At 35.3% G+C, this 72,089-nt stretch overlaps 2 protein-coding genes, 1 long non-coding RNA gene and 2 pseudogenes across 5 annotated transcripts; 3 read left to right on the top strand and 2 right to left on the bottom strand.

Moving 5' to 3' along the window:
- Window positions 1-23,179: 23,179 nt before the first annotated feature.
- Window positions 23,180-45,073, top strand: LOC144545566 (uncharacterized). The gene is made up of 4 exons (XM_078294136.1): window positions 23,180-23,899; window positions 26,467-26,664; window positions 32,522-32,581; window positions 44,943-45,073. Exons 1-3 carry the CDS (start codon window positions 23,197-23,199, stop codon window positions 32,563-32,565), a joined length of 945 nt encoding a protein of 314 aa, XP_078150262.1. The 5' UTR covers window positions 23,180-23,196; the 3' UTR covers window positions 32,566-32,581; window positions 44,943-45,073.
- Window positions 34,759-50,198, top strand: LOC144545564 (uncharacterized; annotated as a pseudogene). Its single transcript, XR_013508549.1, has 7 exons — window positions 34,759-35,469; window positions 42,162-42,231; window positions 42,778-42,986; window positions 43,272-43,460; window positions 43,740-44,102; window positions 49,658-49,729; window positions 49,775-50,198. The product of XR_013508549.1 is annotated as an uncharacterized LOC144545564 (transcript).
- Window positions 41,497-42,149, top strand: LOC144545446 (uncharacterized). Its single transcript, XM_078294025.1, has 2 exons — window positions 41,497-42,007; window positions 42,102-42,149. The coding sequence occupies exons 1-2, from the start codon at window positions 41,621-41,623 to the stop codon at window positions 42,147-42,149; spliced, it is 435 nt and encodes a 144-aa protein (XP_078150151.1). The 5' UTR covers window positions 41,497-41,620.
- Window positions 49,305-50,928, bottom strand: LOC144545567 (uncharacterized). The gene is made up of 2 exons (XR_013508551.1): window positions 50,621-50,928; window positions 49,305-50,557 (listed from the first exon to the last, which is right to left on the bottom strand). It is a non-coding gene; the product is annotated as an uncharacterized LOC144545567 (long non-coding RNA).
- Window positions 50,929-51,090: 162 nt separating this feature from the next.
- Window positions 51,091-52,692, bottom strand: LOC144545565 (UDP-glucuronate 4-epimerase 1 pseudogene; annotated as a pseudogene). The gene has a single exon (XR_013508550.1). The product of XR_013508550.1 is annotated as a UDP-glucuronate 4-epimerase 1 pseudogene (transcript).
- Window positions 52,693-72,089: the final 19,397 nt, after the last annotated feature.

The raw sequence follows: 72,089 nt of genomic DNA, 5'->3' as shown, positions 1-72,089 counted from the left end.
ATAACATGCAACAATCGGCAATTTTCTACTTTTTCCAACTTGTCTTCGCCATGACTACTGGTGTTCTCTCTGCTTTTGGCATTTCATCAGCCATGCATACGTATCAGACGACCCGTCACATGCCTTTACTTTTTTTCTATGTTGTCTCGCTCGCACAAGCAATGATGCTACTTGCTCGCTGTTATTTACTGAGAGGTTAAGCGAGTGACATGGACCAGTAGGCATGATTATAGTGGGACGCCATACCATATAGAAAATCAGAAAAAAAAAAAAAAAAAAAAAAAGTGGGACGCCATACGGTATGGGCGTCCACTATAGTATTTTTTTTTTTTTAGATTTATGGTTTAAATTTATGTGATGTTGTGTTTTGTTATATTATATTATGTGATGTTTATGTATTTCATAGATTATTTATGCTATGCTAAGGTTATGTGCTTTGAACTTCTTATTATATTTGTATGCAATACAAATATTACGCCTGCAACTAATTAAGATCACTTGTTATGTGATGGTATTTTTTATATGATGTTATATTATGTCAAAATAAAACTGTTATATATATGATATGTATTATTTTCTCAATGTATATGTAATTTTTTTTTTTTGAAATTTCAACTTTGTTTAAATTTTCATCACAAGCTGCAAAAATACACTAATGTGAATAATTTATGTACGTTGAATTTTCAACTTATTGATTCATATATAAACAAAATCGAAATGTGATAATTTTTTACGTGCATGTAGTGAAAATAATATAGACCACATTCAATAATTTTATTTTGACATATAAATTTGAATTTTTTATTATTAAAACTATAAAATGTAGAAATATATATAATAGAGGCACAAAAAGAAATGAAAGCATTTAAATTCTTTTAGATCAAAATTATTATGTCAGGCATCTAAGCTCTTGTAAGCTCATAACACAAGCACTTTGTAAGTAGAGAAAAAACAACAAACACAGCTAAAAGTTCACTGATTATAATTATGTGTCTCACTATAATATTTGTTTCCAAAATATGTATTTATTTCTGCCCTTTCCTAGAAAACAATTTATTTTTTTAATATTTATTATAATTATGAAATTGTGTCTCATTCTAAAATTTAGTCCATCCGATTAATTAAAAAATCTTAATTGGATGGCATATATATGGCTTCTCTTTTTCATTTTACTTCACTATTCATGTAAGTCATATAATTAATGACGTTTACAAAAATGAGCTCATGATGTTACAGATAATTATATTTGACAACCTAATAATTAAGGAATTGTTTAACAATAATTAATAGAATTTCTACTTGACCACTGAGGCAAAGACTATCAAGTCAATGTTCATTGGGCGTACTGAATTCTACACAAGTTGTAGGTTGTTGGGGATGAAAGAGTAGAACTAGGGTGCTCATTAGCAAAACTGCAAAAGGACTGAACAGGGGGTCAATTTCACAATTTGGCAATTTTTTGTAGGCGCATCCACCCACGTGCATGCAGCGTTGGCACTTGGTAAATATATAATATCATATATATTTATCCTTCTAAACTTCAAAAATACACAAATTTATTCCTCTTAATGACTTTTCTATTAAAACTAATTTTAATTTCTCAAATACCCATTTTATCCATTATTATATATAAAATAAAAAAAATATGTAGCATGTTTTAAAAAAAATATCAGTCTTCTAATTTAATAGTTTCCGACGACAAATGGATTATCTCTCTACTTCACATTTACACAGTGACATTTAAGTATATATGTGCTCGTGTAAGTGTCAAAAATAGAGAAATGACATATTTATGGTCGAAAGTCAACCGATAGAATACGAACTGATATTTTTCTAGAAGCTAAAAAGAAATTGAACAATAAAAGATGAAACTTGAAAGAATGAAAAAAATGCTCAAACCTCAGTCGTCTGTCAATAAAATTAAGGTCCGACAAGTACCATGACATTGCTTTCATAATTCACATCCCCTAATTTACCTCAAATTTTGAATTTGAATCCGGACCATCGAAATTACTTTAACACAAATATTAATATGATTAAGTATATTTCATCTCGGACAGAATTAGCCCAAATTCTAAATGGATGGTCCCAATGCAAACTTAAAAGGGAATCTTTTGAGTTAATGAATTTTGACCATTCAATTTATTTTAGGATTCGTACAGACTAAATCTGCACTAATATTAAAGAGCCCCTGTATCATAAGTAGAGATCGAATTGACTCCGTTTAAAATCAGACGGTTGAGATTCATTAACTCAAAATATTCCTTTTTGAGTTAATGCAGAGAATACGCGTTCAGCTTTCATCCCCAACAAGTGCCAAGCATGCACGCGGATGCGCCTACAAAAAATGACCAAATTGACCACTGTTCAGTAGTGGTTTGCTAACGCGTTACCCGTGACCCGTTCCGGGTAACCCGTTAGGGGTAACGGGTAGGGCGGGTAGACGGGTAGGATGGGTACGGGTACAACCCGCAACGGGTAGACGGGTAGTTTTCCCAAAACCTCTATCCTACCCGTTTATTACCCGTACCCGTTGCGGGTTGACGGGTGCGGGCGGGTTTTTTTTTCTTTTCTGTTTTTTCTGAATTTTTATGCTTTGAGATTCGTGCCAAGTTAAAGGACATATCCCGGAGTCCGTTTACAAAATTTTCAAAATTCAACTAGTCGCTCCAAACCGTTTAACATAATGAATATATTATTATGTGATTGCAGATCAAATTTTATATTTTTTTTTCAAATTTTTTTACTATTTATTAAGTATTTAACAAAATCACTATATTCATACCATTCAATTTATATACCTATAAAATTAAAAAAAATATATATGATGCCAGGTAATTACCAATGAGCGGAGGCAATTTATACATAACACTTTTCAATTTTTACAAAACATTTTTTTTGAACGGACCATTTTACTCTTCATTTAATAACTGAAAGGACCTGTCCACCTCACCTCCCACCACTCTCATTCTCTTTTCTGCTTAAAACTGAAAAAAGAAGTTATAAAAATAAACAAAAAAACAAACGGGAGAAGAAAGGAAAAAAGTGAGAAAGAAATAGAAATAGAGATAGAGAAACCTTTTGTGCGGCCATCATGTCCATGGCGAAGAAAGCGCTTACAACGGCGCAGGATTTGAAGTTTAGCTGGGAGGAGGTAGCGAAAAAGCTATCCCTTTGGCACACCGCCACCTTCCGCCCAATCCTAACCCATGACGATCTCGAGCCAATCCTTGCCTCCGCTAGATTTTGTCCAGTCCGAAGCCTCGCCGAGCCGTCGCAATCTCCTTCAATAAAAGGAGATGGTGCTTCATCGACAGTGGTAACGTGGCGGGAGTACGAGTATTGCAACGGAAGGAGAGATTCATGAAAGGTAAAATGGAAGGTGAGATTCATGAAAGATAAAATGATCCATCTAAAAAAAGTGTTATGTAAAAATTGAAAGTGTTATGTATAAATTACCTCCCACCAATGAGTGATCACATTCATCTCATGACGTAGCATCCTCAATTTTCTGTACACACTTCCCATGTAGTTATCCATGTAACGGTAACAGAGCATAGTATTTTACAATTTCACAGGCTTGGTAAGGCACAAAAACATGAAGAACAAATGAACAATAGAGATAGAGCCAAAAGTATTATTAATATGGAGCAAAAAAAGAGTACATATATAATATCCCATTAATTATTTCACACTATTTTATTCCCAAATTCAAACATTTTTAAACTTTTTTTTTTATAAACCATAATATCGAAATAGAAACCCATGCATCGTCCATGAAAAATGATTCTTAAAATAAAGGGAGAAAAATGTATCAATAAAGCTACTAGAGTATATATCATCGCGTAATTATTCGATTAATTGAACTATTAATTATATGATCTTCCACTGAATTATTTACTGTTTCATTAGAGGTGGATTTATGTATATGTCAGGAGCACTAAGCCACCCTATAATTTTAAAATTCTTAATTATGTATATTAAAATTTAATTAAACTTTTGAGTTTTTTAAACTTTTATATAATTTAGCCCCTCTCATAAAATAACAAATGCGTGTTTGTAGTCCATTGGTTTGAATTCTAGTTAATATGTGCATTTGTTCAATTCTCACTAACCACATTTATTTTGTCTTTTTTTACATATTACATTTTATAGATTAGCCCCTCCTATTCAAGTTTTCTAGTTCCGCCCCTGTGTTTCATCGCATGTCTTTATGTCAATAAAGCTACTAGAGTATATAATTTAACATTTTACATTTGATGGAAGTAATTAAAGTTCTGAAACCCAGTTTGCATTGGAATAATACTCGCATCATATGAAGATTTCTGGTATATATTATAAGCTGAAAGATTTTAATTAATTATGTATAGAATACAAAACCATACTCAGTAATTCAGTGATCAAATGAGAAAACTAACCATTAGTATTTTGAATTAGTGTACCAAAATCTAAAGATTAACATTGTCGGTATCTCGGTTTATCAGGTTCAAAGCATCGCTGAAGATCACAAATCGGTAGCATTTCCGGCCCAACAATCCCCGTCCATTTAACCCAACAGGGCCTGAGGCCCAATGTAGAGAAAGCCTGCCGTGAAATCCAAAATTAAGGAATTTCAAACCGTTATTGCGAGACAAATGGAGAGGTCTTTGACCAAAGATCCGGATTTTCCCGCTGCGCTAGCGCCGAAATTTTTATTTGTAGCGCGCAAAAAAAAAAGAAAAAAAAAAAAAACTCTAAATTTGGGGGTTTTCTTATTTATCATAGCCGCACAGTTAATCTGCAGTTTATTTATGAAGGGTCGTAGATTGTTTTAGAGGAGTAGAACTAGGGTGCTCTTAAGCTCATCAAAGTTTTGGTGAGCTTAACTTTAAAACTCATCAAATCGATTTCAAATGACGAATCCAAACCGTTGAACCCCGGCTATCTTACGTGTGATGCATCTACATGTGAAATTTTTAAACATTCAAATTAATTTAGTATAAAGTCAAGCGGTCAAAATTAGAAGGTTAATAAATTAATTTTAGTGCATTCATTTTTTGAACGTTTTTGACAGCTTGACTTTATACTAAATTAATTCGAATGTTTAAAAATTTCACATGTAGATGCATTACACGTAAGGTAGGCGAGTTTCAACGGTTCGGATTTGTCATTTGAAATCGATTTGATGAGTTTTAGAGTTAAACTCACCAAAACTTTGGCAAGCTTAAGAGCACCCTAGTTCTACTCGTTTTGATGAACTTTAAGTCAATTTATGACCCTCCATAAATGAATTGCAGATTAGCTGTGCGGCCCGCATAAATATGAAAATCCTCAAATCTAGGGTCTTTTGTTTTTTGTTTTTAATTATGGTATTTAAAAAAGATTCGGGCGCTAACGAATGCAATAACCGGCAAAATTTTCGAGAATTTGCAATATGTATGTTTAGGTCAATGAGTTAATTTTGTTACTAGGTATACCGAACTATTAAAAATAGTACTTCGGATGAAAAAATTAATTACTTCATTTTTATTACTGTAATGTATCGCTAACTAGCTTTTGGAAGCCTTACATGCATGAGAGTCACCGATTCCTTTTTTTTTTTTTTAATAATTTTTTTTCCTATTTTTAGTACAAAACAAACATTTACTAAAAGAAATACAAGTTTTCCGATCCAATTCAACCGATTTTGACCGATTCACCTGATTCTGATTTTACGGTGAAGTGGCCGATTCCAATACCGATTCCGATTTTGCGAACTATAATAATAATAAGTTGATAACCAACAGTAGTTGCACTTCTTAGAAGAAGAATTATGACTTTGAGTTCCAGACTTCCAGTATGCATGTTTCATGGACTTCTTCGAAACTTATTAGATTTAGCAATTTTAAAGAGCCTTAATTAATAGCTTTTTAAAAACAAAATTATCGATAAATCTTAAAATTAAAAGAACTTCCTTTTAGATCAAAGTTTTTATTTTAGGCATGTAATTAAATAATTAATGCTCTTCTCAGCTCATACCACAGGCGCTTGCAATGGAAAACAACAACAAACAGAGCGAAAAATTTACTGATAACTTCAGAAGGTATGACAACAAAAATGAGCAAGAACTATTATTTAACAACACACACAAACAAACAAAATAAGGTACATAAAAAGGATTACTACACGACATATTATCCTTCAACACACAGACACACCAAAAGAACAAATTCTCAGAAACACACAAATTGCACACAACATGTATCTTGCTCATGCCTACCCTCACTGGAACCAATTTTCAAATCCTTCGCCATAACCCGACCCGATTAGGACTCACTTCCTTACCCGTGTCTCTTATCAGAACTCGATCCAGACCCAACACCAGAACTAGCAGAGGAACCAGCCGACGACCCCGCACCGGACGAACCAGAGCCAGCAGAGGAACCAGCACTAGAACTGGCAGAGGAACCCGACCCGGATCCTACTGTGATCGAACCTGAATTAGAGTTAGACCGAGAAATAGAACCAGCCGGGGTAGAAACTGAGCCGGACTCAGAACCCGAACCGGATGCAGACACAGATCCTCCACTGACACCGACCCCAACACCGAGCCCGAGCCCGAGCCCGAGACCAAGTCCTTCGTCTTTCCTCACAGGCCGGCTTTCAGTAGTGACTACAGCTAAAGTCAAAGAGAATATAAGAAGTAAAACTGAGATACTGTTACTTGCCATAGTTTCTAGACTTGTAGTAGTATAAGGGTTTCTGAGACTGTGTATTGAACTTAGTGCTGTGAGAATGTGAGATTTCTAACTAGTGGTGGGTTTTTGTAGAGGATAAGAGGAGGTTAGTTGCTAATAGTAGGTCTCCTTTGAGAATGATTAATTGTCAAACTATTGAGGAAAAGACATACTAACGGTAGGGCTCCTTTGTACATGAACTGTCAAACCAATGACCAATTGACTTGTGAAGAATATATTGGTTGGAAAAGCAATGTGGCAACTTTTCTTTTTCGGGGCAAGAATTATGGTGCAAATTAAAAGCATGATTTTTATAAACCATAATTGAAAAACAAAATTTATGAAACCAACGTGATTACTTTTTTTTTTTACAAAAACTATAAGAAATAAAATGACATTTCGGTTTGATTTTTTTTTTTTTAGACCGAAATGGCAATTCGGTCTGAGATATTTTCACAATTTTTCAATGTATTTCTTTTCTCGAAATCTGTGAAAACGACTCGGATTGAATTGTCATTTTGGTTCCAAAAAAAAAAGGTCCGAAATGACATTTCGGTTCTTATGATTTTTGTAAATAAACAAAGCAATCAAATTGGTTTGATAAAATCTATTTTTTTTATTTATGGGGGGTGGGAATTAACTTATCTTGCAATTACAAGAGTAAATGACAATATTTTCGCTCCTGATTACTTAGATTAATTGATGAAGAGAGAGCTAGTATATTTGCCCATAATTAAAATGGTGAAGTTGCATCTGTATATGTTTATGATATATATATTATGGGTAAGTTGTGGTACTTATGATTTACATAAAAGTGAAATTAAAAAAAAAATTGATACGATCGAGTATCTTTCTTTTTCTTATTAACCATGCTCTGAGAATTAAAGCTAATGGATTTTACAACAATTTGGTTGTTTACAGTGGCGTACCTAGAATTTTCATCGGAGGTAGGCAAAAATAAAAAAGAATGCTTCCAAACAGAGATATTACCCATTATTTATAGTTCCATACAACTTGTCTCCACACAACCACACAACCACAACTTAAAATTTTTATTTCTCTGCAGTTTTTACTTCTTAAACAATGAGAAATTGAATACTAGAAGAACATAATATAGTGGATAGGGTTTACAGAAGAGCGCCAGATTTTTGCACGGATTGTAGTACTGATGTCAAAAATCTAGAATCATATATAGTTCTAAAAATCAGAATCAAAATTGATAAGTTGATAATGGAATCAAGATCAGATGAATTGGTAAACAAAATCAAATCGAAAACTCATATTTTCTCGAAGTTTTATACTAAAAAAATAGAAAAAAATTATACAAATTTATTTTGTTTAAATATTATGTTAACTCAAGAGTACATCCAAAAATCACTAATATAATATAATACATTCATTTTGTCAAAAAATTATTTTCCAACTTCTATTATAGACTGCTATAATTTTATCAACTATTTAACTTTTCGGTATCATTTTTATCAAATAATTACTTTTCTTTTCTCCTAAATCAAGCTCCATCTCAAATTTTCTAATATTGATCTCCGCTCAAATCTCCCCACACAAATATTCACATACATTTTTCTCTACTTTATCAGCCATGTATATTAGGGGTGTAGACGGAGCAGATTCAGAGCGGATAATGCTAATACCATATCCGTATCCGTTTTTCAATGAGCGGATACGGATACGGATAGTGAGCGGATACGGATACCGATAGTAAACGGATATCAAAATTTAAAACCATATCCGTCTTAAACGGATACGGATACAGAGCGGATAATTGCCGAATAATTGAGTTATATGCACTTTAAGATACAAAAAAATAACTTGTTGTTGTCTTGAAACAATAACTAAAATCAATTTAGCAAAAACTAAAAATATACTACATTCATGAATTAAAGTCTTTAATGAAAAAGAATGGAGAATGAAGAAATGAAGGTAAAATGGAAAGAAAATTATTTTATTGTAGCACCATCATTAGCAAAAAAGAGATTAAATTGAAAAACATATAATATTATCCTTTATACCACAACCAAGACTGAAATGAATATGAGATAATATATAACAACTTCTATCAAGAGCAGTAAAGTTAAAGCTGATTGAGAGTAATTTCATATCCGGATAATTGCGGATACAGATTGAAATTATCCGTATCCGTATCCGCCATTTTTTTCACCATATGCAAAAATTATCCATATCCATATCTACAATTATTCGTATCCGTTTAATCTGGATTCAGATAATCTTTCAATATGGAGCGAATACGAAGCGGATTATCTGTATCCGTTTACACCCCTAAGCCACATACATCTTTATTTTAATATTCTATTTTTAAGACCCACACAAAAGTCAGCCCCAAAAACCATCTAAACAATTGTCCCACTTTGTCATAATATCCTTCTACCTTGGTTCTATTTACACTTTTCTCTTTGAACAATCATCTAAACAATGACTTTGACGCTAGCTGTGGAATCTAGGTTGTGAGCTTTTTTACAGAGTAGACGATGAACCTTATCTGAGGAAGCGTATCCTCTGCGGAGGTTTTACCTGCGGAGCTGTGCGGTGGTTTTGATATGGTCCATTCGTTTCGAATCGGACGGACCAGATCAAATCTTGCCCGAATTTTAAAAAAACTCAAAATTTGATAAACTTTTAATCCAGTCCGTCCGATCTGAAACGAACGAACCAGATCAAAACCACCGTACAGCTCTGCAGGTAAAACCTCTGCAGAGGATAGCGTTTCCCTTATCTGAGGTAGGCAACGATCCTTATCAGAATTAGACTGCGAGTCAGTCTTATATAGTCAGTACAGTTTTTCAAACTTCAGGGTTACGCCGCGTAGGCGTTTTTCAAAATCCAGGGTAGCCTGGATACCTGTGTCTCCGGCTCTCCGCCTCTGGACTTATTGTTGTAAAAAATTGTGGGCGCGCCATGAGCTTAGATAGAGGAAAATTAATTCTTAATTAGTTGCTTCCTGACACGTGCATGTACACAGAAATATTAAATTAAAAAAATGTCAGATTTCTTGTGGCGTAATTTTATGTGTCATATCATGTGGTATGTCACTGAGATACTGATATAATTAATAATGTGGTCCAATTTGGACCATGTACTATTTTTGCATTTATTTATTAAGTATGGTTTTTTAATTAATTAAATTTTTTTTTGTTTGAATGTAGATTAATAACAATTAATATATAGCTACATGCAAACAGCAGAATAGTAGGTTTGGAATATTGACAAATTAGATAATTGAATGATCATGATGAGATAAATTAGATAATTGAATGATCATGACAAATTAGATAATTGAATGATCATGATGAGATTGGGACGGCGACATTAGATAGTTCAGAGAATGTTCTCTTTGGCATTAGATAAATCTAGGAATTTCCATATTAACAGTTTGACAAAATTTGCTATCCATTCCAGAGATTTTAATACCTGTGGTACCTGTTTAGCTGTCACTGTATATGTGAAAACAAAAATTCACTCATAGTGAATTGCATAGTGTTTCGGCCATTCAAATAGAATCCGAATCAAAGTCTATTTTTATTTTCGCCTGACAGCTGAACATGCTCGTAGGGATTATTTGAATTTGCATGTTTTGATGAAATTTGATTGTCATGTTATTTATATCATAACAACATGTCTCTCAATTTACTTTCTTTTTTTAATTTTATTACATTTAAAAAAAAATATTGTCAAGTGATTCCTCCTGCTCCTTTTTTTTTTTTTATCTTCACTCGAAGTTTAATTAAATAAGTTTGAATCTAACTCATTTCAAACAATATTGCAAAATTGATCAATAAATCTAGCAAAATAGTGAGAGAACTTTGTGATCTTTAATTAAAAATGACGTTTAAGAAGAAATGTTGCCAAAATTAACACGAAAACTATTATTTTAGAAAAAAAATACCATTTAATTAAAATTGTTTCGTACGTCTAAAAACTCAAATCATTATACTAAAATCAATTTTGTGATCAGGACAATTATCTCAAACTATTATAATTGTCATCCCAATTAATATCATACATGGTAACAAATGAATTATCCGGTTCAGTTTGGCGAGGTCACAAATTCGTGATTCGGGAATGATTCGAAATTATCCGGACCAGAGATCTTAGTCCTGCAAGAGAGCAAAAAAAGCAAAAAAAACAAAAAAAATATTATGGGAAAAATTCAGAAAAAAAATCGTAAAATTTGTGAATTATTCGGGTTTAATTCAGTCAAAGTTTGGTCCACCGAATAATTCGGCATTCAGTTCGGTATTACTAGGGCTGCTCATGAGCCGAGTTGAGTCCGACTTGGATTCAACTCGCGAACTTATGAGCCGAGTTGAGTTCGAGTCGCTAATCCAGTTCCGAGTCAAAAACTCCGATTTGGAATCAACTCGCGAGCAATTCGAGTCGACTCGTGACTCATAATGTAGTACATAGTGAGACAGTCTAATTTAATTATAACAAAAAAATATTACATAGTTTACCAAAATAATACACAATTAAAGGCAATACATAATGAGATAATGGCCAACACATAATTAAAAATTACGAAAAATACCAAAATAGTACATAATATGAAAAGACGAGGCAGACACAAAGTGGAGAAAATTACGTTTAATCGCTTCTCTGATTTTTTTTTAAGTTTTAAGCGGCAATCTGAATGATGAGTCTAACCGAGTTGGAGGTAACTTGGAATCGACTCATAAATCAGCCGAGTCAGTAAACTCAAGTTAGTTTTGACTCGAGTCAGTTTTAACTCGAGTTATAGTGAGTTGAATCCGAACTGAGTTTCGAGTCATGAGTTTTTTGTGCACCCCTAGATATTACCAAAAAACAAATTATTCGGATTTAATTTGCGAATCTGAATGATATATATATTGCCAACAAGTACAAACCTAAAATTTGATCCAAATGATTAAAATATATTTGAAATCCATTTTGCATTGGAATAATACTCGCATCATATCATATGAAGATTTCTGGTATATTTTATAAGCTGAAAGATTTTAATTAATTATGTATAGAATACAAAATCATACTCAGTAATTTTGAATTAGTGTACCAAAACTAAATATTAACATTGTCGGTATCTCGTTTTATCAGATTCAAAGCATCGCTGCAGACAAATTGGTAAGAAATCCGACTTTTGTCAGGCCCAATTAATAATCCCCGCCTATTTAACCCAAATGGGCCTGAGGCCCAATGTAGAGAAAAATGGGCCTGCCGTGGAATCCAAAATTAAGGAATTCAAAACCATTATTGTGAGACAAATGGTGAGGTCTTTAACCAAGGATCCGGATTTTGTTACCGAAGGCATCTACATTGCAGTAATTCAAATAAGTTTTTAAATATGTTAACTATAGTTTAAAAATTATGATATCTAAAGTTTCTAACTTTTGCATCTCTAAAATTAAGTTTATAATTTCTATTAAGCTATATCATAAATAAATTAAAAAAAAGAAGTAATTTGAACCAATCATTTAGCCATTGTGGAGTTTATAAACAGTTTATTAATAATAATCTTTCTTGCATATTTCTAAATAAGAAATTTTCCCACATCTCTGTAACTGAATTAGAAACTGCCATGTAAAATTAGAAACTCTCGTGATATTAGAAATGTAGATGCTGTAAGTATACCGAACTTTTAAAAATATTACTTTAGTTGACAAAATTAATTACTCTATTTTATTACTGTAATGTGTCTCTAACTAGCTTTTCGAAGCCTTGACATGAAAAAGGCAGAAAAAGCCTTGACAAAATTAATTATTCTTTTTTTTTTTTATCATTTTTGTTTTCCTTTTTTTTAGTACAAGACAAGCATTTGCTAAAAAAAAAACGAGTTTTTCAATCCTATTCGGCCAATTTTGACCGATTCACTTGATTCCGATTTTATGATCACTTCAAGTGACCGATTCCAATACTAATTTCGATTTTGCGAACTATGATAACAAGTTAATAACCAACAGTAGTTCCAGACTTCCAGTATGTTTCATGGACTTCTTCAAAACAAAGATTTAGCAATTTTAAAGAGTAGCTTTTTGAAAAAAATATGAATTATCGATAAATCTTAAAATTAAAAGAACTTCCCTTTAGATCAAAGTTATTATTTTAGGCATTTAATTAATGTTCTTCTCAGACTTCTCAGCTCAAAACATGTACAGGCGCTCACTAATGGAAAAGTCCAACAAACACAGCTAAAAATTTACTGATAACCTCAAAAGGTATGACAACAAAAATGAGCAAGAACTATTATTTAACAACACACACAAACAAAATAAGGTACATAAAAAGGATTACTACACAACACATTCTACTTCAACACACACACACACACACACACACTCACCAACAGAACAAATTCTCACAAATACAAATTGCACACAACATATATCTTGCTCATGCCTACCCTCACTGGAACCAATTTTCAAATCCTTCGCCATAACCCGACCCGATTAGGTACTACTTCCTTACCCTCGTCTCTTATCAGAACTCGATCCAGACCCAACACCAGAACCAGCAGAGGAACCAGCTGACGACCCCGCACCAGATGAACCAGAGCCGGCAGATGACCCAGCAGAGGAACCAGCACTAGACCCGGCAGAGGAACCCAACCCGGATCCTACTGAGATCGAAGTCAAATTAGAGTTAGACCGAGAAATAGAACCAGCCGGGGTAGAATTAAACCGAGCCAGACCGAGAACCCGAACCGGATACAGATGCAGATCCTCCACTAACGCCAGTCCCTAGACCGACCCCGCTCCCAAGACCAACCCCTAGATCTTTCCTCACGGGCCGGCTCTCCGTAGTGACTACAGCTAAAGTCAAAGAGAATATAAGAAGTAAAACTGAGATACTGTTACTTGCCATTAGTGTCTAGACTTATAGTAGTATACGGGTTTCTGAGACTCAATGTATTGAACTTGGTGCAGTGAGAATGTGAGATTTCTAGCTAGTGGTTGTGTTTTTGTAGAGGAGAAACGGTTGGTTGCTAATGGTAGGGCTCCTTTGAACATGCCCTCATCAAGAATATGTACGATGACGTTGTGACTAGTGTCAGAGCATGCGATAGCGAAACCAATGACTTTCCTCTTAAGATAAGATTACATTAAAGGTCAGCTTTGAGTTCCTACATTAATGGTCACGTATAGTACAACAATTAACTTCTCTTGCAATTGCAAGAGTAAATGACAATATTTTGGCTCCTGATTACTTAGATTGATGAAGAGAGAGCTAGTATATTTGCCCATAATTTAAATGGTGAAGTTGCATCCATATATATATAGATAGAGAGAGATGGGCTATGGTGCATTGTAATGCATAGGCCATGGTGTGTATTGAACCATAAATCACCGATTCAAAGTCCAAATGACCGATCCAAACCGTTCATCTTGTTCTCCATATTAATATGTGCTTGGAGACCAAATTTTACATTTTTTGAAATTTTTTTACTATTTATTAAGCCACTTTGAAAATCGCTGATCCAACGGTGACTGTTTGGAACAGTAAAATCAGAAGCCACCGTTGGATCAACGATTTTCAAAGTGGCTTAATAAATAGTAAAAAAATTCCAAAAAATGTAAAATTTGGTCTCCAAGCACATATTAATATGGAGAACAAGATGAACGGTTTGGATCGGTCATTTGGACTTTGAATCGGTGATTTATGATCCAATGCACACCATGGCCTATGAATTGCAATGCACCATAGCCCATCTCTCTCTATATATATATATATGAGTAGAACTAGGGTGCTCTTAAGCTCACCAAAGTATTGGTGAGTTTAACTCTAAAACTCATTAAATCGATTTCAAATGACGAATCCGAACCGTTGAAACCCGCCTACCTTACGTGTGATGCATCTACATGTGAAATTTTTAAACATTCGAATTAATTAAGTATAAAGTCAAGCGGTCAAAAAACGTTAAAAAATGAATGCACTAAAATTAATTTATTAACCTTTTAATTTTGACCACTTGACTTTATGCTAAATTAATTCGAATGTTTAAAAATTTCACATGTAGATGCATCACACGTAAGGTAGGTGGGTTTCAACGGTTTGGATTCGTCATTTGAAATCGATTTGATGAGTTTTAGAGTTAAGCTTACCAAAACTTTGGTGAGCTTAAGAGCACCCTAGTTCTACTCTATATATATATATATATATAGAGTTAGGCTGGGGTGCTATGGATAGCATAGAGGCCTCTATGCTACGGCTCAATATTCGAGTTTTCAAAATCCAAACGGTCGATCCGAACCGTTCATCTTATTCTCCATATTAATATATGCTTGGAGACCAAATTTTATAATTTTCTGAATTTTTTTACTATTTATTAAGTATTTTACAAAATTGTTGATCCAACGGTGGCTGCACAAAACAGTAAAACCGTTGGATTAGCGATTTTCAAAGTGGCTTAATAAATAGTAAAAAAATTCAGAAAATTATAAAATTTGGTCTCCAAGCAGATATTAATATGGAGAATAAGATGAACGGTTCGGATCGACCGTTTGGATTTTGAAAACTTGAATATTGAGCCGTAGCACGGGAGACCACTATGCTATCCATAGCACTCCAGCCTAACTCTATATATATATATATATATTATGGCTAAGTTGTCATTTACATAAAAGTGAAATTAAAATTTTTTTTTTGCTACGATCGATCGAGTATCTTTCTTTTTCTTATTAACAATGCTCTGAGAATTAAAGCTAATGGATTTTACAACAATTTGGTTTGTTGTAAAAAATTGTGGGCGCGCCATGAGCTTAGATAGAGGAAAATTCTTAATTAGTTGCAGCCTGACACGTGCATGCATACAGAATATTAAATCAAACAAGATGTCAGATTTCCTGTGGCGTAATTTTATGTGTCATACCATGTGGTATGTCACTGAGAGACTGATATAATTAATAATGTGGTCCAATTTGGACCCTGTACTATTTTTGCATTTATTTATTAAGTATGGTATTTTAATTTTTTTTTTTTTTTTTGCGCTTTTTTGATGGATCTAGATTAACAACAATTAATTAATATACAGCTACATGCAAGCAGCAGAATAGTAGGTTTGGAATATTGACAAATTAGATAATTGAATGATCATGACGAGATAATAATTATTATTCTGAAAGTGCCTTTGTTGGAGATTGGGACGGTGACATTAGCTCAGAGAATGTTTTCTTTGGTATTAGATACATCTAGAAATTCCCATAATAACATTTTGACAAATTTGTTGCTCATCCAGTAGCTGTACAAAATTGCTCGAATTCGAAACTCACTCGTAACTCGCTCGTTAATAGCTCGCCTTAACTCGCTCATTTACAACTCGAGTTGGCTAGCTAACTCGTTTAATAAATAAGCTGAGATTGAGCATAGCCCAACTCACTCATTTATAACTCAAGTTACATAACATGATGAGTTTGCTAGTGCTTATGTGCTAAGTTGTCGTACGAAAAATTGTTGGATTCTAAGTTGTTTGCTTTGAGTTGACCTATTATCTCTGTGTTAGATTGTTTGTATTTAGATAAACTATTATTAGACCATTTATTATGTTTGTGTATAGATAAACACATACTAATATATAACAATACTTAAGAACTTGACTAGTTAAACGAGTTGCGAGTCAACTCGAGTTGATAACAAGCTGAATTCGAGTTGGCTTTACAGCTCATTATTACCATCCCAACTCGAGTTGACTTGCTCATTTATATATTAAATGAGCTAAGTACGAGTTGGAGGTAACTCGCTCAAATTCGGCTCATTTATAGCCCTACATCGCAGAGATTTTAATACTGTAGGGCATGTTCAGCTACCACTGTGTCCGTGGGAAAAAAAAAATTCACTTTGAGGGCGTGTTCGGATGTCACGAGATTACGGAATGGGAATGGAAATAGGAATGGGAATTCACTTTTGAAAAAGTGGGAACCCACGGGTACGAAATGCACGGGATTAATTATGGGAATATGAGAAAATGAGTGTTCGTTTGTATCATGGGATTAATCGTGAAAAGTCTTTATTTATTTTAAAATATGTATATTTATTTAATTGTTTTAGTTTAGTTTAGTTATAAATGATTTTTTATTTAATTATTATTTTTAAATAGTATAGCTTTATGTTATGTATTAATAAAATCATATAGTACAATTAAATGAAATAGATTAATAATAACATTAAATAGATGAAACATTACCTCAAAATAATATTACTAAAATAGATACAATACAATCACGATTTTTTTTATGAATAAATACAAAACAATATGAAAACAACAATTAAAAATATTTACAAAAAAATGATCATATACCAAAAAAAAATTAAAAATATATGAAATGCATGCATTCAACTTTTCTAATACAAAATATTTTTGTAATTTTTCAAGTCCGTGAATAATTGTACACATTTTTTTGTATGCATTCAATTATTTCTATATAGTCAAATAAATATTTAAAATATGTGAAAATTAGAAGGTTTGATTTTTATTTTTATTTAGAAAAATTAAAAGTTAGCATGAAAAATAGTAGATGGGTATATCTATGGGTTTATCTACGGACATAACAAAAGAAAAATAAAATAATTGGATTATTTACATCTAGATGTCAAGGCCCACCAATAGCAACAAGTTCTAATTATTAAAATAAGTAAAAAACGAAGTCCGGATATGAACAATTTCATTAGTCTGAAAAGAATAAGTACTTTGGATTCTTTATATATAGGAGGAGGAGTAAGGGCTTGATTAGAAAAAAAATAAGTTAGAGATAGTGCACAGTTGGAGGCCACGTGTGAAAGAGATAAAAGTTGTACAGTTTTCGAAATGAACCAAAAGGAGGAGAGAGATGATTGGGAATAGAAAAATTCAGTCTGAGCTCCGGTTTTTGATCCCACAAAATTACACTGAAATACTGTTGATTGGGAATAACTCATGGGGTGTAGGAGGGAAAAATACTAGACTGTCGAACGGGTGCACAGGATTGTAAGTGGGTTTTGTCCAATCCCATCAAATTCCCACTGGAATTTTGCACGCTGAACAGGCCTTGAGTGAATTTTTTTTCCCACGCACACAGTGTTTTGACCATTTAAATAGGATCCGAACCCAAGTCCATTCTCGTTCCCGCCTAGCAACAGAGACCCGTAGAGATTATTTGGATTTGCATGTTTTTGATGAAATTTGATTGTCATGTTATTTGTATCATAACAACATCTGTCTCAATTTACTTTTTATTTTATTACATTTAAAAAAATTTATTGTCAAGTGATTCCTCCTCTTTTTTTTTATATCTTCACTCAAAGTTTAATTAAATAAGCTTGAATCTACCTCATTTATTCAAATAATATTACAAAATTGAACAATAAATCTAGCAGGAATAGTGAGAACTTTGTCATCTTTAATTAAAAATGACGTTTAAGAAGAAATGTTGCCAAAATTAACACGAAACCTTTTATTTTAGAAAAAAAATACCATTTAATTAATATTGTTTCGTAAATCTAAAAAACTCATCAAATCATTATACTCAAATCAATTTTGTGATCAGGACAATTATCTCTATTATATAGTTGTCATCCCAATTAATCTCATATATATATATATAGAGATGGGCTATGGTGCATTGCAATGCATGAGCACTCTTGTGCATTGGACCATAAATCATCGATTCAAAGTCCAAATGACCGATTCAAACTGTTCATCTAGTTCTCCATATTAATATGTGCTTGGAGACCAAATTTTATATTTTTTGGAATTTTTTTACTATTTATTAAGCCACTTTGAAAATCTGAAAATATGGATGAACAGTAAAAACAGTAAAAATTTCTGGACCACCGGATCAGCGATTTTCAAAGTGGCTTAATAAATAGTAAAATTTGGTCTCCAAGCACATATTAATATGGAGAACAAGATGAACGGTTTGGATCGGTCATTTGGACTTTGAATCGGTGATTTATGGTCCAATGCACAAGGACGCCCATGCATTGCAATGCACCATAGCCCATCTCTCTCTCTCTCTCTATACAGGCCCGGCCCTAGGGCTGTGCAGCCAAGGCGACTGCCCCGGGCCCCAAAATTCTAGGGGTCTCAAAAAAGAAAAATTAGTTTGTATATATATAAAAAAATTTGTATATATTAAAAATAAATAAACTATTAGAGCTCAAATTTTGTATATATAAATGGTTCAAATTTTTCTATAAATAAATATGACTTATTGGCATATCAATAAAAAATCTGACCGGCTAATTGCTTCTAGGGGTGTTTATTGGGTCCGGTTTAGTCGGTTTTGAACCAAATCAAATTAGTTTGGACTAAACAGTTTGATTTATTCGGTTTAATGGTTTGGTTCAGTTTGATTTTTAAAACCGAATTTATAACTTCGGTTCGGTTCGGTTTGGAAATTTTCAAAATCGAAAAAACCGAACCGGTCGAATTTTTATATATTATGAATTTGGTCCGGACTACCCCCAGTTTATTTCTTAATACCTCGTTTATTTCTTAATCAATTGCTCTAAATACTTTGGTTTATTTCTTAATACCCTGGTTTATTTCTTAATATACTTCGGTTTATTATAAATCAAATGCTTTAAATAAAAAAATTAATATCTTTCGATTTGAACCGAAGAAACTGAAGAAACCGAAATAAAACTTTAGTTTGGTTCGGTTCAGTTCGGTTCTATTTTTAAAACCAAATTATAACTTTGGTTTGCCTAGTTCGGTTCAATTGAAACCGAACCGAACCGATGAACACCCCTAATTGCTTCCATAAGTACTTCAGCACCATATGTTTATAAGTAGTTTTTGCGTTTTAAAAGTCCAAATAGTTGATCCAAACCATTCAACCTAATATCCATATTAAAACGTGCTTGGAGACCTAATTTTACATTTTTTTTTTGAATTTTTTATTATTTTTTAAGGTAAGTAGAATTTTTTTTATGGTTCAGAATCTCCTAAATTAATAAATTTTCTACCTATCTTAAAAAAATAAAAAAGATATCAAAAAAATGTAAAATTTGGTCTCCAAGCACGTTTTAATATGGATATCATATTGAATGGTTCGGATCGACTATTTGGATTTTAAAAATACAAAAATGGCTTAAAGCATATAGTGTTGAATTACTTATCGAAGTGTATTGGCCGGTCTCATAAATTTTTTGTATATATAAAGGGTTCCAAATTTTCTTCCGCCCCGGGCCCCAAAATCTTCAGGACCGGCCCTGTCTCTCTCTCTCTCTCTATATATATATATATATATATATATATATTGCCAACCAGTAAAAGCCTAAAAACTCTCGATCCAAATGATTAAAATATTTGAAATCAACAAACTTCTGACAATAATTCAAATAATTTGGAGCCTAAAAACAAACCGAAAGCTGACTTAAGAACCTAAAATAACTTTATCCCAAGAAAACCAAATGAAAGCAAACCGACCAACCAAAACCATCCTTCTGGCCACCATGAAGACACGTCAAAATGTTTAAAAATATATATATGTTCTGCGTCAGTTAGCACTTTGGAAAATGAATATGTCATGTGCATTTCAGCATTTGCCTACTTTTATTTTGCTTTCTTAATCAAATATTTACATTGTCCATAAAAAAGATGCTTTAGTCCCTGCTTCCAAATGTTTCTTGCTTCAAAGAAAAAAAAAATTATAGAGAAAGATTTTAAAGTTAGAGGTTTTTCAAGTCATTCACTTATTTAATATTTATAATAAACTTAGATTTTGAAAAAGCGTTTTTTTTATACATAAGATGTTATTTTTGTCACTAGATCAAAAAATAATTCTTTATAGAATTAAATTTAATGAGATGTTTAATGAAATGTTTAATACAAGTTGAACATACTAGTCATGCGCAAAAAATATTATAATGCATATATCATTTGTTCTTAATTTATCTGTGTATCTTCTTTTTTGTTAATTAAGTACAATAATCATCTGATAAATTTAATTAGTTTCTTCGCTAACGACAAAGATGTTATATATATATTCTTTATAAAACTTAATTGGAAATCATTAATAATTACTAAGTTTTAATTAATAGATAGATAACTAAACTTAAAGAGATAAGATTTAGAAGTTAAGTGAACAATAAGAAAAACATACAAATAATTTATATGGTAATGTAAATGTACAATGAAGGTTCATTGTTATGTATACATGTAATCATGTATATATAGTTTAACCGTGATGAGAGAAGAAGGGAGAGTATGTGTTTAAGTAGAGAAAATTTCGTGGTAAAAATAATAACATTAAATAATGTGTAAAAAAATTTAGGATAATCATAACCATACAAACTACTTTAGAATTACTGATCTATACAATTTTATATTGTTTAACAAAATTATATAAAAAAAAAGTAAATAGAGAATCTCATATATTTTGCCGACTTTAACTATTATATATGATTATCATGTACAGCATTTGGGCTGAAGTGCGGTATTGACATGCAATTTACACATTACCAACAATCCTCCATTTTCTCCATAGTCACTGTCAATCATTGTAACTTGGAAGTTTCTAGAGCCATGCACCTTTTGTTTTGATAATTTAAGCAATAGAATATATTAAAGATTTTCAAGATAAATTAAAATAATTACAAACACTGTTCAGTGAGTTTATCTATCCAACAAGTAATTAATTAAAGATATATTGGCAATTCAATTTATTTAACAACTTTAATGATTAACAAAACCGTTTCATAGAATGGAAAAAATAAAATTACAGACATGCTTTACAGAAACCTTTATATATGCTCAATAGAGGAGCTATGTGCAATATTACTTTCTTAATTTTAATAATTGTTTTAGTCAAATAAATTTACTACCAATATAACTTATTTTTTAAACAACTCTAATTTATATATGCAAATACTTACTATTGTGCAGGACTATCGTATTTGATTTTGGTACCTATTTTAACTAGGTTTCTAGATTTGCACTAAATTTTATGATAACTTATGTACTATAAATAATATTTTTCATGATATAATGTACTATAAATAATATATTAATTTGCAACTCTTACTTAATTTCTTTATTTTAGAACCGTGTGTTGTTAAAAAAGAAAACGAAAACAAATTAATTAAAAGTTAATTTAAAACGAAATTATTTGGTTTCTAAGATTTTTAGTGTTAGGTAGGAATTTTGGACAGAACTAGTTTAACTATCATAAAATATTAAAGCAGATTTCAAAATTCTAACCATTTTATCACCTGTCCCAACAAAATTGCAAGATTCATATATTCTATATATCAGGTTTAATTGTGGAATAAGAGATGGAATAAATTTTTTGTTCTACACTCAAGTTGTCAAAGAAAACATAAAACAAGAATAAGATAGAATTATGACGGAGCAAGTTAAATCACTTATTCATACAGATTAATTTATTCTATGCTTATTTTGTATTTAAGACCCATTATTATAAATAGAGATCGATTCATTCTTTTTTTAATTTCTCTTAAATTAATTTAAGTCATAAATTACGCCTATCAAACAAGATATAAAATAGAAGAAGTAAAATTGAATACACAACTGAATTTTCCCTAAATTAAAGTAGCAATCATGGATATCATAATTTTCCTACAGTACACACACATATATATATATAGAGAGAGAGAGTGGCTAATATGCATTCGGTTGCATATGGACCGAAGTGCTTACGGTCCAAATTTGATTTTTCAAAATCCAAACGGTCGATCTGAACCGTTCATCTTGTTCTCCATATTAATATGTGCTTGGAGACCAAATTTTATATTTTTCTGAATTTTTTTACTATTTATTAAGTATTTTACCAAATTATTGATCCAACGGTAGCTGCTGATTTTACTGTTTTGTTAAGCTACCGTTGGATCAACAATTTTGTAAAATAGTTAATAAATAGTAAAACAATTCAGAAAAATATAAAATTTGGTCTCCAAGCACATATTAATATGGAGAACAAGATGAACGGTTCAGATCGACCGTTTGGATTTTGAAAAATCAAATTTGGACCGTAAGCACTTCGGTCCATATGCAACCGAATACATATTAGCCACTCTCTATGTATGTATATATATATATATATATATATATATATATATATATATATATATATATATAGTGGCATGCAGACTTGCTGGACCATATTGATCTCTAAAGCAAAACGGCTAAGTATCTAAACTCATTTCAAGCACAATATTAAAGTTTTCAACGTTGACAAAAAAAATTGGATGAGATGTCAGAAGGATAGAAGATGCACAAAATAAAAGACCAAAGTACAGAAAATGCTCCACTAGCAAAAGATTTCCAACTCAAATCCAACCACAAATTTCGCCACGTAATCACCAACTCCAAATACTTAAAACCACATTTCATATCACCCCACTAAGCCTGACTACTAACCAACCTCAAACTTTGAACACTATAAATACCACCTTTAGTAACACCCATTTCAGTAACAAAAACATCTCGCCATCATCTAATATCTGAAAAAACCCATCAGGTAATAATTTGGCATAGATACAACCACTTAAAGAAATGGCTTGCATGAAAGTAGTAGTTCTTCTTGCAACCATTATAGTGGTCTCATTTGCAATTGTAGGTGAGAGCCGTGTGGCAAGAAAAGACCTAGGACTTGACCTTGGTGGTGGAACTGGTATTTCGGTTGGTATCGGACTCGGTGGAGGCATTGGGTTAGGTGGTGGCGGTGCCTCAGGTTCCGGTTCAGGCTCGGGCTCAGCGTCTGGTTCTGGTTCAGCATCTGGTTCGGGGTCAGGTTCAGGCTCTGGTTCTGGTTCAGGTTCAGGAGCTAGTTCAGGGGCTGGATCATCAGCTGGGTCTGGTGGGTCGTATTCCGGGTCAGGTGCTGGTTCCGGTTCTGGTTCTGGTGGTGGGTCAGGTTCTGGTGGTGGATCTGGTTCTGGGTCTGGATACGGTTCTGGCCAAGGACATGGATCTGGGTCAGGTTCTGGCTACGGTTCAGGCCATGGTGAAGGATATGGATCAGGGTCTGGCTCGGGTTCGGGACATGGCGAAGGCTACGGTGAGGGCTATGGTGAGGGGAGTGGGTCTGGAAATGGATACGGGGAAGGCTACGGGGAAGGCCATGGATATGGCTCTGGGTCTGGCTCGGGTTCAGGCCACGGTGAAGGCTATGGTGAGGGCTATGGCGAGGGGGGTGGGTCTGGAAATGGATATGGGTCGGGCTACGGTGAAGGCCACGGATACGGGTACGGGTCGGGTGGTGGACATGGGAAGTGAATGATGAAAAGTTTGTACAACATCAGGCATTAATTTCTCCTGGCTATGTTCATAGATTGTTGTTAAGGGTGTAGTATTAAGTGCACCTGTACACTTCTTTGTATTGCTCAAATTCTAGCTTGTGGTACTAATTTGTGTTGGAATAAGAACTGTGAGATGATTTGTAGAATTATAACATGTTTATTAAATCAATGAATAATGTGATGTATTATTTTTCAAGTAAAGTCTCTCCATAGTGATCACTGATTGGAACTTGGAAGTTTTTAGAGCCACCTTTCACCTTTGATTTGATAGTACAAGCAAAAGCATATATATTGATGATTTTCAAGAAAAATAAAATCACAAACCCTTTTTCCGTGAGTTATCTAGCTATCCAACAATTAAAAGATATATACGTTGACTATTAAATTAACTTTAATGATAAACAAAACCGTTAATAAAAATTAAAAATAAAATAATATTGGACATAATTTTACTGTTTTACAGTTTAGATATTTATATTTCGTATATTAAATTGTGGTGCAATTTTTATTGTTATATTATCGATAAGTAATTAAGTATAGATAACATTAATTAGTTATTGACTTTTTTAAAATCATCACTCAATGAATTGCCAATGGATTTTCAAATTGCAGTGAAAATTTATAACAACCTATTATAGAAAAGATATGTGCAATAACCCTTGAGTACAAAATAAAAATGCAAGCATATTTCAAAATTCTAACCATTTTATAATCTGTTCCAACAAAATTGCAAGATCTAAAGAGTAAAACTAGGGTATTCCTAAGTTCATCAATCCTCTTTGTGAACTCAACTCTAAAACCTATCAGATTGATTTTAAATGACAAATCCGAATCGTTGAAATCTGTCTACCTTGCGAGTGATGCGTCTACATGAAAAAATTTTAAACTTTCGAATTAATTTAGTATAAAGTCAAGCAGTCAAAATTAGAAGGTTTATAAATTAATTTTAGTGCATTCATTTATTGAATGTTTTTTTTTACCACTTAATTTTATACAAATTAAATTAATTTGAAATTTGAAATTTCTTGCATGTAGATGCATTCCTCATAAGGTAGACATATATGTTTCAATGGTTCAAATTTACAATTCGAAATCAATAACTGATAGATTTTAGAGTTGAGTTCACATTGAGAATTGGTAAACGAACACCTAGTTCTACTCAGATCTAAATACTATATATCATGTGTGATTTTGGATAAAGAAACGAAGTAAATTCTTTACTCTATGCTTCAGGTGTCAAATTAGCAAGACGTAAACAGAATTGAAGATGGAGTTATGACGGAATAAATTAAATTACATCTTCTATTTTTTTTTTTAGTATTAAATCTAGAATTAACTTACTCCAAACTAAACAGAAGTAAATTATACATTTATATATTACACATCTACACACTGATTAATTTTTTTTTATTAAATTAGAATCAATTAACTTACTCCACACTTATCTCGAATACATATATGACCAATTGTTATAAATAAAAAATTTCTTTTTGCCAAACAAATTAATTTAACCCATAAATTATGCTGCCAAACGAAATATAACATAGAAAAAGAAGTAAAATAAAACAGAGAAGGTTCTCCCTAAAATTTAATTTAAGTAGAAATCAAATATGGGCCATAATTTTCCAATATATATATATAGTGGCATTCAAGAGACTTGTTTGACCATATTATTTAAAGAAAAATAGAAATTGGATGACGTGTCAAAAGATGCACAAATGCAAAGTTCAAAATACTGTAAATACTCCACTAGCAAAAGATTGCATACTCAAGTTCAACCACAAATTTAACCACACAATCACCACCTACAAATTCTTAAAATAAAATTTCATATCACCCCACTAAGCCTGACTACTGAACCAACCTCAAACTTTAAACCCTATAAATACCACCTTTAGTAACACCAATTTCAGTAACAAACAGATCTCTTAATCTGTTATCAGTGGGGAAAAAAAAACATCAAGTAATAATTTGGCAAAGACATAAAACCACTTACAGAAATGGTTTGCATGAAAGCAGTAGTTCTTCTTGCAGCCACTGTTGTGGCCTCATTTGCAATTATAGGCGAGAGCCGCATGGCAAGAAAAGACCTAGGAATTAACCTTTGGTGGTGGTACTGGAGGTGGCATTGCGGTTGGTATCGGACTCGGTGGAAGCATTGGGTTAGGTGGTGGCAGCGCCTCAGGTTCCGGTTCAGGCTCGGGCTCAGCATCTGGTTCTCATTCAGGCTCGGGCCCAGCATTTGGCTCGGGCTCAGCATCTGGTTCTGGTTCAGGAGCTAGTTCGGGGCCCGGTTCATCAGGTGGCGTTGCAATTGGTATTGGACTCGGTGGAGGTGTTAGCATTGGGTTAGGTGGTGGCAGTGCCTCGGCTTCAGGCTCAGGCTCGGGCTCAGCATCTGGTTCTGGTTCTGGTTCAGGAGCTGGTTCGGGGGCCGGTTCATCAGCTGGGTCCGGTGGGTCATATGCCGGGTCAGGTGCTGGGTCCAGTGCTGGGTCTGGATCTGGATATGGTTCTGGCGAAGGTCATGGATCCGGGTCTGGTTCTGGGTATGGATCGGGTCATGGCTCAGGGTCTGGCTCAGAATCTGGTTCAGGTCATGGGGAAGGGTATGGTGAGGGCTATGGTCAGGGGAGCGGGTCTGGAAATGGATATGGAGAAGGCCATGGATATGGCTCTGGGTCTGGCTCAGGTTCAGGCCATGGCAAAGGCTACGGTGAGGGTTATGGTGAGGGCAGCGGGTCTGGAAATGGACATGGATTGCAACGATCCTAGATCGTTGAGATAGAATAGAGAGAGTGTAGAAATAGAAAAGAGACAATCAAGCAAAGAAGAACAGCTAATTTGTATTAATTTTCGAGGAAATGGAAAAGTCTGATAAGCAAAATCAAGTCGAATGCATCACAGCAATTCGCCCATTATACAACTAAAAACATAATCTCTCTCCACCAAGGAGTTTGCCTTATAAAGGCGATCAATTTCGTAAAAAAAAGTAAATGAAATGGATACAGAAAAAACGAAAACTAATTCTCTGTTGACACGTCAGCTATAAGAGGTGACGTGGAATAACAACTTCTAACCGCTTCTGCAATTGTCAGCGAACAACAAACGGTTGTGCAAAATTCTCACTCACCTTCTCCATTTGGAACTCCAGTTCCTCTCCTTTTTTAATGAATACGACCCCATCTGTCAAAGAGCCACAATTACTTAATGGGTTCTGTCCCTTGTCTTTGCCCGTTAAGCCCAGCCCCTCAACTTCTTCAATTAAATTCTGCTCCTCAACGATCTCCCCCAATTTAATCTCCTCTCGTTGCACTCCTCCCCCCTTAACAAAATTCGTGTCCTCACGAATCAAATGAGGGAATTTCTGAGCAATTTTCTCGTAATCTTCCCAAGTTGCATCATCTTGACTTTGAGTTTTCCATTGAATCAGCAACTGAGTTTGGGCTGCATTCTTTCTTTTCACCATTCTACGAGCTAAAATCATTTCGGGCTCTAACTCAGTTGTAACTCCTGGACCCATTACTGGTAATGTTGGAGAGGGTATTTGTGTAGTCCCCAACTTGCCCTTGAGTTGGGATACATGAAACACAGGATGGATCAGAGAATGGGGTGGAAGATTTAACCGGTAAGCAACAGTACCGATTTTCTTAAGAATCTCAAAGGGTCCATAGAACTGAGAACTCAACTTCGGATTGCTTTTGCCTCGAACAGAAACCTGGCGATAAGGTTGCAGCTTCAAATAAACCCAATCACCTTTTGCAAACTTCCTTTCACTACGATGGTTATCTTCATTCCGTTTCATGCGATCCTGGGCTCTTCTCAGATTTTCTTTCAATTGAGCTAAAGTGGATTGTCTATCCCGAATAACTATGTTAACGGATTCCACCCGACTCCGGGGTATACTGCCAAGTGCCAATTGGGGAGGGGGATAACCATAAAGGGCCTCAAATGGTGTCATCTTGATAGCACTATGCCAATTCGAGTTGTACCACCACTCTGCCAGTGGCAGATACTCTTTCCATCGGTTTTGCTTGTCATAAACCATAGATCTCAGGTATTGCTCCAAGCATTGGTTAACTTTTTCAGTTTGCCCATCCGATTGGGGGTGATAAGAAGTACTCATATTCAATTGAACTCCCAATTTCAACAAGAGTTCACTCCAAAAGGTGCTGGTAAAAACGGGATCTCGGTCTGACACAATGTCAGCAGGTAACCCATGTAGTTTATAAATGTTGTCCATGAATGCTTGAGCTACACTGGAAGCTGAGTATGGATGAGATAAAGGTATGAAGTGAGCATATTTAGTCAATCGATCCACAACTACAAAAATGACTTCAAAACCCTTTGACTTTGGTAGACCAGTCACAAAATCAATGCCAATGCTACACCAGGCCTCTCTGGGTATAGGTAGAGGTTGTAATAAACCTGGAGTGGATGTGTGCTCATTCTTGTTGAGTTGATAGTTGGCACACTGTTGCACAAACATATGAACTGTTTCCTTCATCAAAGGCCAATAAAAGTACCTTTTTACCCTCTGGTAAGTAGCTGTAATGCCCGAGTGCCCTCCCAAGGCTGATCCATGCATTTCTTGCAACAATTTTTGTCTCCACCCTTCTCTTGAACCCACACACACTCTGCCTTTGTACCTCAACACTCCTTGGTACTCAGAAAATTGAGATAACTCTTTTTGATCCCCCTTCTCCTGTAATTTGAGTCTGACTCCTTCAATCCACTTATCTCCCACATAACTATCCTTAATATCTTGAACCCAACTAGGAACTAAGGTGCTCAACATGTTCAGTTCAGGTGCTGCCCAACCTTCCTCCTTAGAATCCTCCTCTCTTCGTGACAAAGCATCAGCTACCTTGTTATCAACCCCCTTTTTATACTCAATTCGGTAATTAAGCCCCAATAACTTGCTAAGCCCCTTATGTTGCATGGGTGTGTTGACTCTTTGTTCTAACAAGTACTTGAGACTAACTTGGTCTGTCTTGATGACAAATTCAGCACCCAACAAGTAATGCCTCCATTTCTGAATTGCCGTGAAAAGAGCTAACAGTTCTTTCTCATATGTGGACAATGATTGGTTCTTCACACCAAGCTTCTTACTCAAAAACGCCACAGGTCTTCTTGACTGCATCAGCACTGCCCCTATTCCCTCTTGACTTGCATCTGTCTCTACAACAAATGGTTTATTAAACTCAGGGAGTTTGAGTACGGGAGCCACCACCATGGCTTTCTTTAACTGATCAAAAGCTTGCTGAGCAGTCTCATGCCACCTAAAGGAATTCTTTTTTAAAAGATCAGTAAGGGGTTTTGAAATAATCCCATAGCCTTTGATAAATTTCCTATAATAGCCGGTTAACCCTAGGAAACCCCTTAATTCCTTGACTGTTTTTGGCACTGGCCAATTGACCATTGACTCAATTTTACTAGGATCTGTGGCTACCCCATCCCTAGAAATGACATGTCCCAAGTACTCTATCTTGTGAACCCCAAACTCACATTTTGATCTCTTAACAGATAATTGGTTTTGGTTGAGGATTTGTAAGACAGCTTTGAGATGAAACACATGAGAGTTTAGGTCCTGACTATAAACTAGGATATCATCAAAGAATACCAATACAAACTTTCTCAAATAGGGTTTAAAAATGCTATTCATCAAGGACTGGAATGTGGCAGGGGCATTTGTCAGTCTGAAGGGCATTACTGTAAATTCATACAAACCATCATGCGTTTGAAATGCAGTCTTGTGAATATCATCCTCTGCCATCCTAATCTGATGATAACCCGATCTCAGATCAAGTTTAGAAAAGTAATGGGCCCTATGTAGCTCATCTAACAGATCGTCAATGATGGGAATTGGGAATTTATTCTTAACTGTGCCTTCATTTAATCTCCTGTAATCTACACACATCCTCCAAGAGTCATCTTTTTTCTTAACTAGTAGCACAGGGGAAGAATATGGACTGACACTAGGTTGAATGAATGACTTTTGTAACAGGTCTTGAACTATTTTTTCAACCTCCAATTTTTGGTAATGGGACATTCGATATGGTCTCAGGTTGACTGGTTTGGCATCTGGTAAGAGGTGGATTTTGTGGTCTACTGGTCTTTGAGGAGGTAAAAGTTTGGGTTCGTCAAAAATTTATTGAAATCCTTCTAGCACCTGTTGTAACTGAGGGTCAATCTCTACCCCTTCTGTCTTGCTCTCCACCTCTACTTTAAACAAATGTGCCAGATACACTAGATTTCCAGTTCTGTGCTCATGCTCTGCACTAATATTTCTTTCAACAATTTTTAGGTCAACATCTTTATTCTCATTCAACAATGTTACCTCCTTGCCCCCATTTTCTACTGTGAACAATCCCTTCCTGAGATTCAATTTAACATCTCCCAAACTAGAGAGCCAATCAACCCCAAGGATTACATCATACCCCTGAACCTCCAAAATTCTGAAATCACTGTAAAAAGGATGCCCTTGAATGCTAAACTCAACACCCTTACAGATGTTATTAGTAACCAGTTTTTCTCCACTTGCACTTCTCACCATTAGGGATGTGGTTGGTGTAGTAGGCAATTTTAGTTCATGCACAATGAGAGGATGAATAAATGAGTGAGTAGCACCTGTATCAATCAATAATAGCACTGACAGATTCCCAATTCGCCCTTTGTACTTGGGAGTAAAACAACTTCCTGAATTTTTACCTACACTCAATGTGGCTATTTCCTCTTCTTCCCTAATTTCATTGATGAAAATTTTTACTATCTGCTCACCCTCTTCTACTTCTCTTTCATCCAACTCTTCTTCATCTTCTCCCTCAAGAGCATGTAATCCCTTGCTACATTTATGCCCCTGATTCCACTTCTCATTGCACCTAAAACACAGCCCCAATGCTCTCTTTTGATCCAAGGTTAAATTGGTCATATTTTTATGGGGAGGTTTGTATAATTGTGAGTTTTGGTTTGGAATGTCAGTAGTCTTCCTTGGAGGTAATTCAATCTGTCTCAGTGGTTTGAAATTAGGATTGTATGGAGGTTTGTAACTGGTATGCCCTTGTGGCTTGAAGAATAAAGGTTTCTTGTCAGTAGGTCCCACCACTACTTCAAGTTCTAAAGCTAGATTAAATGCCTCACTCAAGGTCTGGGGTTTGAACAAATTCATGGAATTTTGAATTTCATCCCTCAGTCCACTAATAAAACTCCAAACGAAGAAGTATTCCTGAGTTATACCGGTTTCTACCAGTAACCTAGACTTTGCTCTCTGGAATTCTCGGATATAATCATCAACGGTGCCGGTTTGGTGCACTCTTTTAAACTGGACAACAGGATTGAGGTGACACCTCAATTTGAACCTCTCAAAAATTGCATTTACCAGTGCTAACCAGGTGTGATGGGGGTGTTCAACTCGGTAACAACTGTACCATTCTTCTGCATCCCCCGTGAAATTCATAGTAGCCAAGCCCACCTTATACACTTCAGCTGTTTGATAGTAGTTGAAGTAGAAATTACAACGCTCCAGCCACTCGCTAGCCTTATTCCCATCAAAAACAGGAAGCTCAATACGAGGAATAAATCCCCGTTGTTGCAACTGTTGGTCTTGAAACGGCTGGCCTCTACCAGCACCTTCTTCAACCTCTGGACCTGGTCGTTCACCTTCCTTATCGCGGCCTGCCCGATCTGTACGGAAGCCAGTACTACTGTTTTGACTAGTATCACCCCTCTTCTCTATCACGGCTGCTTTGATCATCATAGTGAACTCAGTGAAAGCAGTTCTCAGCTCAGACATCTGATTCGCCTGTTCTCGAAATTGAGCTTGAATCTGTTCATCACGAGTCTGTTGAGAGAAGTGAGAATCTCTAGCAAGTTGAGTGATCCGATCATTAATCGCAACCAGATCTTGAGAGACATCATCAATCGTCTCATTTGGTCTAGATTTTGGCGGCATGACTCCTCAGTATGAATCGCTTCCCAGCTGCGACCGAGAAGCTCTGATACCACTTGCAACGATCCTAGATCGTTGAGATAGAATAGAGAGAGTGTAGAAATAGAAAAGAGACAATCAAGCAAAGAAGAACAGCTAATTTGTATTAATTTTCGAGGAAATGGAAAAGTCTGATAAGCAAAATCAAGTCGAATGCATCACAACAATTCGCCCATTATACAACTAAAAACATAATCTCTCTCCACCAAGGAGTTTGCCTTATAAAGGCGATCAATTTCGTAAAAAAAAGTAAATGAAATGGATACAGAAAAAACGAAAACTAATTCTCTGTTGACACGTCAGCTATAAGAGGTGACGTGGAATAACAACTTCTAACCGCTTCTGCAATTGTCAGCGAACAACAAACGGTTGTGCAAAATTCTCACTCACCTTCTCCATTTGGAACTCCAGTTCCTCTCCTTTTTTAATGAATACGGCCCCATCTGTCAAAGAGCCACAATTACTTAACGGGTTCTGTCCCTTGTCTTTGCCCGTTAAGCCCAGCCCCTCAACTTCTTCAATTAAATTCTGCTCCTCAACGATCTCCCCCAATTTAATCTCCTCTCGTTGCATGGATCAGGCTACGGTGAAGGCCATGGATACGGGTACGGGTCGGGTGGTGGACATGGGACGTGAAAGAAAAGTTTGTACAGTATGAGGCATTTCTCTCCTGGCTATGTTCATATTTTGTTGTTCAGGGTGTAGTAATTAGTTCACTTATACACTTCTTTGTATTGCTCAAATTCTATCTTGTGGTACTAATTTGTAAGCGTGAGGCTGTTGCAATATGCATATTATTATTTTTTTATATAGATATATAGAAAATCACTTCATTTGAAAATTATTGATCTCCATCCAAAAATAGTGGTTTTCTACCAAACTAAAAAATAGCAGAACTTTAAAAAAAAGTTAAAATTTGGTTAGCAAGTACATTTTCATATAAACATCATGTTTAACAATTCAAATCGATTATTTCAAACTTTGAAAATAGAGTTATAGATCCATAGCACGGGTTGATATGTAATATGCATATTACCCTAGCCTCACTCAATTTGTATTAAAATAAGACGTGTGTAATGATTTGTAGAATTATAACATGTGTTTATTAAATCAATGAATAATGTTGTATTAATTTTTCAAGTAAAGATACCGCATTTGTACTCAGAGCTGATGGTAACATAAGCTGATCCTGATATTGTTTACAAAAATGTCAGGGCTGTGTATCAATTTCTCAAAAAGTGTCATAGTCCCTTTTGACCTTTCAGCAGTTCCTGTGTACTGGCATGTTTTAGGCTTCCAGCTTGGATAATTGCAAGGATTGATATGATCCGACGTGACTTCTTGTGGGGCAGGAACAATGATACGAGAAGAGGTATGTCACTGGTAAATTGGGACACAGCAAGACTCTCCAAAAGGTGTGGAGGTATGGCTGTAAGCCTGTAACTAACATGGAATTTCAGAGCATAGCCCTCTTATTGAGATGGTGGTGGCGCTTATATGATCAGGAGTACAAGACGAGCCATATATATGGTCACCTTCAGGTTCAGTCTTATGGAAAAGTCTGAACAAATTGAAACCGCTACTTCAGAGGAGTACATCATGGTGCATAGGTGACGGCAGGTCCGTTTCTTTTTGGTTCGACGCCTCGGATGGCATCCCTTTGGTGGGCCCCACTGACAGACTCCCAAGACCAAGGCAGCAATCCATGACCCAATTTCAATTTAGTGTTCTCAGACCATGGAGATTAATTGACCTGGAAATTGGAGGAATCTGGCAAATTCACATCCAAATCAATTTTACAAGGTGCTAATTGAAAGGGGGGAGATCAATTGCAGTTTCAAAAAAGTTTGGACAGCCAAAGTTCCACCATCAGTGAGAATTTTCGGATATATCCTCCTAAAAGGCAAATTGGTGGTTACTGGTACAGAGACCGGTACCGAACCCGTCAGCGGAACTATCTATTTATCTAATAGAGTACATGACATCTTATTTTCGCATTCCCAACAATCCTACATTTTAAAATAATAATAATAAAAAAAAACAATCCTCCATTTTTCTCCATGGTCACTGTCCATGCATGGGAGGAGCTTGGAAGTTTCTAGAGTCACCTTTTGTTTGATAATTTTAAGCAATAGCATATTAAAGATATTCAAGAAAAATGAAATTACAAACCCTGTTCTGTGAGTTCATCTATCCAACAAGTTAAAGCTATATTGACAATTAAATTTATATGTACCAATATTTATGATTTACAAAACCGCTAATAAAAAAAATAAAATAACAGGCTTAACAGTTTAGAACTTATCATATTAAATAATGGTGCAATTTGAATTGTTTGATTATTGGTCACGTACTGATAAAACTGAATTATTGTTTTTTATCAAAATCACTTGAATTTAACTAATCGACTTTCAAATTGCACCGGAAGTGCGTGTTTACACACACACACGAGTCCGTGTCCCCCAAGGTACCTGAGGTGCAATTGAAACAAATGGACGGTCCAGATTAATTTTATTTAGGCCAAACTAAATCCGGTGGCTGTTGAGGCTGTAGGGGGTCTGCTTTAAGATTCGTGCCAAGTGAATGAACAGTCCAGATTCACCGCTTGCACCTCAGGCACCTGGGGTGATACGGATTCCACACACACACTTCTACCACTACAATTTCTACAATAGTGACATGCAAGAGACTTGTTTGATCATATATATATTGTCTAAAGCAAAACGGCTGATAAAGGACAACTCATTTCAAGAACCTACCTAAAGTGTTCAACATTGACAAAAATTTGATGACATATCAGAAGATGCACAAATGCTCCACTAGCAAAAGATCGCAAACTCTAGTTCAACCACAAATTTCACCATGCAATCACCACCAACAAATTCTTAAAATAAAATTTCATATCATCCCACTAAGTCTGACCACTAAACCAACCTCAAACTTTCAACCCTATAAATACCACCTTTAATAACACCCATTTCAGTAACAAACACATCTTTTGATCTGTTGTAATTGGAAGAAAAAAATCATCAAGTAGTAATTTGGCAAAGACATAAAACCACTTACAGAAATGTCTTGCATGAAAGTAGTAGTTCTTGCAACCATTGTTGTGGCCTCATTTTGTAATTATAGGCGAGAGCCGCGTGGCAAGAAAAGACCTAGGACTTAACCTTGGTGGTGGAACTGGAGGTGGCATTGCTGTTGGTATCGGACTCGGCGGAAGCAGTGGGTTAGGTGGTGGCGGTGCCTCAGGTTCTGGTTCAGGCTCGGGCTCAGCATCTAGTTCTGGTTCAGGATCAGGCTCATCATCTGGTTCTGGTTCAGGCTCGGGTTCAGCATCTGGTTCTGGTTCAGGTTCGGGTTCAGCATCTGGTTCTGGTTCAGGTTCGGGTTCAGCATCTGGTTCTGGTTCAGGTTCAGGTTCAGCATCTGGTTCTGGTTCAGGTTCGGGCTCAGCATCTGGTTCTGGTTCAGGCTCGGGCTCAGCATCTAGTTCTGGGTCTGGCTCAGCCTCTGGTTCTGGTTCAGGTTCAGGAGCTGGTTCGGGGGCCGGCTCATTAGGTGGCATTGCCGTTGGTATTGGACTCGGTGAAGGTGTTAGTATTGGGTTAGGTGGTGGCAGTGCCTCAGGTTCCGGTTCAGACTCAGGTTCAGCATCTGGTTCTGGGTCAGGCTCAGGCTCTGCCTCTGGTTCAAGTTCAGGAGCCGGTTCTGGGTCTGGGTCTGGGTCTGGTTCTGGTTCGGGTAGTGGGTTGGGGTCTGGTTCTGGTTCGGGTAGTGGGTCAGGGTCTGGTTCGGGTTCGGGTAGTGGTTCTGGGTCTGGTTTGGGTTCGGGTAGTGGCTCTAAATCTGGTTCTGGGCCTGCACCGAGCCATGGTCAAAAAGGGGTATTCATGGTTAAAAGCACATATTTTGCAATGAAAGGCGGTCCAAGGATAAGAACCTATGTCAGAAAAAATATAGAAACTCACAGCTCAACCGAGGATGAAGGTTTTTGCATGGTTGATGGCGCTCAACAGAATTTCAACAGTCGACTATCTACAAAAAAGGAGCTGGTGCTTGGTAAATAGATGTGTACTTTGCAAACTCAGTTCAGAAACAGTAAATCATCTCTTCTTCTCGCAATGCGCTTAAACAATGCAAGTGTACGTGGGGACCAACATACCGGTTTGCCACATTGACACAGCCAAGCTCTCTCTCAAACAATTTTCTCGCGAGAAGACAGATCAAGCATGCTAATAGCTAACACTGTTCATAATATGGCGTGAGAGATGCTCCATCATATTCACAGAAAAGGAAAAAAGAATGGAGGAAATTATTGAAGAAATCCAGCACTATACGGCACTGAGACAGCACTGATACAGCACTATACGGCACTGAGACAGCACTGATACAGCACTGATACAGCACTATACGGCACTGATACAGCACTGAGACAGCACCACTACAGCACTGCTACAGTACCGAGATGAATGAAACTGATGACTGCTCGAATACTGCCTCTGTTCTCCTACGGAATTTACTACTAAATTTTCTTTTTCTTCTTCTGTTTTATTTTGTTCTGTTCTGTTTTTATTATTTTGTTAACGCTCAAGAAACTTGAGCAACAACTCTTTTGTAGGATCTTATGTTACAATAATCTTGTAATAAATTTTAATGAATTAAATGAGGACATAATCTTTACTTTTTCTCAAAAAAAAAAAAAGTCTTTAATTAAATAACCAAAAGATGTGATATCACTTTCACAGTCTTTAATTAAAGGGGCTGAAATGCACTTTTAAAATGAATGAATTACATATCCGTATATATATATATCGTTATTATTTTTGCATATACAAAAGGAACATTGCATTAAACATAATTTATAACTTCTCTCAAATGTTCAGAACTATTTTCCATTACAAAAAGTGACCAAGAGTCTATTTTGACAGCTTAATTGGGTATTAAATAACGGTAGGAATCCATTTACAACATACTAAGTTGACAAGAACCATGTAATAACATTAATTCTAAAACACAATATTTTCAATATAATATATATTTAATACACATCAAACACATAAAAAATGATAAAATTTGATACAAACTTCCAAAGTACGTGAAAACCATTTTAGTAGCTAATATTTCAGGCTAACATCATGCTCACAAAATATTTTCTATTTTTAAAAACTTTTTATGTAATTAAAAAAAATATCATCAAAATTGTCAAATTAAAACAATTTCAACAATTATCAAGATGGGAAACCAATACAAAACTGGTCCACCAACATTTTCTTGTGCTTGTCTACCATCAGATATTCAGATTTTAAGATTGAATTAAAAACATTAGTAGCTAGCTCCTCTGGAACATTATCTGACACTTCATTATAAAACCAACAAATCAATTTTTACACGTACCAGTAAGTCTTTTACAGGTATTTTCATGTTAAAGGCTAAGCATATTGGTAATGTCAATTCCTTCACAGTACAAAAAAAATAAGTGGGTACAGAAATTCACACAAATTTATCGATAAAATGATCCATTAACCCGGCAACACCCAACCGAAACTAGAACTAGTATAATACAGTATTAATATAGCAATATAAAAGTTGAAATCAGTACTGTTACTAGCTTGTATCCTGATATACAAAGCTTGGTTGTGTAATTTTCACACGATTAAATATCACATGCTCATTTCTTAAAGTTCTATGACACATGCTTATTCGATTAACCTCTAAATAATTTTCTAAAATCAATTTCAGATTTGGTATCTGATAAAGAGTTATCCATGTTGTAGAGGACCACATTTTGTACCACTTGTACCAGTATACTTCTCAGCAATATCCTGAGCTACCAAACACACCATTATAGTGCTGTCCACATATGTGAAATCTCTTGCAAAGTCAATATATACGGTTTAATATGATAACTAGTGGCTGTTTATTTTCAGAGAAAGTTTCATGAAACAAGATTACACCATATGAAATACTACCCATGGGCCATGCTAGGGCTGCACAAAAAGTTCATAGTTCATGATTCGATTTGAGTTTGATTCGAAAAAAGTTTGCAATTAATTCGACTTGAAATTAGTTCGTTCTGAAACAAATCAAACTAGTTCGGTTCAAATATTATTCAAATCAAACTGTTCAGACTAGATATAATTCGTTCGAAATTGATTCGCAAACTATTTTGGTTCGAATATCAAATAATGCATCTAATGAATTCAACTATAAATTTTTTAGTAATGCAGGAACCAAACATATACCAGAGCTCAAAATTGTTAATATCATGATAACTTATAATAGAAAAATATTTCAGCAATGTAACAAATTAACAATGAATAAATTTCATTTAACTAGGTTCATGTCATGATTTTAATCAATCCAGCAACGTAAAAGGTAAGAAAATCTTAAGTTGGTCCATAATTCATCAGTGTGAATTCGTAAAAGGTAAAAAAAACTGTGTAAATTTTGTTTCACAAGATGAAAACTAATGCATAAATACCAGTATAAATAGGACTGTCAAAAAAATTTATAATTCGTAATTCGATTGACTTCGGATAAGGTCATGCCAAGCCACAGTAAAAATTCCAAATTCTACTATTTTCCTATTATGATACTACAGTGACATCCAAGACAGCTAGCCTTGAAAAGGTGACCTCATTTCAGTCACATATAATATATTAGAGATCTAAGCGTGTTGACAAAAATTGGATGAGGTGTCAGAACTCAGAAGGATAAAAAAACAAAGAGGAGGGTTCAAATGCCTCCATTTTTTGTGCCTCCATCATGCCTCTATTTTTTAAAACTTTAATAACTCAAGATTTAAAACTTAAAAGTCAAAATAAAACCGTTAGATGTGATCTATGTTATTTTCTCTATGTGCTCATAAAAAATATTACATTTCAATTTTGTTTTTATGTAAATCAATAAGTTCAAAAATCAACGTCTAGAAATCATTCAAATTAGTGCATTTTTTACAAGCTCTTGATGACAATCAAAATAAAATTGAAATGTCATAATTTTTTACATGTACATAGATAAAATGATGTAGATCATATCTAACGGTTTTATTTTGATTTTTAAGTTTTAAATTTTGAATTATTAAAGTTTTAAAAAATAAAGGCACGATGGAGGCATTTGAACCCTCCTCAGAAGCAAATACCAAAACACTGCAAATGCTCCACTAGTAAAAGATTTCAATCTCAAGCTCAACCACAAATTTCACCACGCAATCACCAATCCTAAATTCTTAAAACCTGCAAATTTCCCACACCACTACAAAAATTTGTCACTATCAGAAAGCTAAAACCATAAAAATGCTTTTTGTGCCGACAATATCTACACGCATGAACAGATCCACCAAGGAATTGGGGTAGGCAAGTACCTACTCTTATATTTGAATTTTTATTTTTATTTCAGTACTAATTGTTCAGTGTGCTAATCTTTGAAACGATGTAGTGCCTACTCCTGGTCTAAGCTAGTCTGATTCTGGAACAGATTTCTTCCGTGCTTTGCTCGATTTTACATTTTTTTTTATGACTGTAATGCTCCATTTCGTAAATATAATAAGGGAGGAAGAGAACACGAAATGTCTGACAGTAAAACCTATCATTACAATTCTAAAGAAATGGGCTGGCATAACTTTTTGAACATTTTATTATTCAATACATAAATTTAAGTTAAATTTTTATCTTAGTTTTAACTTCAATTTGCTAATAAGCTAAGAGCAGTTCCACTTTAAACTGTGCCAAACGAATTTTTAATTAGCATAGAAAAAATATTTCAATACAGTATCAATCGATTTCATGATTATAACATATTTTTAATAAACATAGTTATAGAGATTGAGTTGCAATTGTGTACCCGATAAGTTAATGGGTTTGAATCCGATTAGTGTCCTACCCTTACATGATAGTTGTAAATAGCATTTTTAACTGTGTATAATCACACTTTATGTAGTAGTAGTGTATTTATAAGATAATATATACACCATAGATAATATATCTGTGAATTTTACTTTCTTTATATATATATAAGATAATACACTATAAATAATTACACTTTGTTAAATAAACAATTAGTTCAGGAAACAAAAACTTCCTTTGTTAAAAAGATCAAAACGAAAACTAAATTATTTGGTTTTCACAGAATTTGTTTTAGGTAGAAATTTTCGACAGAGCTACTTGAAATGGGATTGGGTTTTGTCCAAAGGGAATTGGACAAAGCCTTATCCAAAGCTAAGCTTAAACGTCTGATTTGCATTGAGATTCGTGCAAATATATTTAAAACTTAATAAATTTAAATGGCTCCTTGAATCTAAATGTTTGTACGAATTTTGATGCAAATCGGACGGTTTAAATCCGGCTTTGAATGACCTTTGTCCAAAGCCGTTTGGAAAAAACCCCACCCACTTGAAATAACTATCATGGGAAATGAAAGCAGATTTCAAAAATCTTACCATTTTATCACCTCTCCCAACAAAATTGTAAGATACATTTGTTATATATCATGTTTGGTTGTATAGTAAGATATAGAGTAAACCCGTTAATTAGTCCAAAATTAAGTTGTCAATGATAGAAGTAATAAATCATAACGTGTTTTGCAATTAGAACACAAGCAATCTAGAATCTATAAATCTAAAATAAAATAGCAAACAAATTTAAATCTTACAGCTATGAAGTGACGACATCGTTAGACGAAATTGTAAATACTTATCTTCAATGGTTTTTCTCAGACTTGATGATGATGATCTTAGACGTTTTCTTTTACTTCTCTTTTTCAGAAAAATAAGTGGATGGAGTTTTCAGAATAAGATAAGTCCAAATAAGAGAAGAGGTTTTTTATAATTCTGAGGCAACCTTTGGGACCATTACATTTATTAAATAGTAATTTGAATTTTTTCTAGCAAAAATTCAGATACCTTTTCATTAATTCTTTAAATGAAATTGGTGCACAATAATAACATAAGTCACATAATAAAATAAATCTAATAGTCAAATGAGGCATAAAATATGAGTAAGATGGAGTTATAACAAAGCAAGTTAAATTACCTCTCTCAACTAATTAATTTACTTCACACTTCACATGTAGGACCTATTGTCAGAAAAAAAAAAAAAGTTTTCAATTTTATTCTTTTCCAACCAGATTAATTTGAGTCATGACTTGCCCTGCAAAACGAGATATAAAATAAAAAATAAAAAACAAAATAAAATAGAATATACAACTTAAATTCTCCATGAATTCAGTTAGCAATCATGGGCATAATTTTCCAATATGCTACTATAATGGCATGCAAGAGACTTGCTTGACCATATTTTCTAAAGCAAAACAGAAGTACAGCTCATTTCAAGCACAACAAAAGTTTCAGCGTTCCCAAAATTGGATGATTGAGATGTCACAACGATAGAAGATGCACAAAAGCAAACACCGAAACACTGCAAATACTCCACTAGCAAAAGATCACAAACTCAAGTTCATTTTTACCACAATTTTTTGCCACGCAATGACCAACTCAAAATTTAAATACTTCAATACAAATTTCACATCAAACCACTAAGCCGACTACTAACCAACCTCAAACTTTGAAAACTATAAATACCACGTATAGTAACACCCATTTCAGTAGCAAACACAAATCATAATATATAATCTGTTATTGATAAAAAAAAAATCAAGTAATAGCTTGGCAAAGATAAAACCACTTAAAGAAATGGCTTGCATGAAACAAGTAGTTCTTCTTGCAACCATTGTTGTGGCCTCACTTGCAATTGTAGGCCAGAGTCGTGTGGCAAGGAAAGACCTAGGACTTAGCCTTGGGGATGGAGGTGGTGCTGCGGTTGGTATTGGGCTCGGTGGAAGCATTGGGTTAGGTGGTGGCGGTGCCTCAGGTTCCGGTTCAGGCTCGGGGTTTGCGTCTAGTGCTGGTTCAGCATCGGGATCTAGATCTGGCTCAGCCTCAGGTTCTGGTTCAGGAACTAGTTCATCAGCTGGGTCCAGTGGGTCTTATGCTGGGTCGGGTGCAAGTTCCAATGGTGGGTCTGGGTCTGGACATGGTTCTGGAGAAGAACGTGGATCCGGGTCTGGAGGTGGCTCTGCGGTTGGTATTGGGCTTGGTGGAAGCACTAGTTTAGGTGGTGGTGGTGCCTCAGGTTCCGTTTCAGGCTCAGGGCATTCGTCTGGTGTTGGTTCAGCATCTGGTTCTAGGTCTGGCTCAGCCTCTGGTTCTAGTTCTGGTTTAGGAAGTACTTCAGGGGCCGGTTCATCAGCTGGGTCCGGTGGGTCTTATGTCGGGTCTGGTGCTGGTTCCAGTGGTGGGTCTGGGTCCGGACATGGTTCTGGCGAAGAACATGGATCCGGGTCTGGAGGTGGCGCTGCAGTTGGTATTGGGCTTGGTGGAAGCACTGGTTTAGGTGGTGGCAATGCGTCAGGTTCCGTTCCAGGCTCAGGGTCTGCATCTGGTGCTGGTTCAGCATCTGGTTCCGGGTCTGGCTCAGCCTCTGGTTCTGGGTCTGGTTCAGGAACTACTTCAGGGGCCGGTTCATCAACTGGGTCTGATGGGTCTCATGCCGGGTCGGGTGCTGGTTCCAGTGGTGGGTCTGGGTCTGAACATGGTTCTGGCGAAGAACATGGATCCGGGTCTGGAGGTGGCGCTGCAGTTGGTATTGGGCTTGGTGGAAGCACTGGTTTAGGTGGTGGCAATGCGTCAGGTTCCGTTCCAGGCTCAGGGTCTGCATCTGGTGCTGGTTCAGCATCTGGTTTCGGGTCTGGCTCAGCCTCTGGTTCTGGGTCTGGTTCAGGAACTACTTCAGGGGCCGGTTCATCAACTGGGTCCGATGGATCTCATGCCGGGTCGGGTGCTGGTTCCAGTGGTGGGTCTGGGTCTGGACATGGTTCTGGCGAAGAACATGGATCCGGGTCTGGAGGTGGCGCTGCGGTTGGTATTGGGCTTGGTGGAAGCACTGGTTTAGGTGGTGGCAATGCGTCAGGTTCCGTTTCAGGCTCAGGGTCTGCGTCTGGTGCTGGTTCAGCATCTGGTTCTGGGTCTGGCTCAGCCTCTGGTTCTGGTTCTGGTTCTGGTTCAGGAACTACTTCAGGGGCCGGTTCATCAACTGGGTCTGATGGGTCTCATGCCGGGTCGGGTGCTGGTTCCAGTGGTGGGTCTGGGTCTGGACATGGTTCTGGCGAAGAACATGGATCCGGGTCTGGAGGTGGCGCTGCAGTTGGTATTGGGCTTGGTGGAAGCACTGGTTTAGGTGGTGGCAATGCGTCAGGTTCCGTTCCAGGCTCAGGGTCTGCATCTGGTGCTGGTTCAGCATCTGGTTCCGGGTCTGGCTCAGCCTCTGGTTCTGGGTCTGGTTCAGGAACTACTTCAGGGGCCGGTTCATCAACTGGGTCTGATGGGTCTCATGCCGGGTCGGGTGCTGGTTCCAGTGGTGGGTCTGGGTCTGGACATGGTTCTGGCGAAGAACATGGATCCGGGTCTGGAGGTGGCGCTGCAGTTGGTATTGGGCTTGGTGGAAGCACTGGTTTAGGTGGTGGCAATGCGTCAGGTTCCGTTCCAGGCTCAGGGTCTGCATCTGGTGCTGGTTCAGCATCTGGTTCCGGGTTTGGCTCAGCCTCTGGTTCTGGGTCTGGTTCAGGAACTACTTCAGGGGCCGGTTCATCAACTGGGTCCGATGGATCTCATGCCGGGTCGGGTGCTGGTTCCAGTGGTGGGTCTGGGTCCGGACATGGTTCTGGCGAAGAACATGGATCCGGGTCTGGAGGTGGCGCTGCAGTTGGTATTGGGCTTGGTGGAAGCACTGGCTTAGGTGGTGGGAATGCGTCAGGTTCCGTTTCAGGCTCAGGGTCTGCGTCTGGTGCTGGTTCAGCATCTGGTTCTGGGTCTGGCTCAGCCTCTGGTTCTGGTTCTGGTTCAGGAACTACTTCAGGGGCCAGTTCATCAATTGGGTCCGATGGGTCTCATGCCGAGTCGGGTGCTGGTTCCAGTGGTGGGTCTGGTTCTGGACATGGTTCTGGCGAAGAACATGGATCCGGGTCTGGAGGTGGCGCTGCGGTTGGTATTGGGCTTGGTGGAAGCACTGGTTTAGGTGGTGGCAATGCGTCAGGTTCCGTTCCAGGCTCAGGGTCTGCGTCTGGTCCTGGTTCAGCATCTGGTTCTGGGTCTGGCTCAGCCTCTGGTTCTGGTTCTGGTTCAGGAACTACTTCAGGGGCCGGTTCATCAACTGGGTCCGATGGGTCTCATGCCGGGTCGGGTGCTGGTTCCAGTGGTGGGTCTGGGTCTGAACATGGTTCTGGCGAAGAACATGGATCTGGGTCTGGAGGTGGCATTGCGGTTGGTATTGGGCTTGGTGGAAGCACTGGGGTAGGTGGTGGCGGTGCCTCAGGTTCCGTTTCAGGCTCAAGGCCTGGGTCTGGTGCTGGTTCAGCATCTGGTTCTTGGTCTGGCTCAGTCTCTGGTTCTGGTTCTAGTTCTGTTTCTGGTTCAGGAAGTACTTTAGGGGCCGGTTCTCCAGCTGGGTCCGGTGGGTCTTATGCCGGGTCGGGTGCTGGTTCCAGTGGTGGGTCTGGGTCTGGACATGGTTCTGTCGAAGAACATGAATCCGGGACTGGAGGTGGCGTTGCGGTTGGTAGTGGGCTTGGTGGAAGCACTGGGTTAGGTGGTGGCAGTGCCTCAGGTTCTAGTTTAGGCTCGGTGTATGCGTCTGGTGCTGGTTCAGCATCTAGTTCTAGGTCTGGCTCAACCTCTGGTTCTAGTTCAGGAGCTGCTTCAGGGGTTGTTTCAGGGGCCGGTTCATCAGCTGGGTCCGGTGGGTCTTATGCCGGGTCGGATGCTGGTTCCAGTGGTGGGTCTGAGTCTGGACATGGTTATGGCGAAGAACATGCATTCGGGTCTGGTTCTGGGCATGGATCCAGTCTGATTCTTGTCAGGGATTAGACCATTACTTTGGGTCTGGCTCGGATTCAGGCCACGGTGAAGGCTATGGTGTGGGGAGCTGGTCGAGTGGTGGACATGGGAAGTGAATGAAAAGTTTGTAAGCATATCTCATGGCTATATATGTTCATAGATTGTTATCCAGGGTGTAGTTGTCAAGTGTACTTGTTTACTTCTTTGTTGTACTATTTTGTATTGGAATAATACCTCTGTGATATATATATATATATATATATAGAGACAGGCTAATATGCTTTCGGCAGCACTTCGGCCGAAGTGCTGCCACCCCATTTTCGATTTTTCAAAATCCAAATGGTCGATCCGAACCGTTCATCTTGTTCTCCATATTAATATCTGCTTGGAGACCAAATTTTACATTTTTTGGAATTTTTTTGCTATTTATTAAGCCACTTTGAAAATCGCTGATCCAACGGTGAACCCCTGATTTTACTGTTTGGCAGTTCACCGTTGAATCAGCGATTTTCAAAGTGGCTTAATAAATAGCAAAAAAATTCCAAAAAATGTAAAATTTGGTCTCCAAGCAGATATTAATATGGAGAACAAGATGAACGGTTCGGATCGACCATTTGGATTTTGAAAAATCGAAAATGGGGTGGCAGCACTTCGGCCGAAGTGCTGCCGAAAGCATATTAGCCTGTCTCTCTATATATATATATATATATATATATATAGAGTGTGACTAATATGCATTCGGTAGCACTTCGGCTGAAGTGCTACCGATTCATTTTCCGATTTTTAAAGTTCAAATGATCGATCCAAACCGTTAGATGTCATCTCTTTATTAAAATGTGCTTGGAGATAAAATTTTACATTTTTTTGAATTTTTTTACTATTTATTAAGCCACTTTGAAAATTGCTGATCCAACAATAGCTTCTGATTTTTACTGTTTGGCAAGCCACCGTTGGATCAACGATTTTCAAAGTGGCTTAATAAATAGTAAAAAAATTCCAAAAAATGTAAAATTTGATCTCCAAGCACATTTTAATATGGAGATGACATCTAACGGTTTGGATCGATCATTTGGACTTTAAAAATCGGAAAATGAATCGGTAGCACTTCGGCCGAAGTGCTACCAAATGCATATTAGTCACATTCTCTCTCTATATGGCCAAAGTGCTACCGAATGCATATTAGTCACACTCTCTCTCTCTATATATATATGTGTGTGTGTGTGTGTGTGTGTGATTTGTAGAATTATAACATGTCTATTAAATCAAGAAATTATGTGGTATTATTTTTGAAGTAAATACCAGAGGAAGCAAGCTTGCTACAAATTTTACCATCCTAAAACAAAATGCCAAAACAACTAATGTTTCAGGCTAAAATTAACAAAATACCCACAAAATATTTTCTATTTTTAAAGGATATTTTATTTAATTGGACAAAATATTATCAATTAAAATTGTTAAATGAACAATTTTCTTGTGTGCCATGAGATATTCAGACTGTTTTAATCATTATCAACCTATAAAATCCATACAAAAACATTACTCCTTTAATGGTCCAGCAACATTTTCTTGTGTGCCATGAGATATTCAGACTGTTTTAATCATTATCAACCTATAAAATCCATACAAAAACATTACTCCTTTAATGGTCCAGCAACATTTTCTTGTGTGCCATGAGATATTCAGACTGTTTTAATCATTATCAACCTATAAAATCCATACAAAAACATTACTCCTTTAATGGTCCAGCAACATTTTCTTGTGTGCCATGAGATATTCAGACTTTTTTTTATCAAGCTATATTTTATGATTGAATTACAACACAGTCCATAAACTGAACAGTGACAAGCAAGACGACTTGCTTGTAAAAGTAAGCTCATTTCAAGCACGGATTAATTAGATAATTTAAGCGTTGACAAAAATTGGATGAGGTGTCATAAGGATAAAAAAAGCAAAGAACAATGCACTGCAAATGCTCCACTAGCAAATGATTGCAATCTCAAGTTCAACCACATATTTCACCACCAATCGCCACCTACAAATTCTTGAAGCCACATTTCATATCACCCCACTAAGCCTGATAAATAATTAACCAAACAATGAGATAAAACTTTTCTGCTCACATGGTATATATAACTAAACCAACATTAATTGCTAGCTCAAGTGGGTACTAGATAGCGATACAATCCAACAAAATACTAAGTTGACAACACCCATAAAAATAAAATTCAATTTTAAAAAGAGAAATGCTTTCATTTTTTGTGCTTTCATTATGTCTTCATTTTTTAATAACTTTAATAACTTAAAGTTTAAAACTTAAAAATGAAACTAAAATCGTTGGATATGATCTACATCATTTTATCTATGCACGTGTAAAAAAATTGTGACATTTCAATTTTATTTTAGTTATCGTCAAGAGCTTGCAAAAACTTAATAATGTCGATAATTTCTAGACGTTGATTTTTCAAATGATTGATTTACATGAAAACAAAATTGAAATGTGATATTTTTTTTATGAACACATAGATAAAATAATATAGATCACATCTAACGGTTTTATTTTGACGTTTATAATTTTAATTTTAATTTATTAATGTTTAAAAAAAAAAAAGGCATCATAGAGGCGCAAAAATAGGACATTTGAACCCCTCTACTTTAAAAAAACAACATTTTGAATATAATATTTTGATGCAAATTTTCGGATTCATTGAACGACATGACCTTCAACGATTGATATTTGATGGTATATATGCAAGAAATTATTAAATAACACTCAAATTAAGGGAAAAACATTACACAACTAATGTTTCAAGCTAACATCATGCCCAAAAAATATTTTCTATTTCGAAAATCTTTTTATTTAATTTGAAAAATAATTATCAAAATTGTCAAATTAAAACTTTTTCAATCATTTCAAGCTATTAAATCAATAGAAAACATTACTTCGTTAAATGGCCCAGCAACATTTTCTTATGCCCGTCTTGTGTACAATCAGATATTCAGATTTCATGATTGATTTAGAAATACTAGTAGATAGTTCTTCTGGAACATTGTATGACGCATACCAGTACACTTCGTATACAGTATACGTACCAGCAGTCTTGTTCAAGGCTACCCATACTATGAAATTGATAAAGTCAATTCCTCAGTAATAGAAATCAGTACATAAGAAATTCGCACAAATCTATCGATAAAATGATAAACATTAAAGATCAAAGGATGATTCTCACACATCCTCATATCTTACAATTCTATGACACTGCTTATGGGATAACCCTCTAAACAGTTCTCAAAATTAAATATCAGAGTTGGTATCAGATAAGAGTTATCCATGTTGTAGATAAGCAGTTAGTGTGGGAAAAATGGCACGGCGGAGCCAGCTCTGTCACGGAACGGCACGGCACATGTTACTGTTTCGTGCCGTGACTTGCGTGTCGCGTGCCGTGACTACCCCTTGATATTTTGGTCACTGCACGGCACGGCACGCGAAAGATCCAGTCATGGCACGTAATCACGCGAGTGGCGTGTAATTAGGAATGTTAGGTCTTAATCAAATGGTGAATCTTGAAGAAACTAACTTAAATTATGAGTTAAACGTGAGAAATGTAACCGGTCATGTTTGGACCGGCATGCGAGTCATGACGTGACTCGCGTGCCGTGACCACCCCTTGACATTTTGGTCACAGCACGGCACGACACAGGTCACTGTTCACTTGATCACGGCACAGCACGGCACGAGGTCAAAGTCACGGCGTGTTAGTCACGTCACGTCACGGCACGTCACGTTTTTTCCACTCTATAAGCAGTACTGCATGAGACCAGTCCACTTTGGTTCCACCTGTACCAGTATACTTCTCAGCAATATCCTGAGCTACCAAACACACCATTATAGTGCTGTCCACACGTGAAATATTTTGCAAAGTCAATATGGGTTTTACTTTTACAGAGAAGTTTCACCAAAACAAGATTACACCATATGAAATTCTGCCCCATGCTGAGCCACAGTAAAAAAACCACAACATAGTAGTAACCCATATATTTTAAATGTGATAACTTCACCAGTTATTTTCTTGGCAGGAATAGGTTATTAAGCTATACTGTTTTATCTAATTTCAAAATCATTAAACACACATTTCACAAATAGCCTGACCCATATTCTTTTTTGTTTTAGTTTTAGAAAGTCTGCCCATAAATTTTGAGTCTCCAATGGACCTATTATGGAGAGCTATACAGAAATTGGAAATTCAATTATAGAATTTCAAAAATTTCTTTTTGCTCCAAAAAAAATAAAAAATCTCCAACAAAAAAGCTAAAAAAAAACCAGTTCAACTCTAATTCAACTACTCAGGTTTTACAACTCTGACTCCAAGTAGCCCATGTGTCACAAGAAAAACAAAAGCAAGATCAAATTACCAAATGCTCCCCTAACAACAAACCAAAAAATTCAATTTTTCAACCACAAGATTAGCCACCAAACTCCGAACTCGAATTCTCAATCGGCACTTCATTCATCCATAATCTCAAGCACTAACCAACCTGAGTATTTAACCCTATATATAGCATCCTTGGTATTACCCAAAGTCATCAACAAACCAAAATTGAGAGTCACTGGCATCCATAATCGATACCAACAAACCACATACACAATGGCTTCCCTGAGAGTACTTGTACTTCTTGTTACTACAGTTGTGGCCTCATTGGCACCCATAATTGAGAGTCGTCTCTCAAGGAAAGACCTAGATATTAGCGTGGCTGGTGTGCCTGGAGTTGCAGTAGGAGTTGGTCTTGGTGGTGTTAGTGCTGGATCAGGTGGTAGTGGTAGTGCCTCGGGTTCTGGTTCAGGCTCAGCATCTCAATCAGGGTCTGGAGCCGGTTCATCGGCTGGTTCTGGGGCTGGTTCATCAGCCGGGTCAGGTGGATCTTATGCTGGGTCAGGTGCTGGCTCTTATGCTGGGTCAGGGTCTGGTTCTGATTCTGGGAAAGGATCTGGATCCGGGTCTGGGTCTGGGTATGGAATGGGCCATGGTGAAGGATACGAGGAAGGCAGGGGAAGTGGGTCTGGAAAAGGATATGGGTCAGGCTATGGTGAAGGATATGGGGAAGGCAAGGGAAGCGGGTCTGGTAAAGGATCCGGGTCAGGCTATGGTGAAGGCCGTGGATACGGGTATGGATCCGGTGGTGGACATGGGAAGTAAAAGAGAGATATAACTGATCCTAGAATAATGGTATGATGCATTTGCCAATAGTATTGTGTTGATAAATAATGTCGGATGAGGTAGTACCACGTATATTTGTATATTTTGTGTATTTTGTACATTCTAATTTATTGTACTGCTTGGTATAATAATAAATTGTGTGTGATATTTCCACAATATAACAAAAACTTCATTGTGTTAACAGGAAGTTTATTTACTACAGTTTGTCTTGTGCCTGCAGTATGGTATAATCTAGCTCCTTTTAGCATTAAAGGAAGCTAAGAAAAATAAAAAGGAAAAGATCCACTTATCCAGTAAGTTAATCTTAATCAAACACGGAGTCTAGTAATGAGTCAATAGTAGTTATTGAAGTATTCTAAAAACAAATACACTACAGTGAGTCGGTTGTTGCAGTAAAATAAGTTGTACTTTTTCCCAACTTGTTATAACTGTGCCAGAATTATTAGTTATATATCTATAACAGTAAAATGGTTTAAACTGTATGTTCAGGTGACTATATATCATTTCAAATTTCATGTTCAGCTGCCTATAAGTTCCATGGAATCAATGATTACCAATCATTATCACATTAAATTTCATGTTCAGCAGCCTATAAGTTCCATGGAGTCAATGATTACCAATCACTATCACATTACTCCTTTTGCCTGTGTTATATAACACGTTTCCCACTAATTTCTACAACCTTAAAATGACCAAAGGTTTATGCTAACCACTTTAGTGGGTAAAAGATATGCTAGATATAAACAGCCAAAATATTATCACGTTACTCTGTTTTGCCTGCGGTAGAACATGTTGCCCACTAGTACCTAACACGCATCTATTTCTACAACCTTAAATTGACAATAGTTTATTCTAACCATTTATGTGGGTAAAACAGATGTTAGATATTAATTCAGTGAGAACTCTTCACATTTCTGTCTTTCTGCGAGTAATTTGTGTTTTATTGGATTTTATGACTGAAGCATTATCTTTTTCCAAGTATTGACAAACAGTTCAAAGGAAAATCAACAAATAGTTCACACATGTACCAGTATTCTTGCACAGTTGGGCTGGAATTTACATTTGAAACACTAAACGTACTATCAAAATTAAGAGAGTTAGTTCTTTACAGTAAGGAGACAAAATGAGCAACAAAATGGCATAAATCTATCCACATGAAGTCATATAAGTAATAAACCCTATAAAATAATCTACAGGCCCAACCCAGAAAATCGAAAGAATTAGTATGATACAAGAAAAAATTTAATTTATTTAAATTAATTTAAACCCTTTAAATTAATTACCTCACCAATTCTTCCCTTTCCTGGAGCCATAGCCGTAATACGACAAGTACCATTTCACAAACTTCTTCAATCCCTCCTCCAAATTAGTCTTCGGTTTATATCCCAATTCAACCCTGGCAAGTGTAATATTCGCATGGGTAAATGGCACATCACCATTTCCAGGCATTTCTACCAAATGCTTCTTTGCCTTAACCTTCAAATAATTCTCCAGAATTGATACCAGGGTAGGTACTGTGACAGGTGAAGTGTTACCCAAGTTGTAGATGCGATACTGTGCGGGACCCATCTTAATACCACCAGAACCAGTACTCTTCTCAGCAGTATCCAAAGATGCCACACAACCCTTTACAATGTCATCTATGTATGTAAAATCTCTTGCAAGATCAACATGGTCTTTTCCACGATAAACCGTGATAGGTTTCTTTTGGAGAATATTTCTGGTAAAAGAGAAGTACGCCATATCGGGTCGTCCCCATGGCCCGTACACAGTGAAGAACCGCAACCCGGTAATGGATAGCCCGTATATGTGATTGTACACATGTGTGATAGCCTCACCTGTTTTCTTCGTAGCTGCATATAACGAAGCGGGTTGATCGGTACGGTGGACCTCCGAAAAGGGAACCTTGTCATTCAGTCCGTAAACGGATGAAGAAGAAGCCCAGACAACAGCGGGTTGCGGGTCAGCATTCTTACAAGCCTCCAACAAAGTCACCAGACCCGCTACATTGCTATGAATATAGGAATCCGGGTTTTCAATAGCATATCTCACACCCGCTTGTGCGGCAAAATGCAACACGTGAGTAAATGAGACCATATCAAATAACCTTTTCAACAATTTGGCATCATTAATATCCCCTTCGATCACGAAAATTCCTTGATTAGCTAAAAGAGATTTTCTTGCCTTTTTCAGCGACGGATCGTAGTATGAATTGAAATTATCCAACCCGACAACGCCGTCGCCCCGCTTAGCGAGAGCAAGGGACGCGTGGGACCCGACGAAGCCCGCCGCACCGGTGACCAAGACAACAAGGCCATCGGATCGGGAGGGTGCAGCGGAGGCCCGGACCTGATTGTCGAAATTAAGAGTGGCAAAGGAGGAGGAAAGGTAGCGACCAGAGGTATGGAGGAAGCTGCGTAGGCTGAGGTAGGAGGCGAGGAGAGCGAGGAACAAGAGGGTCCAAAGGAAGAGAGAACTTGAGAGGGAGTGTCGGGCGAAGATAAAGTGGTGGTGATGGTGGCGATGGTGGGACCCACGCTCGATGATCTTGGTTTTTCCAGGGGTGGAAGGGAAGGAGTCGTCGTCGTCTAGAGCAGGCATGGTGTCTGGATCTCTCTGGCAAGGCGAGGTGAAAGGAAAGGGAAGAGTATCTCTCGAGGTTATAAGGGATGAAGACAGGAACGAAATTCGCATCCTCTGGGATACCTCATATTTTGAATAACTTTCTGGAAAATCCCAACCGTTTAAATAGGTTCTGCACGAATCTCAAAGCTCTAATAATAGGGCCCCCTGCGCTATCCCCGAATAGACACCGAACACGTCGGTCACGCAAAATATGAGGTATCTCAGAGGATACGCACTCGACAGGAACAGAGCAGAGGCCAGGAGGGTGAATCAACTTTTGACCCTGAGTTGTGGGAATTCGAACAAGTGCATTACCTGACTAAGTAGAATTACATCTGAGTCGTCAGTTTTAATCTCACACGAATCTCGAAACGGTGCTCCTTATATCTTTTGGTCGGCTGGGAGTATTGTATTCATCCGGTACCTGAGAGCATTGACTCGGGTAGTGTGGGGATTTTACCAGATTCGTTTCTCTACAATTTTGTATTTTGAACGAAAGGTCCTTGTTGGATCTTGTCCTTGCTTGAAAGAATAGACGGTTCTGATTGTGCATGAAAAATCCAATGAATTCTGTTAAATTGGAGGGGATCTTACGTCATGAAGGGAAGCGCGTGCCGAAATTGGTTTTGTAATTGTGTGGTTCTGGTTTCTGGATGTATGGATTGGTTTCGAGTTTGACCTGCGGTTTGTTGTTTGTGCAGTCGGGTTTTATTTGGTAATTATTTTGTTCTGTCTTTTCTGGTTTATTGTATTATATTTGTTACGCGATTGCCTATCGCAAGACTTTGACAATATACATTTTCTAGAAGGTGATGTCCTTTTTTTTTACTTTTCTATGATTCGAAAAGGAATTTGATTTAGAAAAGAGCGTTGAAAATAAAAAGGAAGAGCGTTGAACAGCGTTGGTAATTATTTTGTTGGTGGTTTTATTTTTGAAGCAAGAGCGTTGAAAAGGAATTTGATTTAGAAAATAAAAAGCAACCGCATCTGCTTGGAAAATAAATTGGATATCGATGATATAATAGGAAAATAAAATCCTTTGTTGAAAAATTGGCAAGCTTAAATATTTGTAATAAGTGCATGAATTTACATTGAATACAGGATTGTAGTTAGAGGTGCTACTTTTACCCGATTACCTGGATCCGATCTGGAACCAAACTGGATTCGACTCGGAACCGATCCAGATCCGATTAATTTGAATAGAGTATGGTTTAAAAAATATAACCGATTAAATTATGGGTATGGTTACAAAATTAATAATTCAATATCCAACCCGGATTCGAACCGGAACCGATACTGTAATGGGTAAGATATGAGTTTCATTTAATTATCCGACTCATAACCGAACCCGACCCAATACCAGTATAAATACCAGATAAAACATATATTAATAACTATTAATATATAAAAATACAACTTTGCATATTAATTTTTGCATAAACCGTGGTGAGCCTAATAGTTTTTTTAATGTGAGAAAATAGAATTCTGTCACATATTCGCTATTTTATACACATAGATGGATGTCAAATTTATTCATTCCATAACAATCGCATTAATTTTTTAAATAAAATTTATTACTATGAATATATCCTTCAATGTTTGCCTTGATATCCTCTGCATAATAATGAAAATTTATTGTTGTCATTGATATGTCATTTCTTTAAATTATTAGTATTCCATTTATATTTTTTTTTTAAACCATATAAAAGGAAATCATTATCTCCAATATTTTACTTTCTAAAAATTATATCTCTTCTTCAATATTTGTATTTTCAAAAGTTATTTTCTCTCCATCCTCCTGATTTTTTTGTGACATATACCCGCTCCGGATCCGGAACCGCTCCATATTCGAACCGGACCCGATAATCTACAAATAAGTTATGGGTATCTATCTACCCAGAACTGAAAAACTGGATTTGAAATATCTACGGGTAGATAGGTATCCGGATCCGAACCCAATCCAATTTGAAACAAATAAGTATATGGATCGAAATTCGGACCCGAACACTTTTAGCGTACTGATCCAAATATAATAGTATCCGGACCCGACCCGACCCCATATAGCACCTCTAATTGTAGTATTCTAAAATTAAATAGAAGTATCAACAAACGCACACACAACACGATGTAAATATATCTTTAAAAAAAATTATCTGTATATTTGATTTATCTGATTTAATTATACTTGGACAAAGGTATGCACTTGTAAATGACATAACAAGAGTTCATCGAGTTCCGGTTTTATTGGTTTTAAACTGAATTGAGAAAGTTTGATTTGAACGGTTCGGTTTATTTTTTAAAATCGGTTTAATAGTTCAATTTAGAAATTTTAAAACCGGTTTGATTGAACTAATTGGAATTTTTAAACTTGTCCCCTTCCAAACATATATCTAAAAAAATAAAAAATTATAACATAATGTATATTATTTGGTTCGGTTTAAAATCATTTAAACCGAGTCAAACAAATTTGTTTAATTCATCTTAAAAGAATTTTCAAAACTTAACATAAAACTGTTTATGTTTTGGATTAATCTTCTTATTTCAGTTCAACCGAACAAACCAAAATTTAATTCGGTTTGTTCGGTTCGGTTTTAATTCGGTTGATAATTTTATTTTGGTCGGTTTGATTGTAACTGAATAAAATTTTAGTGTGCCTATTTTATTTCGATTTTAACTTAATTGAACCGATAAACACCCCTATCCGCAAACTAATTTGTGGTTATAAAAATAATCAACACACCAACCCACTATTGATGTATTTTGGAAGAATTAATACGTTATATTTGATCCATCTACTTGTTTTTACACAAATAAACTTATGCAAATCTATAATGACAAAATGTTAAATGTTGTGTATTAGCTCTTGATTTTCACAATTTTTAAATGATTCTCTTGTTTTAGCTCTTCAATCTTTATTATACAGTTTATCACTCTATCAAAGAGAGTTTCTACCTTGCTATGTTTACAATATTAAAAGAATCATAAATAAAAACAATACATTGTTTCTATATTTAAAAAAAGGGGGAATTTCATGTATCCCCCTCAAAATTTTATAATATCATATTAACCCTTCAAAAGTATAGAAACTCACATATTTATCCATTTATAGGTTAAAAACAAGCCCACATGCCTATCTTACCTCTAAGGCCAACATTTTTATTAATATCTAACTTTTTATATATTTTACCACAAATAATCAAGTTTTTGAACTTTTATTAAAAATACCCAAACAACAATATTTTCTTGCGGTTTGAGAATTTTTTTTCTTTTTTAGTTTTTTGCACTATAAAACCTCGTTTCTCTCTCCTCCCTCTCAATATCACCAGATATCAAAGAGAGAAAGAGAGAATGAGATGGCAATTTCAGAGGCAAGAAAGGGCGACTTCTGAGACGATTTCGGATATCTTTTTATTAATTTATTTTCCAACTGTCACAATTGACAAAATATTTACCATTTACCAATATGTCAATCTTAAACTCTAAACTGTAATCTCTGGCAAAAGAAAAAACCCATTGATTTCCTTCTTTTTTTTGCAGTTGATCCTCTAATTTTAATTGTATATTTGATTTCCTTCTTTACAAAGGTAAATTACCAATGAAATCGTGTCAACTAAATAATTCACATCAGCCAATGGAAAATATATTATGTGAACTATCTATTTAGTTATTAGTTACGTAATTGGATTAAATAATAAAGACACACTAAATAAGGATTTTTTTTTTGTGTTGTCATCAAAAACCCGTAGGTCATTACATCAGGCTACAAAGCTCATTCAAAAACAAGGAAATGTGTATCCAGAACAGTTCCATCCGTTGAGCTAGCTCCCTTTCTTAGCACACGAGAAGGACTGGTTTTCTTGTAGGAGCTTCCAAACCTCTAACACTTCATGAAACATTCTCCAATCAGCATCTACTGGGAAATTAACATGCATTCTCCAATTAATGAAGTTGACCTTTTACTCTCTTTTTTTCAAGGAACATGCAATAAGATTTACTTAAAATTGTTTCATTTGATAGCCAAGGAAAATAAATAAAGCTACGTACATGACTGCATTAATTTAAGGCAATTATTGGGTTCCTGAGATCATGATACATGTCATTTTAGAAAGGAACTGGATTATGGACTTCCATAATTTGACGTAACAAAAGATATATATATATATATATATATAGAGTTAGGCTGGGGTGCTATGGATAGCATAGTGGTCTCTATGCTACGGCTCAATATTCGAGTTTTCAAAATCCAAACGGTCGATCCGAACCGTTCATCTTATTCTCCATATTAATATCTGCTTGGAGACCAAATTTTATAATTTTCTGAATTTTTTTACTATTTATTAAGCCACTTTGAAAATCGCTAATCCAACGGTTTTACTGTTTTGTGCAGCCACCGTTGGATCAACAATTTTGTAAAATACTTAATAAATAGTAAAAAAATTCAGAAAAATGTAAAATTTGGCCTCCAAGCAGATATTAATATGGAGAATAAGATGAACGGTTCGGATCGACCTTTTGGATTTTGAAAACTCGAATATTGAGCCGTAGCATAGAGGCCACTATGCTATCCATAGCACCCCAGCCTAACTCTATATATATATATATATATATATATATATATATATGATTTTTCCCAATAGAGATAAGAATGTGTATCCTCATGCTAACTCAAAAGAGAATTTTTGAGTTAATGAATCTCAACCGTCTGATTTTAAACGGAGTTATTTAATATTAGTGCAGATAATCTTAAAACAGATTAGATGGTCAAGATGCATTAACTAAAAGGATAATTTTTTGAGTTAATGTAGAGGATACGAATTCTAGAGACAAAGTGAAACAAGCACTAATTACCATTACTATTTTGTACCTAGTTTTAAAGAGAAATAGTTTGTCAACATAAAAATTAAGTACGTGTAATAGAAATATAGAATTCAAATTTGGAGTCGGGCAAAATTACTAAATTGCTATGAAGTATTTCAAGCCAGTACATTTTTGTAATATAATTCGCCTCAACTTAAATTGGTAATTATTACCTCTAGAGGCCTAGATTGTCGTTTCATATAGGTTTACTTTGGGATTAGGGGTGGTAATGAGCTGGCTCATCACGAGCTAGGTTCAACTCAAACTTGTCACAAGTTAGTTCGTCTGAGTCACGAGCGATCTAACTTTATAGGTCTGAGTAGAAATCTCATATATTGAAATAGTCATGAGCTAGTTAACGCCAAGGTTTCAAAAACAAAAATAAATTGGAGATCATAAGTTGGATCGAGCTAGCTTGCGAGTTGGATTTTAGATCTGATTGGAACTTATTTTATGAAGAAAATAAATTATACAAATTTTTTGGACTCAATTGAAGATAAAATTTACAAATTAATGCCTAACTAAGCTAGCTCACGAACTAGCGAGCAAGTTAGGTTCCAGTTTAAACCCATTAATTCTAGACCGAGCTAGATCCCAGTTCAATCCAGTAACGAGCGAGTTGTTGTCGAACGAATCAGCTGCGAATTACGATCGAACAACATACTACAAGCTTGTTTACCACCCTTACTTGGGATTCCATTTAAGTCAAAAAAAGGAATGATTTTTGGTCAAAAAAGTTTTTGAACTTTTATTAAAAATACCCAAACTGCAATATTTTCTTGCGGTTTGAAATTTTTATTTCAAACCGTAAGAAAATATTGCGGTTTGAGATTTTTTTTTTTTAATGTTTTTTGCACTATAAAAACCCCATTTCTCTCTCCTCCCTCTCAAAATCACCAGATATCAAAGAGAGAACGAGAAGGCGATTTCGAAGGCGAAAAAAAGCGATTTCTGAGACGATTTCGGATATTTTTTTATTAATTTTTTTCAATTAATTATTTTCCAATTAGTTTTTAATTAAATTTTTTCCCAACTGTTACAATTGACAAAATATTTACCATTTACCAATGTAGTTTATTGGCTATGTCTATTGTAATTTCATTACATTTTGGAGGGAAGTTTATGACTAATCAGTATCTGATTTATTACTCCAAAGATGCAATAAATACATATTTTGTTGAGGAAGATTATTCATTTGAGGATTTGAAATCAACTATTTACGAAGCGAGTGGTTACAACCGAAATCATTGGGACTTACCTACCCGAAATATATTTAGATTTGCCTTAACTAAACTTTCCTATTGGGAGAACAATAGAGTTGTCTTCTAAAATAATTAGTTGAAATTGGCTTGCCCCTTTCTTGTTTCATGAAAATTGAGGCAATTGTTTTATTTTATTATTTTATTAAAATAAAATTAAAATTGTTTATTTTTAATTCTAAATTTTCAGGAACAACTTTGGTATCAAAATAGGGCATCAAATCACTCGTAACTGAACCAAATCGCCAAATTCTTAGTGCTGCGACTATATTTTCCTTGAGAGGGTTCAAATGTCTCCATTTTTAAAAACTTTAATAACTCAAAATTTAAATTTGAAAATTCAAAATAAAACCGTTGAATATGAACTACATCATTTTATCTATGCACGTGTAAAAATTTATGAAATTTTAACTTTATTTTGGTTGTCATCTTGAACTTGTAAAAATGTATACTAATGTGGATAATTTATAGACGTTGATTTTTCAACTTATTGATTCATATAAAAGCAAAATCAAAATGTGATAATTTTTTATGGGCACATAGAAAAAATAACATAGATCACATCTAAGGGTTTTATTTTGATGTTTAAGTTTTAAACTTTGAGTTGTTTAAGTTTTTAAAAATAAAGATATGATGGAGGCACAAAAAATAAAGGCATTTGTACCCTCTTCATCTTCTTTTGTTATTAGTACATTGACTATGATAAAACTTATGAGGCACTAATGCAAAAGAAAAACATATGGATGCGAGACATGGTGATGGTATCGCCTGTTCTAAATGTTGTCAGGTGGTCTGAACTGAGAGACAATATGTTAATACAGTAATTTTATAATTTTATTCTTTTTTTTGGGTTAATGTAGATTTTTATTTTCCTTTGGATATTAAAATATTTTGTTAGCATTCTTGGCATTTTATAGGTTTAGTTTGGACTATCAATAACTTGTATTTTTTTTATTGGTAAATGTAATTGAATTTTTATTAAACAAGTCTGAAATTATATAAAATATACAGTTGTTATTTTATTACTTGCTGTGTGTTTTTATTATGCTGTTTTATATTTGTTACTTATTAAATACTTTATTATTATTATAAAAGTTACAAAAGTCAGACTTTTGTACTGAATTTAAAATTTTTAATCACCTACTAATTTAATCTATTCAATTTACTCAAGATAAGCGATGGAATCTTAAATCATCAATTATTCAATACATGTGTATCTTCTCATGATATCGTACAAATGTGATGTCATTAATTACTTTAAGAGGAGAGTTTAAATGGCTCCATTTTTGTCTCCACTATGCCTCCATTTTTAAAACGCTAATAACTTAAAATTTAAATTATAAATGTCAAAATAAAACAGTTAGATGTGATCTATGTTATTTTCTTTATGTGTTCATAAAAATTTATTACATTTTAGTTTTGTTTATATGTGAATCAATAAGTTGAAAAATCAACGTTTAGAAATTATCCACATTTGTACGTTTTTACAAACTCTTGATGACAACCAAAACAAAGTTTAAATGTCATAATTTTTTTCACGTGAATAGATAAAATGATGTAGATCATATCTAACGGTTTTATTTTGACTTTTAAGTTTTAAATTTTGAGTTATTAAAGTTTTTTAAAAATAGAGACATAATGGAGACACAAAAAATAAAAACATTTCAATGTTTTGAACCCTTTAAATATTCAGAAATACTTCTTGTCTCATAAATTGATCCTGCCCCTTTTCCCCTTTTTTTTTCCTCGGCTTCCTCTTTCTTCTACAATTAATTTCCGTTTTACTTCAGAAAAATTGGGTTGATTAACTCGTTTCTCTGTGGCAATGATTCTGTGTCTTTAGTGTAGCGTATTAATTTACAGATCCGGACTCAATACTTGTGAAAACACGCGTGATTTTGAAATATTTATAATCAAATGAAATTATTTTGTGCATAATACAATGTGTGTTTTTCAAAACATTTAGATATAGGGAAATAAAAAAGGGATCGATATGCTTCAAGTTTTCTTATATTAAGCCCAATAAATTCATTTTAGTGCATATATAAGTTCCGTCAAAATTAATTTCCTTTCTTGTGTTGCAGATCATTGTATTTTTTGTTATTTTAGTCTATCTTGCTTCACTACAAAATACAAATTAAATGTAAGCTATTTTTTATTGATAATTAATTATCAGATTGATAAATGAAAAGGTCCACTTTAGTATTTAGTAAAGAACATCATGTTTTAATATTTTGATAGTTGTGAATGTTGTTACCTTATTAACGAGTCTGGCTAGTATAACATTAGTGTCATTTCAATCTATATAACACTAACTTTAAAATTTACTGAATCGACTTCAAACAGTGAATCCAAACCGTTCAATCCGATCTACTTCATTAATTGTGCGTTTACATGCAAAATTTATAGTTTTTCGAATTTATTTAGTATAAAGTCAAGTGGTCAAATGTGTGAGTTTTTAAGTTAATTTTAATATATTCAGTTTTCAACATTCTTACTGCTTAATTTGATACTAAAATAATTCGAAAATATAAAAAAAAATTGCATGTAAACACCTCACACATAAAGTAAATCAATTTGAACGATTTGAATTAGTCGTTTGAAGTCTATTCAATCAATTTTGAAGTTAGTGTCATATGACACCGATGTCATACTAGTCGGACTTCTTATTAAATTATTAAGTCAGTGAATTTGTTGATTTTAAACGATTGAGATTGGTTGGGTTTTTTTTAAGTTTATATTTTAAGGTTTGTTGGTAAAACTGTAAAGTGAGAAACTGATAATTGTAAAAAAGGCTCAGATTCCGGGTAAGAGACTATGCGGATGTATCTAAAGCAGACCCGGATCCGTTAAAATATATATATATTTTGTTATCAAGATAGAGACTATCCAGTCCGTATCCGTTAAAATTAATACCGCGGGTGTATCGTTGTAATTCTGTTACGCAATTGCTTATCGATCGCACTGACTTTGACAATATACATTTTCTAGAAGGTGATATCATTTTCATTTCAATGACTCGAATCTGGATTATTGATGGTTTAATTTTTGAAGCAAGAGCGTTGAAAAGGAATTTGATTTAAAAAAAAATGAGGAATGATTCATTTACAATATTTATAACTTACAATATTTTATAATAATTTAGTTCTGTAATTTTTAAAATTCAAACAGTTATTCCAAACCGTTTAACATAATTTCTATATTAAAATGTACTTGGATATTAAATTTTACATTTTTTAATTTTTTATTATTTATTAAATATTTTACAAAATTGTTATCTTAAATATCAAAAAAAAAAAAAATCAAAAGCCTCAGTGAAAAATATGCTCCCAATCTTTGGATCCTGTCATATCCAAATCTCATGGTGATTTATTATTATTATTTTAGTCTGTAGGCAACACACATTTTGCTAGCCCACAACAACAAAGTAGGTATTTTTCGCGAGACAAAAAAACGCATTTATGACGGAACTCCGTCGCGAAAAGTACTGTCGCAAATAAAAAAAAACATTTATGACGGTACTCCCTCGTGAAAAGTCATTTTTTATCCTTGCAAAAAGCTATAGCTCCAAGCAGGAAACGAACCCACGTTCTCCTGTAGGAGAATGGGATTGCATAACCAACTGCGTTAGACAGCGGCGACTCATAGTGATTTACTTGAAAATATAAAATTCAAGATTTTTTTTCTTTATTTATTTTAAAATAAAGATTCTGATAATTCTGATAATTTTTAATATCTCATTCAGAGATTAACTTACATCTTTTTATAATGAGACGAGATCATTCATCGTTTGAATTGATCATATGTTTGAGTTGAATATGGGGAGTATGATTTATAAACGAAAATCAACCGGGAAAAAAAATTTAATAAGAAAAAAACACAAAAGAAATAGAAGTATATAATAAAACAGGTTTCTTGGCCCATTTTAAGGCCCGAACAATCATTATTTTTGTTTGTTTGTTGACATTGTAATAATTAAAAAAATATATTTATACTTAATGAAATCTAGTTTTATTGTTTAGTCATTTTGTATGATGTATCTAACACCATTCACAACTTTCAAATGATTTTTCAAAGCATCTTTATATATGTATTTACTATTTATTGACTTTAATATTGTTATTTTTTAGATAGTGATCTAATAAGCAATTCACTATGGGAGAGAGTTCAATTTGAGAGATTGGAGAAAACCAATAAAGGTAATGCTTGATGAAATGCTCAAGTTTGACGACTAACAAATTAACATGCTAAAATATTTGAGCACTCACAAAATTTTATTGGAAGTATGTTGCATAAGTAACTACTCAAACTAAAGGTTTAAATAGCCTTTATCGTGCCATAGCAGAATGGCTAAAAAAATAGCGCTATGTTCATATAGCATTGCTGTAGTGCCGAATAGCGTGCTATAGCCCTGATAGCGTCATAGTTTTTATGGTCCAAAAACACTATAACAGTGGTATAGCGCCGCTATAGCGCTGATAGCATCATAGATTTTATGGTCCAAAAATACTATAGCAGTGGTATAGCGCCGCTATAGCGCGCTATAGCGCGCTATTTAGAACCTTGCTCAAACCTTATCAAACAGATAGTAAAAGCAATTTGTATAATTTTATTGACTAATGCACAATTTGGAGATTACAGCTAATACAAAAAATATATTGTTGTCATGTATATAGTTATATATATACTTTGCAAATTATGATCTTAATAACAAAATGAGATAAAATTGTATTTTTGTGATCTTCAAAAGTATTTGTGTTATTAGGGTTGTATATTTTGGCTTTGAATATTTTAATTTGCATATTTGCCTCTTAACTTCCTAGTGTTTGAGTAAAGCATGTGTCAAGCTTTTTTTATTTAGATTTGTCTTAACTACACTTTCCTATTGGGAGAACATGAAAGTTGCCTTGCCCCTTTATTGTTTCATGAAAGTTGAGGCAATTTTTTTATTGCCAATGATAGCAATTTTTTTTTAAAATATATCAATGTTTATTCAATTTTCCATATTATATTTGAATATTTTGGTATCTCTATATTTTTTATTATAATTTTGTATCAGATTTTATTTAATTTTTATGCAGGAGAATTTCAAAATGTATTAAATTAATGCTTTCTTTCGAAATAAAATTAAAATTGTTTACTTTTAATGCAAATTTTCTGGAACATCTTTGGTATCAAAATTAAGCATCAAATTACTTGTAATTGAATCAGATCGCATAATTCCTAATGTCATGACTATATATATATATTCCTTCGTTGTTACTGCATTGACATGATCCGATAAAACTTATGAGACGCTAACGCAAAAGAAAAACATATGGATGCGAGACATGATACTGGTGTTCTCTGTTCTAGATTTCACTTCGATGGAGCTAGTACTAGTGACAATGAACCTTTTATTGGATGAGTTTGTTATGAGGGGAAAACAAGAATTGCAAATGACAAAAACCTTTGTGAAAAATCATCTCCCAATCTTTGTACTCCGTCATATCCGAATCTCATGGTGATTTGATGAGATTATGTATATCTAGATTTTTTTTTTCTTTCTCTTTTTATAAATGAAGATTATGTCTATTCTGATAATTTTATATAATATCTTATTCAAGGATTGACATTCATCTATTATAATGAGACGAAATCATTCATCATTTTTGTTTGTCATATATATGTTTGAGAAACTTTGTCAATTGCGTTGAATATATGGGGAGTATGATTTTTAGAAGAAAATCAATGAAGGAAAAAATAAAAATAAATTTCTGATAAAAGAACACAAGAGATATAGAAGCACATAACAAAACAGGTTTCTTGGCCGTTTTTTTTATTAATAGAAAAAAAATATAGAAATAGGGCTAGCATTTGACGAAATTTCAAAATATAGGAAGAACGGGTGATACACCAAAAAGGATATGGTAAAAAACTTTAGTACAATGAGATTACCTTTTAAATTCTAAATAAACTTTTGGTTCAGATTGCAAGTATACAATTTTATCAAAGTAGTATATTGTCGGGTATAAGGCGGTGAACCACCTCCCACAGAGATAGACATGCAAAAAAATGTAGAGGATCCGGTAGTTGGCAGTGAGGCGGGTCACCTTACTCAGCAGCAGATGGGTCCCCCACTTCCTACTACTAATCCGGTGTCACAGTTAATCAGGGATATAGAAGTTCATTTGAATGAAGAGGCAACACGGGTGGTTATACCGGGTAAGATGGGTTCAACGGTGACAGAAGAATCCCCACTTCATGGTAGAGTGTCACATCCGATCCAGAGGCCGGTCTAAATACTGCAGAGGCCGCCTGCAAAAGGTACAACTTCTGGAGAGGCACAGATCCAGAGGTCAGGCAAAGAGACAAAAGAACCTTCGACTCTGAAGAGAAAAGACACGCGTCCAAAGGGTCGGATATTAAGAAACGTCAGAGGAGGCAGAGGGGAAACTTCCAAAGTCCAGCCTGGAAATCCAACAGTAGAGGAGATTTCAAAAAAATAGAGAGGCTCGGCCAGGCCCATCAAGGCCTAAAGAAATCTCATTGGGCCCCTGTAGTTCAATAATTAAAAAAACAAAGCCCAGATTGTCCTCAATTGACAAGGCCCGAAAGGCAGTGGTAACTAGGAATAAAGATGGCCTCATAGAGGTAAATGTTGAATTCTCTCATTTATCGGCACTTGGAGCGGGCTGCGGACTTTCGATTGAGGCTGTAACAAGGGCCCTAGATGATGATAATGAAAGAAGCTTGGATCCGATCTCACACAGTGATGAAACAGTAGCCTTGGATATGGATCATGGCATGGATACCGACAATCTGGAAGGCCCAGATATTTCCTTTGACCCAGATTCGGGTGTGGATCTGGACTCGGAGGAAGAAGCAGAGATGTGATAGTGTATGCTATCGTAGGCAGTGCCTGTTGTTTTTTAATTGTTTCCAATGTTTTTAAAAAAAATTTAAATGCTTATGCTGGAACGTAATGGGGTTAGGTTTAGATGAGAAATGCAATATCGTGATGAATACGATTAAGAGCTCTAGGTGTGATGTGCTGATGTTACAAGAGACTAAATGTAACAATTTGAATTTTAGTTATTTGAAGCATTTACTTCAAAAATTTTCATCATGAAGTGGCTTTTAATTTGGCAATAAACTCTTCTGGAGGGGTTACTTATTGCTTGGAAAAAATATTTTTCTTTGGTCAACTCTTGGTCTTCGAGACAGTCACTAACAGTTAAGTTACAGGCAAATAATGGAGAATTGTTCTATATTACGGCAGTGTACGGACCTACTGAGAATAACCTTAAACTGCATTTCATCTCGGAAAATCCGAAGAATTGCGGGATTCATAAATCATCCATGGCTGCTAAGAGGTAATTTCAACTTAGTACGATGGCTTATAGATAGGTCCGGGAATCAAAGAAATTTCTACCATATGCAATTAATGAGTTTGTTACTGATGCAGGGTTACTTGATATTCCACTCAGAAACAGGAAATATACATGGACCAACAAAAGAACTGATCCGGTTTACAGCTTTTACAGTGTGTCAAAGAGGGATTTTGGAAAAAGTCATCCTTAAATGTGGAGAAATTAATTTGTAGGATGATAAGTTGAAGGGTGCCACGACATCACTTGATGATTCGTCAAAGGCCAACTTACAAGAACTTGAGAAAATTGGAGATGGACTACTTAAGAAACCTGTGTCAAGAGTCAACCTGGAAAAGGGCATCATTGAACCAGTGGAATTTGAAGATGCCAAAAATGAAGAAAAGACCAAAACCAACGAAGAACATCTAAAAGATTTTGCTAAGAAACTCTCAGACATCTGCAAAGAAAAATTGGAAAAAATTGAAAATATAGTCAAAAAGGAATTGTGTTTTCCAATATTGCCCTTTCTGACAAATTCCCATGAAACAGTAAGCTAAAAGGTTGAATTTGCATTACCTCCGACAATGTGATAAGTGGGTCAATGCTGTAAGTAAACAAAATTGGAAATCTAAGTTTCAGAATTCCAAATCCCCATTCATGAAGCCAAAACTGTATGGTTTCACCACTACCAGGCTTTCTGATAGTTGAAATATCAAAGAAAAGGTATGCACTTTTGAGTGTTTTCGTGAAAAGAGTTGAATCTGGCTGTAGGTCTGATTGCCAATGTGTGCAATAAAAAATCGACTTCCATAATTTCTCTTCCGGTTTTGTCCATTGCCAACACCATTTCATTAGCATTGCAAGATTAAAAACCTTTAGATCCAATACTCCAAGTCCTCCAAGTTCTCTAGGAGTACAAACAATGCTCCAGTTGGCCAAATTTAATTTGTGAGATTCAGTGGCCACCCCATGCCAAAGAAATCTTCGTCGAATTTTGTCTATCTCTTGAATCACCCATACCGGCATTTTGAAAACCGACATGTAATACGTTGGTAAGGATGATAAAACCGAGTTTAGCAATTGCAATCTTCCTGCAATCGAAAGACTTTTGGCCGCCCATCCCTCCAATCTCTTGCTGAACTTTTGGATTAATGGTAAAAAAGCCTCCTTTTTCAGACCTCTATTTGATAGAGGGAGTCCTAGATATGTGAACGGAAAGGTACCAAGAGTACATCCCATCATCTGTGCAAGATGAGGTCCTTGTTGATTGAGATCCACTGAAAGTAGCAGCTCCGATTTATGTAGGTTTACTGCTAAGCCCGATAAATCCTCAAATAGTAAAAAAGCAATTTTTAATATTTGAAGCTGCTGAATCTCTGGTTTGACGAAGAAGAGCGCATCGTCAGCATAAAGAAGACAAGATTTCATACCCTCAAATGGTAATCTGATTGCACCATTTATTACCAACTTTTTGAACCATCTTGTAAGAAAATCCATGGCAATGATGAAAAGGAACGGTGATAGTGGATCACCCTGACGAACTCCTCTTTTTAGAATGATTTTTCGACCAGCCAAGCCATTAACGATTACTTGAGAAGAGCCCATAAGAACTATCTCTTTTATCCAAAGGATCCAACTAGCGGGAAAGTTCAAATTTTGCATGACCTTTAGCAGAAATTCCCAACTAATCGTATCAAATGCCTTATGAATATCAGCTTTGAAGATAGCCAAAGGGATCTTGGTTTTGAAGGAATGGTGTAGTATCTGTTGTGCATAAAGAAAACCTTCGGATATCTGTCTTCCTTTAACAAAACCAGTCTGTGCCAAATCAACCAACTGTTGTATTTCATTTTGCAATCTGTTTGCTAAGATTTTAGAAAACATCTTATGAATGCCGTTTATTAGACTTATCGGTCGATAGTCTTGTGGTTGAAGAGCTGGCTCCTTCTTAGGAATTAATACAATGTAAGAGTTATTCAAAGGTTCCAGTGAGGTATGTTCAGTGGTGACTGTAAGGAAGACTGTGTGAATATCTGGGATCAACAGATCTGAAATTTTTTTGAAAAATTCTGCAGTGAATCCGTCGGGTCCCGGGCTCTTGTTGTTAGGCCAGGAGTTGATAACATCTCTAATCTCTTGTCTTGTGATCTCATTTGAGAGATGAGAGAGGTCATTTTGCTGCTGGTAAAGGTTAGGCCAGAAAATTTGTGGTGTTGCTTTCGAATCTGCACCCATCAAACCAGTAAAAAACTTGAAAAAAGCATCAGCTTTAGCCTTATGATCTGAGAATTGAGCCCCATTATGTTCAATTTGCGCAATAGTATTTATCCTCTTTGATTGAGAAGCTATCGCATGGAAATATTTTGTTCCTTTATCCCCATGTAGTTCCCATCTCGTTTTCGCCCTTTGCTTCCATATGTCCTCTTCTAAAACGCTTAACTCAGTATATCTCTTTTTGATGACACATGTCACTACTTTCTCCAGCATTGTTGGCCTTCTAATTTCTTTCACCTTATCCATCCATCCCAAATAATCCCGACATACCTTAATTTTGCAAACTGTTCAGCTGGTACAAAACCAACATGATGATGTTGTGTGGAAATTGGACGTAACAGGGGTCATTTCTGTAAAAACGGCATACTTTGGTATGATGAAAGAGCATAGAGTGATAACACATAATAGCAAAATCTGGAAATTAATGGCACCACCCAGAGTGAAGGTTTTTGCTTGGCTACTATTAATTAATAGAATTCTCACAATTGATAATTTAAATAGAAGGGGATGGTGTCTTGTCAATCGATGTGTTATGTGCAAGAATGATTCCGAGACAACAAAACACTTGTTCAATGATTGCTGCACTGCAAGAACATTATATAACAGAGTGTCCTCGCTTTTAGATGTCAGATTACCGAGAATCTCTGATATTATCAACATGGATGCCATATCTGCACTAACCAGCAAGAGGTATACAAAGAAAGAAAGATCAATTTTGCTAATCTCGCAATTTGTTTTATGGAGAGAAAGGTGTTGCAGAATTTTCAGAGATTCAGAGAAAGATATTGAGGATTTAGTGGAACAAGTTCAGTCACAATGGAGTTATAGTATGTTAGTTCAGAGGATATAGAAATGATAAAACAAAAGAGGTACAGTGGAAAGAAATAAGGCACAGAGGCTGAAACTCGACGCTGAAATGAGGGTCTGATATGTATACAAGTGGGACTGGCAAATGGTGGTACCAACTGATACCGGTTCGGTATTGGCTGCTACTGGGTTGAAGGAGGGAGGACTCTGGTACATACCGAGAAGAGGCAAACACAGCCATTGATATACTTACTGGTACTGAGATGGAAAGCATCAACTGTACCGAACTGGTACATGGGGTTGCTGGTACGGAAGAGAGAGACACAGCATTTGAAGCTGGAGGACTGAAGCTACAACCTTTTCAATTAACAATTTTAGGAATTTCAATTTCTTATATTCATCTTGCTTTGCTTTTCTTTTAATTTGTGTTTCGATTTACTTTTAAGCTCAACTGTTTTGAGCAACTCAAATTTATTTTCCTCTTTTCAAATCCAGTGGATACAGACTCTGTAACCGCATTTTATATATGAAATATGGGCATGACCCTTATTTTTCCTCAAAAAAAAAAAAAAAAGGAATTGTGGAATGACAGTGCTTCGCCTTCATTGGAGCATTGGGATTCAATTGTTGCATTAAGCAAAATAGTATAAAGTAGGTGGTTCAAGGCATGTATTAAGGGCTTCTTTCTCGAAAAATATAATAAGGATGTGTGTTAATATATATGTTGTTTCCTAATAATAATTAAGGATTTTGATGAGACACGAAATTATGTTTAATAAACAACTTCGTTAGGGGCACCGACCAGTTTGTAAGTTCCTGTGTTGCTATATGTCTTTCTCTTATCTTTCATTTTTTTTTTAAATTTCTAGCTAGTACATATTTCCATGCATGAGGTACTGCAGTGTCACTTGTCTTTCTACCATATCTCACTTCCATCACTGTATGCGGGTCCCACCTGATCAAAATTGAGGCACATGATGGTCTGAGGGGTCATCGGTCTGAAATTCAGATAAAGAAAATCATTTGTTGTAATAACAAGAGTATTAAATAGTTAAATGGTTTGATCTCCAATTTTATTAAAAAAAAATGTAGGACCAATAGAAAAACATTTATATATTTTAAACACTTCCTACTTCTACCTCTTCTGCTTCTGCTTCTTCTTCTTCTTCTTCCTTCTTCTTCCTCTTCCTCCTCCTCCTCTTCTTCTTCTATTGGAGGTAAATTCTCAAAATATCTGTGGCAGTTGCCATCAAAGAAAGATAAAGAAATGGTGAAAGAGCCACTAATAATACAATATCATGTTTTGGTGAGCCATCATAGAATATGATTCCATTATTGCTACTTTAAAGTGGCTTTAAGTGCTTGATTTGATATTATTATAATGTAAAGTAGTGGCATCAATAACATTTGCTACGATTTAGAGTGAAATAAAAGTTAAAATATTGTCTGACATGCTTTTTAAAACCAAACACATATCTTCCGTATGATCCTAAACAAACTAAAGGTGATATTGATATGCCTTTAATCATATTTTTTGTACCTATATATATTTAAAGTACATGAATTTTTTTTTATACCTATATATATTTAAAGTGCATGAAAAAATTGCTGCCATAAAATATGATTGTATGTCATCCAATAACTACATATACATATACATATACACGTATACATATATATACATATATACAGAGCAAAACTAGCATGTGATATGCTCACCGAGAATGTCGAATCCAAACTGTTGAAATCAATGTACTTCATGAGTGATGCATGTACATGCAAAAATTTGAAAGTTTCGAATTTATTTGCAACAAGATCAGGCGGTCAAAGAAATGAACATTTTATAAGTTAATTTATAAGTTGTTTTATATATTCAATTTTTATTATTTCTTTGACCGCTTGACCTTGTAACAAATAAACTCGAAACTTCTAAAAAATTTCATGTACATGCATCACTCATGAAGTACATGGATTATAACGATTTAGATTTGACATTTGAAGTCGCAAAATTCATCACGGATCGTCGAGAAATGGATGAGAATGATCAGAGAAAAAAAAAACTGGGTGAAAGGAATCTTTCCATTTTTGGCTTGAAAACAAAAGTAGTTAGAAGTTAAAACTATAAAGATTTAGAATTTTAATGCTTGCAAAAAGCTTGATGTGTATTTTAGGTGTATTATTTTGGGACTAATTCGTACACTTTTTTTCTTTAAATTCATAAAACCTAAATACGCAAAGTAGATTGAATTGCAAGCGCACAATCGATCCAAAGACTAAGGCAATTGTATTTTCTATTTTAACTAAATTAAAATTAAATTAAGTGCAAGTAGGGGGGGGGGGGGAGTTTGTTGCAATTAAACTAATTGTGAGTTCAATACCCGAAGTAGTTGGTTGTAACAATAACTAAATTAAATGTGAAATAAAAGTGGTTTGTAAAACAAGATTAGGAGGTCTAAGGACTTTTGGTCTACAATCACTTGGTCAATCTAATTACTTTTGGAGTTCTCTAAATTCATGTCATTCCTGATGGGAATTTCAACTAGGTTGGTCTATTTATAATTCCTATAATACCTTTCATAATTCATGTCTCCATGTTAATGTACCTCTTAATTAAGGCTGTCACTACCTAATTGGGTTATTTAAGAGGAGGCATCTACTACTACTACTTGGTACCATATTTGGTTCTATGATTTCGGGGGTAGATTCGAATCCAGTCAGCCTTATCTACACCCTAAGATTACTTGTGTACAATGAAGGTATTTCTTCTCTACCGAATAGCCCTTATAGCTAAGATACTGTCACTACCCTAACAAGGTTCGATTATCAAAACACAATCATGCATAACTCACAAATATATAAAATAAAATCAAACATCAAGTCAAAC

This window comes from Carex rostrata, chromosome 28, assembly GCF_964058835.1.
Source record: "Carex rostrata chromosome 28, lpCarRost1.2, whole genome shotgun sequence".
NCBI lineage: Eukaryota > Viridiplantae > Streptophyta > Magnoliopsida > Poales > Cyperaceae > Carex > Carex rostrata.
The sequence above is the reverse complement of the archived record's forward strand: the minus strand, read 5'-3'. Positions and strand labels throughout refer to the sequence as shown.

Bases quoted from the DNA above. Each gene is read 5' to 3' on its own strand.
- LOC144545566 (XM_078294136.1), top strand. From the start codon at position 23,197: ATGGCTTGCATGAAAGTAGTAGTTCTTCTTGCAACCATTATAGTGGTC. The intron at 23,900-26,466 runs GTGGTGGACATG...GTTCTGGCGAAG, and splicing joins CGGATACGGGTACGGGTCGG to GTCATGGATCCGGGTCTGGT. The intron at 26,665-32,521 runs GTTATGGTGAGG...GCTACGGTGAAG, and splicing joins TGGCAAAGGCTACGGTGAGG to GCCATGGATACGGGTACGGG.
- LOC144545446 (XM_078294025.1), top strand. From the start codon at position 41,621: ATGGCTTGCATGAAACAAGTAGTTCTTCTTGCAACCATTGTTGTGGCC. The intron at 42,008-42,101 runs GTTGGTATTGGG...GTGTTGGTTCAG, and splicing joins GGTCTGGAGGTGGCTCTGCG to CATCTGGTTCTAGGTCTGGC.